This window comes from Babylonia areolata, chromosome 18 (assembly GCF_041734735.1).
Source record: "Babylonia areolata isolate BAREFJ2019XMU chromosome 18, ASM4173473v1, whole genome shotgun sequence".
Taxonomy (NCBI): Eukaryota; Metazoa; Mollusca; class Gastropoda; order Neogastropoda; family Buccinidae; genus Babylonia; species Babylonia areolata.
The window spans coordinates 2,027,547-2,099,635 of record NC_134893.1 but is presented as its reverse complement, the minus strand read 5'-3'; the positions used below and the strand labels follow the sequence as shown (position 1 = coordinate 2,099,635).

Genomic DNA, 72,089 nt, shown 5'->3' with positions numbered 1-72,089 from the left:
TGTGATTAACAGACTTTGTTCACAGTGTAACTTAATACGCATAATACTTTATTTCCTCCTTTGATGAGTTTGAATCAAATTCGCAGATCTGATACACAGTTCAACAACTGTCGTAAACAGCCGAATGCTTCACATGGCCTTCACAAAAACAAAATAAAAGATACACAAAAGATACTAACAAATAAATAAATAAATAGATAAATAAATAAAAACGCACAAAATATAGAACTTACAACAAAACAGAAACCAATGTAAAAAAAATCTTCAATTATATCAACATGTCACGGACGTGAACATCAAGTGGTACAGGCACATTTCCACCGGGGTATGATAGAGTCCATGGTTCCAAAAAAAAACAAAAACAAACAAACAAAAAAATTGGTGGCAGAAAAAACTCCCACACTCTGAACACACTTCCAGTGAAAAAAAAAACTTTTAAAAATCAGCCCATTCAAAAGGAACTTGTTGCCAGCAGGATCAAAGCTCTCTAACTACAGGAAGCGAGCTGTGTGTACAGCGGGCCGTCTTTGTGGGGGCTGGGGGCGGACAGACTGCTGTGGGTGAGTGGTGGATCCAGTCCAGTGCCGCACGCACACTGCAAGCCTCAAGACCTAACTCCGCGACAGCCTGTCACAAACATTGGGGCAAGGGCGGTCGATAGCGCTGTCCCCTTCACTCCACCCCCCCCCCCCCCCAGCACCCTCCCCTCCACCCCTACTCCCTCCACTCTCCCACCTTAGCCCTCTTTCTTCTCCCTGCTCTGCTTAATTCCACTCCCACCCCTCTCTTTCTCTATCATCCCCCCTTCACTTGTTCCCCAATCGCCGGTTCCAGCATCAGCAGCCGGATTATAAACATACCTCCCCAAAAAGGAACAGTCCTGCTCAGCCCAGTTCTGATAATCCTCGGACGATAGGTTTTAATGATCCTCTCTCCAACGGACGATAGGTTTTAATTATCCTCTCTCCAACGGACGATAGCTGTTAAGTGCACACACACACACACACACACACACACACACACACACACACACACACATGACAGACCGACTGAAACGACGTCAGAACGGGAAAAGCAAGGGGGGGGATGAAGGGGAGGGGGGGGGAAGTCACCAGTCATTTTGATGACAGCCAGACGATTATTCAGAATTTCAACAGGGTTCGGCCCTGCTGCGGAGTGACATTAAAGTCTCCAACGCATGTCAAACATCACGAAGGGGGGCGTGGTGTTAACTCAGGAGGGAAGGGGTTAAGGGGGGGGGGGAGACAAGGGTGTTGCAGACAGCTCTCCACACCAAGCACTGGAGCGTGTCGTCATAGGCCTTGCAGCGCCCCCTGTTCTACAGTTGCCCCAGGCATGGGATGTTTGGAAAGCCGTAGACATCACGTACTGTATGTCAATGGATACCAATCTCTCATGACACAAGAACCAAGATAATACATATCCTTAGGGGTGCCTGAAAGAGGCCTTCTGTGAAGTAACAAGCTGTGGTGGCTGTATCGGCATTGACAGATATCATCAGAAGCCCTGGTATGGTTGGTAAGATGTATGATGGTATCGATGGACAAGACAGAAGACGAGGGCTATTGATTTTACACCACTGCCGGCCCGGCCTTTTTTGGGCCACAGGTTTGACCAAGGTGTGGCCGTAGTGTGGACCTGCCGTGCTGTCCGTCTGATGTACATTATGTTGTTTCCATGTCCACTGATGTCTGATGTACATGTATGTTGTTTCCATGTCCACTGATGTCTGATGTACATGTATGTTGTTTCCATGTTCACTGATGTCTGATGTACATGTATGTTGTTTCCATGTTCACTGATGTACATGTATGTTGTTTCCATGTTCACTGATGTCTGATGTACATTATGTTGTTTCCATGTCCACTGATGTCTGATGTACATGTATGTTGTTTCCATGTCCACTGATGTCTGATGTACATGTATGTTGTTTCCATGTCCACTGATGTCTGATGTACATTATGTTGTTTCCATGTCCACTGATGTCTGATGTACATGTATGTTGTTTCCATGTCCACTGATGTCTGATGTACATGTATGTTGTTTCCATGTCCACTGATGTCTGATGTACATGTATGTTGTTTCCATGTCCACTGATGTCTGATGTACATTATGTTGTTTCCATGTCCACTGATGTCTGATGTACATGTATGTTGTTTCCATGTCCACTGATGTCTGATGTACATGTATGTTGTTTCCATGTCCACTGATGTCTGATGTACATGTATGTTGTTTCCATGTCCACTGATGTCTGATGTACATTATGTTGTTTCCATGTCCACTGATGTCTGATGTACATGTATGTTGTTTCCATGTCCACTGATGTCTGATGTACATGTATGTTGTTTCCATGTCCACTGATGTCTGATGTACATGTATGTTGTTTCCATGTCCACTGATGTCTGATGTACATGTATGTTGTTTCCATGTCCACTGATGTCTGATGTACATGTATGTTGTTTCCATGTCCACTGATGTCTGATGTACATGTATGTTGTTTCCATGTCCACTGATGTCTGATGTACATGTATGTTGTTTCCATGTCCACTGATGTCTGATGTACATGTATGTTGTTTCCATGTCCACTGATGTCTGATGTACATGTATGTTGTTTCCATGTCCACTGATGTCTGATGTACATGTATGTTGTTTCCATGTCCACTGATGTCTGATGTACATGTATGTTGGTCCCATGTCCACTGACGTCCTCCGGGAACTGTCACCCGCAGTGAAACGGGGTGCTCTTGTCTCGCTCAGCGTCATAGAACTGTGTGTGTGTGTGTGCACTGTATTGTATTGTATTGTATTGTAATGTAATACTCTTTGTCACAAAATATTTCTCTGCGTGAAATTCGAACTGTTTTCTTCACTCAGAGTGTCTCTACAGTGCAGCCCCCAACCCTCCCCCCCCCCTTTTTGTGTGAACAAAGTGAGTCTGTTTTAACCCGGTGTTCAGTTGTGTGTGTGTGTCCGTGGTAAACTTTAACATTGCCATTTTCTCTGCAAATACTTCGTCAGTTGACACCAAATTTGGCATAAAAATAGGAAAAATTCAGTTTTTTCCAGTCATCTTGTTTAAAACAATATTGCACCTCTTGGATGGGCACACAAAAATATATAAAAGAAGCCAAATTATATGCAAACTGAATTAACTGTTGTTGGGTTTGTTTGTTTTTTTGGGGGTTTTTTTGCTTCTTTTTTTTCTCTCTAAATTTGGCACTTTGATCTGATATTCGACATACCAAAAAGAGCAGTCATTTTTATCGTTTTTTGTTCAAACAGGAACTTCTTTTGCTAAGCATGGAAGTTATATTTCTGGTGCATGTCTTTGGTGCGGATAGTAAAGAAGGGAAATTAATCTGTAATTAATGCTAAGGGGGTTAATTTGCTTTAAACTGATCTTTCTCATCTTAAACATTACATTTTGAAATTATACTCAATACATAAAAAGCTTGTGTGTTTTACTCTCAGTGTACAGGGATTTCACTATGTTCATTCGCATAAGTGGTCTTTTTCGGAAAATACTAAAATCAATACTATGAGTGAACTTTATAGATCTATTCATTTACACATATTTATACATATTCAAAGCGCGTGCTCATATTCCTCGCGAACGCGAAGGACGCCATTTTGTTTCAAGTTGTTGACCTGCCCGTTCAATCCTATATTCAATCAACAATACATGATAACATGTGATAGAAAGTTGGAGAAGGAGACCGTTAAATATTTATTCAGAGAAAGATTTGTGAACGCCTCATCACTTACTGGATTATGCGCAAAACTGCCCCCCAAAAATCGGCAAAAATCAGTCGGAATTCACAGTTTAAAATAATAAACCATTAGAGTTAATACCCTTGATGAAACGTAAAAATATCCAGTCTTGACTCTTCTCAAAATGAAGTCATTTTCACTTCATACGACGTTTAGAAGTACTTGTACTTGGCTCTACATGTTATTAGTTTAACAAAATACTCAATTTTCATATCAACTTTAAAACTATAAAACTAGAATGAACATAAAAGAGAAATTGTCATACATTCCCGGCGGGTGTAACTGAACTTGTACATCTATCTAGATCCAGAGAAAACGGCTAAATGTTGCAGTGTGATTGCGGCGATAGCCACGTCTCCTTTACTGCGGACATAAAAATAATTTTTATCTGCCCTTAAAGATTTTTTTGAATGCCCAAGATACAACAGAATAATATGATATAAATAGCGTTGTCTCTGCGAATACCGCAATCGATTTATCGCCCTTAAAAAAGCATGTTTATATATTAAATTTTTGAGCGTCAGTTAAGGAGCAACGATAGTGTATTGGGTAAGGTAGTTTCTTTTCGCCCGAACACACAGGGTTCGAATCTGCCTTCAGGACTTTTTCTTTTTTCTTTTCTTTTTTTAACCCGAAGCTTTATAATAGCAAATACAGAACACATTTTAACGATTAGATTTTTTTTTTAAGTGTATCACAAGTGAGTCTTGAAGGCTTGTTCTTTTTTTCTTCCTGCAAATGTATTTGTTTTTCCTGTCAAAGGTGATCTTCCTACAGAATTTTGCCAGGGACAACCCTTTTGTTGCCGTGGGTTCTTTTACGTGCACTAATTATGTATACATGCTACACATGGGACTCAGTATATCGTCCCATCCGAATGACTAGCGTCCAGACCACCATTCAAGATGTAGTGGATGGTGAGAAATACTAAGGAGTGTTGGATTAGATCCAGTGCGTTCAGATTTTCTCGCTTCGCAGGCAGACCTGTTATCATCAGGCCATCACTCCACACAATCCACACAATAAGCAGTAGGACAAACACTTCCTTCCTTGGGCGGTCACACAAGAGACGAAACCATGAAAACGAAACAAACTCAACGATTTACATTGTGTACCATTATTTTGTCATCACCGCCAAACCAAACGCAAAGGCAGTTCAGTGCAAATCACTCTGATAAATGATAGTTGGGCATACTTTGCCCCACAAAAACACACACATGTCATCTTCGCGAATGACATACGTTTGAGCGTTGAACTTTTGCACTCATAGAAACCTCTTTTTTTCCACATCGTTGTAAAGAACATTCATTTAATGATATTTGTATTACTCTTTTTGTCACAACAGATCTTTGTGTGTGAAATAATGATATTTGTATTTGTATTACTCTTTTTGTCACAACAGATCTTTGTGTGTAAAATTCGGGCTGCTCTCCCCAGGGACAGCACGTCGCTACACTGACAGCGCCACCCATTTTTTATATTTTCTTTTGCCTGCGATTTTATTTGTTTTCCTATCGAAGTGGATTTGTCTACTGAGTTTTGCCAGGGTCAACCCTTTTGTTGCCGTGGGTTCTCTTACGTGCGCTAATTGCATGCTGCACACAGGACCTCGGTTTATCGTCTCATCCGAATGACTAGCGTCCAGACCACCACTAACGGTCTAGTGGAGGGGGATAAAATTCTGGCGTCTGCCACTGTGTTCCACAATTTGGTTGTGATCTTTGAAAGCACACCCAGGGTGATTTGTTGATGATATATAAAAGGGTTCTCGACTGAGTAGAACACACACACACACACGCACACACACACACACACACACACACACCGCAACAGTCCAATTTGCATTCATTTTTGTTTTATCGTCCGCTGCTTAGTTGTGTTACTGAGTTCACATACCCCAGTCAGTCTGTATCAGCCTACCCGTTTATAACACCCACCCCTATGACCGCCAGGGCCTGGCAGGTAGCTATCTGTCTCAAGGTGTCAGTAATTAACTGCTTGGAGCTATCACCTTCCAACCCTCCCCCGTCCAACCCTGCCCCGTTCTACCCACAAAAACACATACACGCATGCTCACGCGCCGGCGCACGCGCTTAATCGTTCGCGCGGACATGCATGTACAGACATACAAACATATATACACACAAACACACCCATACACGCACGCACACACATGCACGCATGCACACGCGCACAGATACATACATACACATGCACAAACACATACCAACCAAACACACACATACACACACCAACCAATCACACACACACACACACACACACACACACACACACACACACACACACACAAGCGAACAAAGAATCAGAACCCGTCCGCACCCAGCTTCTGTGAGAGCGGTATAGTCATTATCGCCTCTAATCATTATCACCTCTCTTAATGAGCGGTGTCCTTCCTGGGCAAGGCACCCACTAGACTATTAGCGGGTGTGGGGGGGGAGGTCCCACAAGGCGCGTCACAGCATAGGTATTAGGTAGGTGCGCACTGGAATCGCACTCAGTGACTAAGGAATTAACTTCTTTTTCTTCTTCTTCTTCCTTTTTTTGTTTTCAGAAAGTTTGACGAATAAGTAAAGTGTAAACGAAGCGTCGAACCATGACCAAAATCTCTACCAAAATATGTCATGAAACAGGGATCTGTTTAAAAGCTTCAAAGCTTGCTTTGTCCCCATTCTACCACTACTTTTTCCTCTTCTTTCCTTGAGCTCTGTTGACAGTCCCTGGAGCTCCGCACAGAAACATCTGTTCCCACATCGGTCCAGGTGTGTGGGCTGTGTCCTTGGTCACTGCACGTTTTTCTGACACATTCTGCAAAGTTGTCAGTCCATCTTTATGTTTCTGTCTCCCCCCCCCTCCCCCTCCCCCCGTCTCCCCCTCCCCCCGTCTCCTTCCCTTACCTCCTCGGAGCCGGGGTGATTTCAGCAAGGGCGTTGGATCTTATACGTGACCATTCCAGCGTGGTCTTCTTTTCTCAAGTGGATCTTATACGTGACCATTCCAGCGTGGTCTTCTTTTCTCAAGTGGATCTTATACGTGACCATTCCAGCGTGGTCTTCTTTTCTCAAGTGGATCTTATACGTGACCATTCCAGCGTGGTCTTCATTTCTCAAGTGGATCTTATACGTGACCATTCCAGCGTGGTCTTCTTTTCTCAAGTGGATCTTATACGTGACCCTTCCAGCGTGGTCTTCTTTTCTCAAGTGGATCTTATACGTGACCCTTCCAGCGTGGTCTTCTTTTCTCAAGTGGATCTTATACGTGACCATTCCAGCGTGGTCTTCTTTTCTCAAGTGGATCTTATACGTGACCCTTCCAGCGTGGTCTTCTTTTCTCAAGTGGATCTTATACGTGACCATTCCAGCGTGGTCTTCTTTTCTCAAGTGATGTTTCAGATCATCATATGGTCCAGCGTGGTCTTCTTTTCTCAAGTGATGTTTTCAGATCATCATATGGTCCAGCGTGGTCTTCTTTTCTCAAGTGATGTTTCAGATCATCATATGGTCCAGCGTGGTCTTCTTTTCTCAAGTGATGTTTTCAGATCATCATATGGTCCAGTGTTGTCTTCTTTTCTCAAGTGATGTTTTCAGATCATCATATGGTCCAGTGTTGTCTTCTTTTCTCAAGTGATGTTTTCAGATCATCATATGGTCCAGTGTTGTCTTCTTTTCTCAAGTGATGTTTTCAGATCATCATATGGTCCAGCGTAGTCTTCTTTTCTCAAGTGATGTTTTCATGGTCCAGTGTTGTCTTCTTTTCTCAAGTGATGTTTTCATGGTCCAGTGTTGTCTTCTTTTCTCAAGTGATGTTTCAGATCATCATATGGCCCAGTGTTGTCTTCTTTTCTCAAGTGATGTTTCAGATCATCATATGGCCCAGTGCGCCACTTGGTGGTTTGGCGCACTTGATCAAAGATGGTGTGATCGGTGTTTTGGATGTTAAGTATCCTCCGGCAACGCCTGATTTCCATGGCTTCAATTCTGTCCAGATTCGCATGCATACGAGATGATGGAATATCCATTCTGGCAAGTACATTACACACACACACACACACACACACACACACACACACACACACACACACATGTATATGTACCAAAACCAGACTGGCTCTCACGGGTTTTTTTCGTCTTTTTCTTCTTCTTTTTCTGTTGGAACATCAATGATACACTGGCTTCAAGTTTATCAGCACGTATACATTTGTCAGACTAGTATATTGACAGGCGTACCAAAATCAGACCGGCTTCAAGTTTATTAGCAGGTATAATTATGTAGATCAGACTGGCTTCAGGTTTATTAGCAGGTATAATTATGTAGATCAGACCGGCTTCAAGTTTATTAGCAGGTATAATTATGTAGATCAGACTGGCTTCAAGTTTATTAGCAGGTATAATTATGTAGATCAGACCGGCTTCAGGTTTATTAGCAGGTATAATTATGTAGATCAGACCGGCTTCAAGTTTATTAGCAGGTATAATTATGTAGATCAGACTGGCTTCAAGTTTATTAGCAGGTATAATTATGTAGATCAGACCGGCTTCAGGTTTATTAGCAGGTATAATTATGTACATCAGAAGGCTTCAGGTTTATTAGCAGATATAATTATGTAGATCAGACCGGCTTCAGGTTTATTAGCAGGCATAATTATGTAGATCAGACTGCTTCAAGTTTATTAGCAGGTATAATTATGTAGATCAGACTGGCTTCAAGTTTATTAGCAGGTATACTTATCTAAATCAGATTAGTTTTAAGTTTATTAACAGGAATATAAAAATCCAGCTGGCTTACGGTTTACCTAAATCAGACTGGTTTCATGTATACTGGCAGGTATAGGGTATACCAGGCTCAGGCTGGCTCCAATTTTATCAGCAAGTCACCTGAAACAGACTGACTCCCAAGTCCTGAGCGGGAACACCGAGATCAGACTGGTCAGCTCAAGGTAAAGACGGTGGACAAAGCATGTCCACAATCAAGGGTGGTCTGTGTGTGTGTGTGTGTGTGTGTGTGTGTGTGGAGGGGGGGTGATGTTACCGATGTGGTGTTGATGGTGATGGGCGGCAAAGATCCGACTGACTCTGATAACTAAACGTCATTGAAGAATGTCAGTCCACAATCAGCGGCGTGGAACTAACTGACTGGCGGAAGATGTCACTGTCAGACCACTGGTCCACGGATCGTCGCCGTCGTCATGGCGATGTGATCGTCGCCGTCGTCATGGCGATGTGATCATCGGCCCCGTGACGTCATGGCGATGTTATCGTCGGCCCCGTGACGTCATGGCGATGTGATCGTCGGCCCCGTGACGTCATGGCGATGTGATCGTCGGCCCCGTGACGTCATGGCGATGTTATCGTCGGCCCCGTGACTGACGTCATCGTCATGGTGACACATCTCCTGTCATCGAGGAATTGAACCGACAGCCACCAAGAAGCACCATGGTCGAGTTGTTTCCCCTGTCATGACGCTGGAGGACACACGTCAGTATAGCCACACACTGGCAGTGAACAGAAGTGTGGAGCATAGCGACATGTTGGCTGATGGCCCTAGGGTCAAGTGTCCAGGTCTTCGTTTTGCAGTGTTTAGTTGTCAGTCTTTATTGGTACCTCTATGTATCGGAGATATGCGAGCAGTGACATTTTTGTTTGCCGCAAGTAGGCCTACACTTTTATTTTAAACGAACGAATGGTGAAACCGTCGACAAAAGCAGAACAGAAACCGTGTCTCCAACGCTGGCTCAATAAGGTTGCTGAGTTGGGGTGAACTCAGTGAGTCGTGTGTCTGCTCTACAAGGTGCCAGTTGGCCAAATGATGTGAATCACGTACCGCTCAGCCCACACCCGACAGTCAATGGGAGCCGTATATTCAGCATTCTCCCGTGCCCTGCTTTTGCTCACCGCACTTTTGCCGCCACGGGTGTGTGCTGGCGTCTCTCCTTGGTTTTCACCTCTCCCCTCCCCCCCCCCCTCTCCTTCTTGGTTTTCACCTCCCCCCTCCCCTCCCCCCTCTCTACTCCTTTGTTTTCACCTCTCCCCCCTCCCACGCCTTCTTGGTTTTCACCTCCTCCCCCCCTCCCACTCCTTGGTTTTCACCTCCTCCCCCCTCTCCTTCTTGGTTTTCACCTCCTCCCCCCCTCCCACTCCTTGGTTTTCACCTCCCCCCTCTCCCCTCCTTGGTTTTCACCTCTCCCCCCTCCCACTCCTTGGTTTTCACCTCCTCCCCCCCTCCCACTTCTTGGTTTTCACCTCCCCCCCCTCCCACTCCTTGGTTTTCACCTCTCCCCTCCCACTCCTTGGTTTTCACCTCCACCCCCCCCCCCCCTCCTCCTTGGTTTTCACCTCCCTCCCTCTCCTCCTTGGTTTTCACCTCCCTCCCTCTCCTCCTTGATTTTCACCTCCCTCCCTCTCCTCCTTGATTTTCACCTCTATCCAGTCACCACCTCCCCACCCTCCTTGGTTTTCACCTTCTCCCCCCCCTCCTCCTTGGTTTTCACAACAGTCGTCTTCTCCACGGCACAGCTGTCAGACATACTGCAGACAACAGTCGTCTTCTCCACGGCACAGCTGTCAGACATACTGCAGACAACAGTCGTCTTCTCTACGGCACAGCTGTCAGACATACTGCAGACAACAGTCGTCTTCTCCACGGCACAGCTGTCAGACATACTGCAGACAACAGTCGTCTTCTCTACGGCACAGCTGTCAGACATACTGCAGACAACAGTCGTCTTCTCTACGGCACAGCTGTCACACATACTGCAGACAACAGTCGTCTTCTCTACGGCACAGCTGTCAGACATACTGCAGACAACTGTCGTCTTCTCTACGGCACAGCTGTCAGACATACTGCAGACATGTCGTCTTCTCCACGGCACAGCTGTCAGACATACTGCAGACAACAGTCGTCTTCTCCACGGCACAGCTGTCAGACATACTGCAGACAACAGTCGTCTTCTCTACGGCACAGCTGTCAGACATACTGCAGACAACAGTCGTCTTCTCCACGGCACAGCTGTCAGACATACTGCAGACAACAGTCGTCTTCTCTGCGGCACAGCTGTCACACATACTGCAGACAACAGTCGTCTTCTCCACGGAACAGCTGTCAGACATACTGCAGACAACAGTCGTCTTCTCCACGGCACAGCTGTCAGACATACTGCAGACAACAGTCGTCTTCTCTACGGCACAGCTGTCAGACATACTGCAGACAACAGTCGTCTTCTCTACGGCACAGCTGTCAGACATACTGCAGACAACAGTCGTCTTCTCCACGGCACAGCTGTCAGACATACTGCAGACAACAGTCGTCTTCTCCACGGCACAGCTGTCAGACATACTGCAGACAACAGTCGTCTTCTCTGCGGCACAGCTGTCAGACATACTGCAGACAACAGTCGTCTTCTCTACGGCACAGCTGTCAGACATACTGCAGACAACAGTCGTCTTCTCTACGGCACAGCTGTCAGACATACTGCAGACAACTGTCGTCTTCTCTACGGCACAGCTGTCAGACATACTGCAGACATGTCGTCTTCTCCACGGCACAGCTGTCAGACATACTGCAGACAACAGTCGTCTTCTCCACGGCACAGCTGTCAGACATACTGCAGACAACAGTCGTCTTCTCTACGGCACAGCTGTCAGACATACTGCAGACAACAGTCGTCTTCTCTACGGCACAGCTGTCAGACATACTGCAGACAACAGTCGTCTTCTCTACGGCACAGCTGTCAGACATACTGCAGACAACAGTCGTCTTCTCTACGGCACAGCTGTCAGACATACTGCAGACAACAGTCGTCTTCTCTACGGCACAGCTGTCAGACATACTGCAGACATGTCGTCTTCTCCACGGCACAGCTGTCACACATACTGCAGACAACAGTCGTCTTCTCCACGGCACAGCTGTCAGACATACTGCAGACAACAGTCGTCTTCTCTACGGCACAGCTGTCACACATACTGCAGACAACAGTCGTCTTCTCCACGGCACAGCTGTCAGACATACTGCAGACAACAGTCGTCTTCTCTACGGCACAGCTGTCACACATACTGCAGACATGTCGTCTTCTCCACGGCACAGCTGTCAGACATACTGCAGACAACAGTCGTCTTCTCTACGGCACAGCTGTCACACATACTGCAGACAACAGTCGTCTTCTCTACGGCACAGCTGTCAGACATACTGCAGACATGTCGTCTTCTCCACGGCACAGCTGTCAGACATACTGCAGACAACAGTCGTCTTCTCCACGGCACAGCTGTCAGACATACTGCAGACATGTCGTCTTCTCCACGGCACAGCTGTCAGACATACTGCAGACAACAGTCGTCTTCTCTACGGCACAGCTGTCAGACATACTGCAGACATGTCGTCTTCTCCACGGCACAGCTGTCAGACATACTGCAGACAACAGTCGTCTTCTCCACGGCACAGCTGTCAGACATACTGCAGACATGTCGTCTTCTCCACGGCACAGCTGTCAGACATACTGCAGACATGTCGTCTTCTCCACGGCACAGCTGTCAGACATACTGCAGACAACAGTCGTCTTCTCTACGGCACAGCTGTCAGACATACTGCAGACATGTCGTCTTCTCCACGGCACAGCTGTCAGACATACTGCAGACAACAGTCGTCTTCTCTACGGCACAGCTGTCAGACATACTGCAGACAACAGTCGTCTTCTCTACGGCACAGCTGTCAGACATACTGCAGACAACAGTCGTCTTCTCCACGGCACAGCTGTCAGACATACTGCAGACATGTCGTCTTCTCCACGGCACAGCTGTCAGACATACTGCAGACAACAGTCGTCTTCTCTACGGCACAGCTGTCAGACATACTGCAGACAACAGTCGTCTTCTCTACGGCACAGCTGTCAGACATACTGCAGACAACAGTCGTCTTCTCCACGGCACAGCTGTCAGACATACTGCAGACAACAGTCGTCTTCTCCACGGCACAGCTGTCAGACATACTGCAGACAACAGTCGTCTTCTCCACGGCACAGCTGTCAGACATACTGCAGACATGTCGTCTTCTCTACGGCACAGCTGTCAGACATACTGCAGACAACAGTCGTCTTCTCCACGGCACAGCTGTCAGACATACTGCAGACATGTCGTCTTCTCCACGGCACAGCTGTCAGACATACTGCAGACAACAGTCGTCTTCTCTACGGCACAGCTGTCAGACATACTGCAGACAACAGTCGTCTTCTCCACGGCACAGCTGTCAGACATACTGCAGACAACAGTCGTCTTCTCCATGGCACAGCTGTCAGACATACTGCAGACAACAGTCGTCTTCTCCACGGCACAGCTGTCAGACATACTGCAGACAACAGTCGTCTTCTCTACGGCACAGCTGTCAGACATACTGCAGACAACAGTCGTCTTCTCCACGGCACAGCTGTCAGACATACTGCAGACAACAGTCGTCTTCTCTACGGCACAGCTGTCAGACATACTGCAGACATGTCGTCTTCTCCACGGCACAGCTGTCAGACATACTGCAGACAACAGTCGTCTTCTCTACGGCACAGCTGTCAGACATACTGCAGACAACAGTCGTCTTCTCCACGGCACAGCTGTCAGACATACTGCAGACATGTCGTCTTCTCCACGGAACAGCTGTCAGACATACTGCAGACAACAGTCGTCTTCTCCACGGCACAGCTGTCAGACATACTGCAGACAACAGTCGTCTTCTCTACGGCACAGCTGTCAGACATACTGCAGACAACAGTCGTCTTCTGCCTACATGGGACTGGATCTGCGATTCCTGTGTTCACTTGTACGCATTACTGGGCCTTAACGTGTATAGTCATTTTACCCCGCTCCCCCTTCCTCGTGCAGCCTGGGCAGCCGTATTCCATGTTCAGGGGTGCGCATTGTGGGCCAGTGTATTCATGTTCCTATTACTCACTAGACGCACACACTGATAACTTGATTTTTTTTTTTTTTTAATACGTATACTTGATCGTGAGCATGAATACATACAAATTAGATTAATAAAAGCACTTGCAGAACGACATGAGGGAAACCAATCCATGTCTTTCCCCTCATATCTGTTTGACAGACTCCAACGAATTCAGAATAACGCTGCCAGACTCATTTGCTGAGCTTCTAAATTTGATCATGTTTCTCCTCTCCTTCAGTCTCTCCACTGGTTGCCTGTTTCTCATCAAATAGACTATAAGCTATCCACTCTGACCTTTTCTGCAGTCAACGGATCTGGCCCCAAGTACCTTTCCGAACTCCTTTATATCTATACCCCGTCTCGCCAGCTCCGTTCTTCCTCTTCTCAGGATACGTGAGGTAAGTAAAACGTCAGAAGTAAAACCTATGGACACAGATCGTTTTCTTTTCAATCGCCAAAGACGTGGAACAAGCTCCCTGATAACGTCCGTCATTCTGATTCCCTCGCATATTTTAAATCTCGTCTCAAAACTCACCTTTTCCCTCAGCAATAAGTTCAATTGTGGCAAGTCCACTTCCTTTGCGTTAGCTGTGCTTGACTTTGAGTGTATACATATGTATGTGTACATAACTACATGCATGTATACGAATGTGTATTGTGTGTGCGTGTGTTTATGTAAGTTTGTGCCTGCCTATGTGTGCGTATGTGTTAGGGTAGCTGTTAGATACACATGTATGTTAAAATGTATGTATGCACTGTGTGTGTGTGTGTGTGTGTGTGTGTGTAGTCACATTTTGGTGTGTGTATGTAACATTGATGTAATGTTTTATGTTAACAAAAGCGTTTTTGTAAAGCACTTTGAGCAGATTTCTGGATAGTGTGCTATATAATTATCCATTATTATTATTATTGTTGTTGTTGTGGTGTGGGTGTTGCGTGGCTGGGGCTTCAGTTAAAGGGAAAAAACTCTAGATAAACCACAGCGTAAATGTTGGTGGAGTTAGTTCCCTTGGTATATCGGGTTGTCTGTTGGAATCAACTGAATAAAACCCCTGAACGTGATACCCTGCCTGGCGTATGCTAGGTGTATTTGCAAGCGAGTAAGGTAACAACATCAACCACAACAACACCACAAACACAGCACTCATCACGCGCCACAACCAGGATTCAAAACTTAGAAATGTTGGTATGAATTCAAATATTCTTCAAAGTTATTATCGATGTTGTATCGAGTCCGTGCTCACAGTTTCATTTATGTGCTGGTATGGAAGTTTGGGAGTGATGAGTAAGCGTGTTTTGAACTATGTCATGAGTGTATGTAGTAAAATTGTGGGAGTGAAACAAGCTAGTATGCAAGAGCTGTATGAAAGTCGAGTGGTTAAAAAAAGCAGGCAGATAGCAACTGAAGACACCCATATTTTAGCAAAGTATTATGAGCTACTGCCATCAGGACGACGCTACAGAACTTTTAAGTTGAAATCCAGAACTCTGAAGACTTTTATTCCACGTTCAATCCACCTTTTAAATTCTTGAGAACTCTGTGTGTGTGTGTGTGTGTGTGTGTGTGTGTGTGTGTGTACTGAGCTTAAAAACGTGACAATTGGTTATAATGAATGTGCAATATGTAGGAGGAATAATGTGCAATATGTAGGATGAATGTACAATGGAATATGTCTAATGCTAACGTCCATATTCTAAATATATTTCTGTTAATAATTACGATGTAATAATTAATTGCAATGTTTTAAATGCGAATATGTGAAATGCTTTTATTTGAGAACATATGTTTATTACTCTTGTTTAATCAAGTAATCCGCGTGTGTGGGGTGGGGGGGTTGCGGGTGTGTGCTGGTTATCTGGTTGTGGTTTTCCGCAATTTATCTTTATTCGTATCTTATCTGTCTATTATAATCAATGTGCAGTATGGTAGGCTATGCTTATAATTATATTCAAATAATGTTTCTTAATTTTTTCTGTTTTTACATTAAGAATACTAGTTATTACCTGCAGTGTGTGGATATATGTATGAAACGGTGTATGTGATATTTTTTACATTTGTATCTTCGTAATATTCGTAAAAGCTGTTGTTGACTTTTACAGTTATGGTCCCCATGTTGTTTACTTGTCTATGTTGTGATAATGCACCTGACCAAATTTCTCCATTTGGAGATAATAAAGTTATTCTTATCTTATCTTATCTTATCCAGGATTAAAAGTGAAATGCTCAAACCATCTAACTGTTCCATCTGTCAATGCACGTCTATGCAATAGTGTGTAGCCAAGTGCTAGGCTGGCTTCACTGACTGTTACCACACCAGTATAGCAGACGCTGTTTTCGCAACTAACAGCCAGTCTTCAATGACCCACGCAGAATGTGTGACGCCATTCCCGGTTTAAATGCAAAGCCCACACACACAACACCAACAAAAACAGCAACAACAAAACACCCAATCAATCTGACATGGCCATGTCAAGGACTTAATAAGGTTCAGCTAGGATTTGTTTCTGTTGCTTTTATGAAGGCTTTCATTGTGCTAAGCAGGTGCGAATCTGTCCTTTAATGATGCATTGATGTACAGTGGTCCATACATCAGAGCAGCTTTTTATCTTAAAAACCAGGTGAAAAATGTGTGACATGAAATACAATGTTGTCCTTCATTCTGTCATACTGACACAGTGCAGTTTTCACTGTGCTTTGAGTAAACATTCTATGAAATATTGTAAGATACAATAAAACTCAAGCCCTTGACTGCTAATCTTGGTGAAGTGAGATCACTGTCACATCACACGCAACAGCGTTTCCTACTTTGTGTGTACTGTTGATGATGTGATGAATTGTGTTGATCAAAGCTGATAATAGGATCCCAAGACAGGGGAGTCCAATCACAGTGAGGTTACAGCCCTTCACTGTCGACCAGTTCTAAACAGCAGTAGTCCTATTGTCAAAGTGCACAGAACCATCAGTGAAGTGATTAGGCCTGTCCCATGCACAAGTTCACTGCAGCATTACAATGAATATAAGCACACAGAGCAGTAGTTTTTGAGACACGGTACAACATATTCAGCTGTGCAGTACCACATTCTGATGTCAGCTAGGACATGGCAAAAATATCACAACAGGGTTGGATGCTCATGATCGACTGAAAAAATATTTTTATAAAAGGTGTGTGTGTGGGGGGGGGGGGGGGGGGGATAAAATTCTAAAGAATGACAAAAGTGACAGCAACAAAGACAACAATGAGGATCGTTAAGAAATTGCCAAAACTAATAAAGACATCTTGTAGCGAAGACAGCTACACACACACACACACTTATATATATATATATATATATATATATATATATATATATATATAACAATAACTAGGTTACACAAAACAAAAAACATGACATGACATGGTATGTGTCACTAGTATGTGACTGACAGGTATATGCTTTGTGTGCTTTGTAATTCAAATACAAACAAGAGAGGAAAGGCCTTTAAGACTCATTTATGACACACGCGCTTTATCCAGTAAAGAAATCATGAGGAAAAAGCATAGATTTATTATTCATTCTTTTTTCTTTTCTTTTTTTCATGTGGACAGCGACGAGTTGAGGGGAAGAAGTGAAGAAGTGGCCTATGCCTTACAGAGGGGCCATCACATTTGGGGGTGGATTATATCCAATCTTCAACATTTCCTCGTCTTCTTTTGTGGATCATTATCTTATTTATTTCTTCGTTAAATTCAGTATATATTTCTATTTTATGATTTTGTCGCCGATATAATAACTATACTTAGAGTGCTATTGGAACTACTAAAAAAAATTGTGAAAAAAAGAAAGAAAAAAAAACAGAAGAAAAAAGAAGATTTTTAAGGGGTTTTTTTGGCCAAAGAAGAAGGCACGTGAAGCACTAAATTGAAAAAAAAAACAGAAAAAAAGAAAAAAAACCAAAAAAACCCTTGGTGTTCCATGACCTGCATGCAACTGAGGCCACAAAATAAAAAAAAAAACAAAAAAACAAAACAAACCCAACTAACAAAAAAACAACAACAAAAAAACCAAAACAAAACCAACAAACAAACAAAACCCACACCTTAAGCTGTAAAACAAATTCAGCATTAACCCCCCTGACCCGCCATCTACCTCCCCGACAAACACAGAGAGCAAAACCACAGCGAAGTCACAGCAAACCTGATGAAATCATCACCTTTCTTCTCTTCACACACACACACACACCACACTCCAAAGTATAGACTACAAAGAATATAAACTTGCAATGGGTATACCAGTTCATGCTTCATGTATTAAAACATACAGTGCGGCTGGGGTACTACCACACGAAGAACACAGGAACCTTCAGTGCACCAAATTTGTCTTGAGAAGCTCTACAGTAGAAAATGATCTGAAACCTGAACTAAATCTGAAGTCCGATCCTGACTTTCCAAAAAGAGCTAGGACCACAGCCTCACATATGACCATAAGTACATACACATCTACTACTATAACAAGCTCTGGTCTAAATCGAGAGCATGATATAGCTAAACAGTGTGTTATATCCCCTATTCCTCCTTGGGAACTCAAGACAGCCCAATCTGATACTGATTATACCAATGTGACAAAGACAGAAAACATAAATTTATTGTCATCCTATGCTCGAATCCACATATATGATCAATATCCAAACCACTTGATGGTTTATACAGATGGTTCTGTATTAAACATTAATGCAGGTGCCGCATATATCATACCTGACCTAAACGCAGAAAAGTTTTATAACGTGGGAAAAATAAGTCAGTTTTTACCGCAGAACTAGTTGCAGTACTCATGGCATTGGATTTTTTACTCCATTTTCCAAAAGATATTTTCCAAATTGCTTTTTGTGTTGACTCCAAGTCAGTTATTAATGCTATCAAATCTATACACTTGAAAGTTAGATCTGAAATTACTATTGAAATTAGACATCTAATTCATTTGCTCTCAGTGAGGGGCACTTGCATAACTTTTCTCTGGATTTCTTCGCATTGTGGCATTTTTTATAATGAGAAGGTTGACTTGATAGCAAAAAAAAGAGCAAAGGGATCAGCTGAGTCAACATGTTTATCTCTTCCATTTTCATTGCAAGAACGTTATAGTATAGTAGAACAGATCCAGCGATCAGACTTTCAGATAAAAGAAAGGAATATAGGCTGTTCAAATTCATACGAAGAAATATATAAAATTTATGGAATTGTTGGCAGCCATAAACAACACAATAAAAGGCATATTGCGTCATTGATCTGTAGATGGAAACTAAACTGTTTCAAGACAAAATGTGTAAAAAGGGTTTCCTGTATATGTAGTAATTCTATAAGAAGTGATAATATATTTACTTGCGATATGTTAAAATGTCATATTTGTATTTGTTTTTTTGTTATTGTTGTTTTCTCTGTGTGAAATTCGGGCTGCTCTCCCCAGGGACAGCGCGTCTCTATAATACAGCGCCACCCATTTTTGACTCACTTGTGTAAACAAAGTGAGTCTGTTTTAACCCGTGTTCGGTTGTCTGTGTGTGTCTGTGGTAAACTTTAACATTGCCATTTTCTCTGCAAATAACTTGTCAGTTGACACCAAATTTGGCATAAAAATATGAAAAATTCAGTTCTTTCTAGTCATCTTGTTTAAAACAATATCGCATCTCTGGGATGGGCACCAAAAATTTTTTTTTTAAAAGAAGCCAAATTATATGCAAAATTAATTTACTGTTATATTTGGGGAGGGGGGGGGGGGGGGGGTTGGTGTGTTTTTTTGGTGTTTTTTTGTTTTTGTTTTTGTTTTTTTCTCTTTCTCTCTAAACATGGCACTTTGATCTGATGTTCTGACACAGCATCAAGAGCAGTCATTATTATCATTTTTTGTTCAAACAGGAACTTCTTTTGCTAGCATGGAAGTTATATTTCTGTGCAAATGTCTTTGGTGCAGATAGTAAAAAAAAAAAAATTAATCTGTAATTAATGCTATGGGGGTTAATTTGCTTTAAACTGATCTTTCTCATCTTAAACATTACATTTTGAAATTATACTCAGTACGCATAAAAAGCTTGTGTGTTTTACTCTCAGTGTACAGGGCTTTCATTATGTTCATTCGCCCAAGTGGTCTTTTTCGAAAAACACTAAAATCAATTCTACGAGTGGACTTTATAGATCTATTGGCTGAGCCCTGACACATATACATATTCAAAGCGCGTGCTCATATTCCTCGCGAACGCGAAGGACGCCATTTTGTTTCAAGTAGTTGACCTACCCGTTCAATCCTATATTTAATCAACAATACACGATAACATGTGATGGAAAGTTGGAGAAGGAGACCATTGAATATTCATTCAGAGAAAGATTTGTGAACGCCTCATCACTTAATGGATTATGCCCCAAACTTCGATGAAAATATCAATTAAATCAGTCGGAATTCACAGTTAAAAATAATAAACCATGAGAGTTAATACCCTTGATGAAACGAAAAAATTTCCAGTCTTGACTTTTCTCAAAATGAAGTCCTTTTCACTTCATACGACGTTTAGAAGTACTTGTACTTGGCCCTACATGTTATTAGTTTAACAAAATACTCAATTTTCATATCAACTTTAAAACTATAAAACTAGAATGAACATAAAAGAGAAATTGAATCGACCCTGTCGTACATTCCCGGCGGGTGTAACTAAACTTGTACATCTATCTAGATCCAGAGAAAACGGCTAAATGTTGCAGTGTGATTTCGGTGATAGCCACCTCTCCTTTACCACGGACTTACAACAGAATAATATGATTGAAACAGAGTTCTCACTGCGAATACTGCAATCGATTTATCGCCCTTAAAAAAGCATGTTTAAATGTTAATTTTTTAAACGTTAGTTTTAAGAAGCCACGGTAGTGTGTTGAGTAAGACAGTTCCTTCTCACCCGAACACGCAGGGTTCGAATCTGCCTTCAGGGATTTTTTTTTCTTTTTTCTTTTTTAACCCGAAGCTTTATAATAACAAACACAGAACACATTTTAACAAATAGATTTTTTTTAAGTGTATCGCAAGTGTGTCTTGAAGGCCTTGCCTCTCTTGTTTGTATTTTTTCCTGCGAGCAGTTTTATTTGTTTTTCCTATTGAAGTAGATTTTACTACAGAATTTTGTCAGGAACAACCCTTTTGTTGCCGTGGGTTCTTTTACGTGTGCTAAGTGCATGCTGCACACGGGACCTCGGTTTATTGTCTCATCCGAATGATTAGCGTCCAGACCACCACTCAAGGTCTAGTGGAGGGCAGGGGGGGGGGGGATCTTGGAATTATCACTTGTCTGATTATTTTTTTGTTCTTTCCCCAAATCTTTGTAAAATAGTCTAATTGGATTGTTGCTATGAGTATGACCTTTGCATGTTGTTGTTGTTGTTTTAACGCCTATATGTTTTAGAGTTGGAAAGTTATTCTCTTAGATTGTTGTTAAGTTAATGTTGTGAATAGTATTGTTTTCATCCCTTTCCTTCCCCCTCCCTTTTTTCTCCCCCCTCCCGCACCCCATTCCCCTCCTCCCCCCCCCTTTTTTCATGTCTAATATCACTTAAAGTGGATAGACATTAAATGAAATTGAATACACACACACACACGCACACTCACACTCCACACATGTAAAGATACAGGCTTTGATGCAACATGTTGGACAAATGAAATCTAAGCTCAATATAAAATTATACCACATTTTCTGTAAATCACAACAAAAGTAAAGCAAATCTGACATAAAAAGATCAATTTCCACAGTGAAATTAACATCTCACTCGTTAATAAACATATTAAATTAAGCATTAAGCATGAATGAATAGATAAATACATTTCAAAAATAAAATCATCTTCTTTATAATTAATCATCATAAGCCGTTCAACAATTGAAATGACACAGTAATAAAACCGCTCTTAGTTGTTGTTTCAATTCGGGAATGTGCTTCCTATGATGATTCATTTGCTGACTTTATCTTTCATCTCGAAGTTTATTCTGAGATAACGATCTGTTGAAAAAGACGGTCTCAATGCAAAGAGATACATTTTCACATGATTAAGTCTTATCACAAAACCCAGAGAGGCAAGACCTTCAAGACTCACTTGTGACACGCGCTGTATCTAGTAAAGGAACCATGAGGAAAAACAGAGATTAGAAAAATCGTTAAAATGGGTCCTGCATTAAACACTAATAACCTTGGGGAAAAACCCCAAACTGGCGTGCAAGCGGGGATCGGAAACAAGTAGTCCTATTGACTGATTAATTGATTGCTATGGATACTTATATAGCGCCTATCCTCGGTCGTAGACCAAGCTCTAAGCGCTTTACAAACACGGCGTCATTTGCAAAACAGGCTGCCTTCCTGGGTAGAGCCGACTGACGGCTGCCACTGGGCGCTCATCTTTCGTCATCACCAACGCTACGCCGCAGCCGATATTACTCAACCAAATTTGATATCTAAAGCTACGGGTCTTTTTTTTTTTGGCGCGATGAAAATATTATCGCATTTGAGGTAATAACACCATTTTAATCATGTTTTCTTGACATATCTTGATTATTTAAGAAATTCTGTTAATTCGGCTACAAAGGAGACGGCGAAACTGAAAGAAACGATCGATTCAATTTTTCTTTTATGTTCATTCCAGATAATTCAGTAACCACGAAATGACACCATTTAAATCATGCTTCTTTTATATATATATCGATTATCTAAGAAATTCTTTTAATTTAGCGGTAAAGGATATATCGACACCACTCCACGCACGCCATAACATGTACAGATTTGCACAAACCAGTCCAACAACAGGCTGACCAAAACAAAGCTGAAGAAACGTTCATTTTTTTTTTATGCTCATTCCAGTGAATTCAGCATCAACTTTAGAATATTCAAATGCTGTAGTTAGTGTCACTGTATGTGCTCTGTCCAGACTTTGTATTTCTTGCGAACAATAAAAACGATGTGCTGTCTTTCCAAACATAGCCCACGTTCTGGCAGCAAGGAAGTGGGATAATGGAATTTTTGCATCGGGATCGAGCGTCAACGAAATAAACCGTTAATGATCCGGAAATGCGGGCCTCATTCGGAATGTGAAGATATTTTTTCCTACTATGTTTAATCTAAATTTGGTATTGTCAAAGTATTTCCAGACAAAACGAATTTGTTAAATTTACCACCGACTCATGCACATACACACATAGACACAAACACACACACACGGACAAACAGACAACCAAACACCTGGTTATAACATAAACTCACTTTGTTTACACAAGTGAGTCGACAATGCAAGAATGACACAGATTCTGAATTACCTCTGTTTCATATTATTTATGGAATGCATAATCATTATGTTGCTACAGTCTTTTCTTTTGTTTGTTTTTATTTTCTGGGGTTTGGTTTTTTGTTGTCAAAAACTCTTACTCAGGGAAATATCAGGAAAGATCATGCGTATTTTTCATTTTAAATGAATATTAAGTTACATCAGAACTGTACCAAAAAAAAAAAAAAAGAATAAAAGAAAAATATATTTAAAAAAGAAAGGAAAGCAAAGCAAAAGAAACATTAAATTCCTTTCTTTTATTTTGTTTAAACTAGTAGCAGAAAACTTCCAAAAGGATGACAATCTTTCAGTAATTCCAGTTTCCACATGCCTGTCCTTCACGTCTCCCCTGACCGCGTGGAGCTAAAGAAGTGGTGAATGGACTGCGGTCATTTTCAGCAGCAAAAAGCAGGGCTGCAGCATTTATCTTCGGCTCCATTTGCCGATCTTTTGGTTACATCTGGGGCAAGTGTGGACAACATCCTTTGTTGAATCGTAGAAAAATGGAATCAGGCAGCATCCGAAAACACATCTGCAATACAGCATATTAACAGAGTGAGTGTCACTTACTTACTTACTTACTAACTTACTAACTTACTTACTTAATCCTCTTCGCTCTAGCTGGAGCAGAAGGCACCAACAAATCTCCATTCAGTTTGGTACTGAGCAAGCCAGCCGATTTCATTTCAGGTCTTGCCTGCTATTTTCAGTTCCTCTCTTACACTTCTTCTCCGTGTGGCTGGTGGCCTGCCTCCCTTTCTTTCCCCTGCTGGTGCCAATCTGAGGGCAGCGTACGGACGTCTGGTTACATTCATCTTCAGAACATGGCCCAGCCACCTCCAGCGCCTCTGTTTCACCTCATCCATGATGTTGATAATGCCTGTGTCTGCTCACTTCTTTGTTGATGACATGCTGTTCTCAGTCAAATGTCAGGATTCCATGGAGACACCGTCCTTTGAAGCCTCTAAACTGGCTTTCCATTTTCTTGTTTCTTCTCCAGTGAGTGTCAGGATCACCCAGTTTACTCTGAGGACTCAGTTCCCTCAGGTCTTCAATCCCTTCAACTGCTGAATCCTGATGAAATAGGAGATCGGTTTGGCCTCCATTGGAATTGCATTTACTACTTTTTTGTGTGTACTTTTCAATGGTGTCATTGATTTTGCTGAACATGAGTAAAGCAGTCCCAAGAGGAAACGTCCAAATACAGAATAGTGACTGACGTCCTGACCTGTAACCACTGTGTTATCTCAGCGACGTGACAGCCCTCAGTCCTTCCCGGTCAAGCAGTTAAGGGGTTAAACAATTACATCCATGTCTAGATATTTGAAAGACTTAAAAAAAATGAATGGAATTAAAAAACAAACAAACAAACAACAACAAAAAACAAAAACAAAACAAACAAAACAAAAAACAACAACAACAGATACGTTGGCATGCAACTGATGGGTTTGAAATATTGACTGAATCAACAGGCAATGTACAGCTAAAAATCACGGAAAGCAAAAATTGGATAGCACACACGCACGCACGCACCAACAAAAAACCAGTGTTCTGATTCAATAAACTGTTTCTCCTGCAAATCATTTATAAGGGTTATCTCCCTTGGATTGATTGGCTTTGGTGCAATTCTATTTCTGGACACTGATAAACACATCTGTCATTTATCTTACAATCAGACCTGAACGTCGAAAATAGGCAAGATTGTATTGTATTGCAGTTGTATATTACTCTATGTCCCAGCTGATTTCTATGTGTGAAATTCAGGCTGTTCTCTTCGGCCAGAGCCTGTCGCAACATGGCGCTTCCTTTTTCTCTCTCTCTCTTTTGTGTCTACAAAATATATGTGTCACTTCCAAAGCATTTCTTTTTTCTGTGGAATTGTGCCAGAGACAGCCCTTTTATTGCCATGAATTTTTTAATTTCGATGATTAAGTGCGTGCTGAAAATGGGATCTCCATTTATCCTCTCATTCAAATGACTTGTAAACACAGACCACCACTCAAGATGTGTTTGCATACACACTCCCACACACACCTGAATCAAGGTAGTTACACAGACAGCACATTGTGGAAGTATAATGCTACTCTTAACACTGACCCAAACATAATGAAAGTGCCACAGACAACCCAGGTCAAATTATAATACGACAGTAAGTAGTGTCTGACTTGGGCCACCAGAACAGCAGAGGAGGCAACTGCTCTGCCTACTATCTGGGTTTGAGTTTGATTAAAATGGAGAGTGTCTTGTCCAAATTACATCTCCATTCTCTTGGGCAAGAGAACTCTGGGACGGAGGTCCCTAGAGGCCAACCATCACCCAGTGCTGCAGCACTAAGAACCAGTGAAGTCTTGCCTCCTAGTTTGAGAGTCATAGACCACAAAAGACTAAGCTGTAGATGAATTTCCCTTGCAAGGTAGAAACCATTAATCACATAGCTCTCACTTTGCTATTGGCTCCAGCTGTTAGTTAATGTCAATCTCTTATATAAGTCAAGTGTTGAGCCTAAGTCAGAATAACAATATAATAATAATAAGGCCATTAAGAAGGGACATGTGGGGTGTGGGGGTGTACTGCTACCCTAAACAACGACCCAAACACGCAGATAACACCGCAAAGCACCCAGGTTACAATGATGGAGTTTCCCGTCGGACCGACGAATGAGTAGGCAGGCAGGCTTATCTGTCGGTCTATGTCCTCATATAGGAGAAGAAGCCGATTCTAGATGCGCAGCACTTCCCACAGGTGTTGCAAGGGAAAATGTCTCCAGAAGTTGAGCTCTGCTTCCTTCGCTCACGCTTCTCCTTAATGGCCAGCATTCTCTTGCTTTCAAACGTCTTTATGCCACTAGAGCACAGCATCCTCCAGCGAGAGCGGTCAAGGACATCAGTTTCCCAGAAAGCGATGTCTATGTCACAGGCTCTGAGGTTTGTCTTCAAGGTGTCCTTAAGCGCTTGCAGGGTCTTTCAAGTTCGCGGTGGCCTTCCTTCAGCTGGCCATACAAGAGCATCTTTGAGATCCAGCTGTCTCTCATGCGGACAACGTGTCCTGTCCAGCGTTGCTGGCACTGGGTCAGCAGGCTTTCGATACTTGGCAGGTCACTCCTCTCTAGGACCTGGAGCATCTCTGGTGAAACTGCTCAAGTTGTTGAATGTGACGGCGATACGTCGTCCATGTTTCACAGCAGTACAACGAGGTGGTCAGCACAACAGCTCTGTAGGTTTTGGTTTTGGTGCTGAGCCTGATGCCTTTGTTGTTCCACAGCCTGTTGTTGAGTCTGACAAAGGCGGAGCTGGACTTGGCGATGCGCAGCGTCACTTCTGCATCAAGGGCTCCGTTGCTGCAATAGGGTGCCGCCAAGGTAGCAAAACTTGTCAACTGACTTGATCTCTGTGTCATCTATCTTGAATGCATGTGGGGGTGGGGGTGGGGGTGTGTGGGTGAGGCACTGGGGTTCTGTGAGCTAGCTTGTTGGTACATGGACTCGGTCTTACTGAGGCTGATGGTGAGTCCAAAGCACCTGCAGGCGGTTGAGAACCTGTCCATAATGAACTGCATGTCTTCATGGGTGTGTGCAGCAAGCGCGCAGACATCAGCGAAGAGGAACTCTCTCAACAGTGCCTCAAACACCCTGGACCTGGCGTGGAGTCGCCGCAAATTGAAAAGTTTGCCATCTGTGCGAAACTGAATGTAGATGCCCCGGTCACAGTCTTGGAAGACGTCAATCAGCATGACAGAGAAGAGAATGGAGAACAGTGTAGGTGCCAGGACACAGCCCTGCTTCACTCCACTTACCACAGGGAACGGATCTGACATGTCAGTATTTTCCTGTACTCTCGCCTGCATGCCATCGTGGAATGACACAATCAGCTGGAGTAGGCTCCCTGGGTAGCCGAACTTTAGGAGGATCTTCCACAGACCATGGCAGTTCACCATGTTGAAGGCCTTATTCAGGTCTACAAAGACCATATGGAGCTCCTTGTTCTGCTCACGGCACTTCCCTTGCATCTGGCGTATGGCAAAGACCATGTCACATGTTTCCCTTCCTGAGCGGAAGCCGCACTGTGCTTCAGGGATGACTGTTGGAGACATGGTCAACCAGTCTGTTCAGTATGATGCAGGCGAAGATCTTGCTGGCGATGCACAGTAGAGAGATTCCACAGTGGTTATCACAGGATGTTTTGTCTCTCTTTCGTTTGTAAATATGGACAATTGAAGCATCCTTGAAATCCTGGGGGACCTCCCCTCTCTCCCAGACAGACTGAAACAGGGCAGGCAGCTTGTCTGTCAGCACCTCGCCTTCATACTTGTAGACGTCAGCCTGGATTCCATCTGCTCCTGGTGCTCTTCCTGACGTTGTCAGCTTCAGGGCCTTCCGGGTCTCGGCCTTGGTGGGAGGGGCAGCTAGTGAGTCACTGAATGGTAGCTGTGGGAGGGCTGCAATTACCTCGTCAGATACGGACGAATCCTTGTTGAAGAGGGTGTTGAAGTGCTCTGCCCAGCGGGCAAGGATGTCTTTCTTGTCTGTCAGGAGGATGGTCTGGTCCGAGGCTCGGACAGTGGTTGATCCTGTGACTATCGGCCCATACACAGCTCGGAGACCATCATGGAAGGTCTTCATGTCGTGAGCATCAGCAGCAGACTGAAGCTCTTCAGACTTTCTCTCCCACCTCACACAGTCTCTTCTGTACAAGTTGCTTGGTTTGCAAGAAGTGGTCCTTCTTCCTCTGGCAGTCTTTATCGGAAATGTGATTCTGATGCCGTATATGGAGTGTGTCCAGGAGCTTGGAGATTCCAGAGTTGTTCTTGTCAAACCAGTCTTTGTGACTCTTCTGTACAAAGCCGAGTGTGTCAGCTGCTGCTGTGTACACAGCATCTCTAAGGGTGCTCCATACCTCTTCTACATCAGTCGATGCAGGAATTTCTTGGAGAGCTGCTTGGATTTGCTGCTGCAGCACGTCCTTGGTGATAGGGAGGCGATGGATGTTCAACTTCCTAGGGGGTTTTCTGCCTGGCTGGTTGGAGCTTGTGTGCAAGTTCATCTTGCTGCGTACCAGGCGATGGTCCGACCAGCAGATTGCTCCTCTCATGCAGCGTAAATGGAAACATCACCTCTGTCCCTCTGCCGGACAATCACATAGTCCAGCTTGGAGCGGGGGTGCATCCATATGTTCGTGTACTTGTCCGCTTGTTTGAAGAGGGTGTTGGTGATGGTCAGTCCATGCTGCGCGCAGAGTGAGAGCAAAAACAGTCCGTTGGAGTTGCACTTGTTAGTGCCGTGCTGTCCTAGGTCTAGTCCTAGGACTTTTGGCCACGAGGAGAAGTCCACACTGACGCGGGCATTGAAATCCCCAAGGATGATCAGCCTGTCCTTTCTGTCTACCACTGAAATGGTGCAGCTGAGCTCCTCGTAGAAAGCTTCTTTGATGTCATCAGGGTTGGTCATCGTCGGGGAATAGCATCTGATGACTGTGGAGAAACGATCCTCGGACAGCTTCAGACGCAGGGTCATCAGCCTATCGTTTATCCCACGTGGAAGGCTGTCAAGCTGTCATGCAAGTTTAGTTCGTATGGCAAAGCCCACGCCTGAGGTTCTTGGGTTGCCATCTGGCTTCCCAGTGCAGTAGAAGGTGTAGCCCCCTCCAACTTCCTCCAGCTGGGTTTCACCGGCAAACCTGGTTTCGATCAGGACTGCTTTGTCCACCTGGTAGCAATCAAGCAATCAAGCATTCTAGCAATGAGCACTGTGCGCCTTTCTGGTCTGTCGTCTCTGTCTAAAAGGGTGCGAACATTCCAGGAGATTTTAATCATTGTGATTTAAAGAAAGCCTTACCTTCTTTTAAACAATATGTTACCTGCCGGACCAGACTGGACAAGACAATCGATCTGTGTTACGGGAACATTCCTAATGCCTACAAATCTGTTCCCCTTGCACCAGTGGGTGTATCTGATCATGATGTTGTTCAGTTAATCCCAGCCTACAGACCAAAGATACAGACAGAGCCGATTGTGAAAAAGAGTGTGAAAGTTTGGACGTCAGAGAGTGTGGATGAACTGAGAGGATGTTTTGATTGTACTGATTGGAGTGTGTTGACTGACCCATGTGAGAATGTTCATGAAGCAGCTGATGTTGTTACATCTTATATCAGTTTCTGTGAAGACATGATAATTCCGACAAAAATAATTAAACTTTTCCCCAACAACAAACCATGGATCTCAAAGTCTCTCAAAACAATTTTAAACGAGAAAAAGGTAGCGTTTCAGTCAGGGAACAAGAAGGATAGGAAATTGATACAAAAGAAGCTTAGAGGTGAATTACGAAGGGGACAGAGGGAATTCAAGTCAAAAGTAGAGCAACAGTTTCAGACGGGAAGAATGGCAGATGCATGGGATGGGTTAAAAATTATCACTGGAGAAAACGAAAAGGAAAACAGTAGCTTGTAAAATGGAAAAGGATGAACAGATTGATTTTTCAAATAAACTGAATGATTTCTACTGTCGCTTTGAAAGGAATGATCTGGGAAGGGAACTGGATAGTGTTATCTCACAGTTGCAGGAAAAGATCAAAGATAGGAACACAGGTGAAGACTTTGAGATCGATGCAAAAGTTGTTGAATCTTTATTTTTAAAACTGAATGTCACGAAGGCAACTGGCCCCGACAATATCTGCGGAAAATTACTGAAAACATGCGCTTCCCAGTTGTGTGACGTGTTCTGTAAAATTTTCAACTGGTCTCTGAAGGACTGCTCCGTCCCCAGCATCTGGAAAAAATCTACTATCTGTCCTATCCCCAAGAAAAAGAACCCAGCCGCACTAAATGATTACCGTCCTGTTGCCCTGACTTCAGTAGTGATGAAATGCTTTGAAAAAATTATTCTCCGACATCTTCTTTCTTTCACTGAACAGCAGCTTGACTCTCTTCAGTTTGCTTATAAAGCACACAGAAGTACTGACGATGCTATCCTAACTCTCCTTCATAATGCTTTCCTTCATTTGAATAACACGGGATCTTTCGTTCGTATCCTTTTTGTTGACTTCTCTTCTGCTTTTAACACAATACAACCTCATCTCCTTGCCCTCAAACTGCTAGGCATGGATGTTGATCCGAAGCTTACTCTTTGGATAATAAGTTTTCTTGTCAATAGAACTCAGTCCGTCCGCTTTCATTCTGCCCACTCTTCTCTAAAATCTACTTCTACTGGTCCACCCCAAGGTACAGTGCTGTCCCCTGTTCTTTTTACACTGTACACAAATGACTGCAGAGGCACGGAGGAAACTCCTGTCATAAAATATTCTGATGATTCAGCAATTGAAGATCTGTCTGATGCTATTTATTTCAGTGAAATTAAAAAGTTCTGTTCCTGGTGTGAGAAAAACTATCTGGATCTCAACGTATTGAAAACAAAAGAAATGTTAATAGATTTTCGGAAAGACCCCTTGCCTGTAGCTGACCTTGTTATTGATGGTCAAACAGTGGAGAGGGTCAATGAATATAGATACTTAGGGACCATCTTAGACAATAAGCTGACTTTTGACAGAAATGTTGATTCCATTCATAAGAAATGTCAATCTAGAATTTTTTGTTTACAGAAGCTTAGAAATGTTGGTATAAATTCAAATATTCTTCAAAGTTATTATCGATGTTGTATCGAGTCTGTGCTTACAGTTTCATTTATGTGCTGGTATGGAAGTTTGGGAGTGAGGAGTAAGCGTGTTTTGAACGATGTCATGAGTGTATGCAGTAAAATTGTGGGAGTGAAACAAGCTAGTATGCAAGAGCTGTATGAAAGTCGAGTGGTTAAAAAAAGCAGGCAGATAGCAACTGACGACACCCATATTTTAGCAAAGTATTATGAGCTATTGCCATCAGGACGACGCTACAGAACTTTTAAGTTGAAATCCAGAGCTCTGAAGACTTTTATTCCACGTTCAATCCACCTTTTAAATTCTTGAGAACTCTGTGTGTGTGTGTGCGCGCGCGCACTCTCATGTGAGACGTGTGAAACTCCGTGCATGATAAGCTGTATCTTGTTCTAGTTGTGGTGTGTGTGTGTGTGTGTGTGTGTGTGTGTGTGTGTGTGTGTTTACTGAGCTTAAAACGTGACAATTGGTTATAGTGAATGTGCAATATGTAGGAAGAATAATGTGCAATATGCAGGATGAATGTACAATGAATATGTCTAATGCTAACGTCCATATTCTAAATATATTTCTGTTTAATAATTACGACGTAATAATTAATTGCAATGTTTTTAAAAGCGAATATGTGAAATGCTTTTATTTGAGAACATATGTTTATTACTCTTGTTTGATCAAGTTATCCGCGTGTGTGTGGGGGGGTGGGGGGGGGGGGGCGCGGTGCGGGTGTGTGCTGATTATCTGGTTGTGGTTTTCCGCAATTCATCTTTATTCTTATCTTATCTGTCTATTATAATCAATGTGCAGTACAGTAGGCTATGTTTATAATTATATTCAAATAATGTTTCTTAATTCTCTCTGTTTTTACATTAAGAATACTAGTTATTACCTGCAGTGTGTGGATGTATGTATGAACCGATGTATGTGACATTTTTTTACATTTGTATCTTCGTAATATTTGTTGGGGCTGTTGTTGGCTTTTACAGTTATGGTCCCCATGTTGTTTACTTGTCTATGTTGTGATAATGCACCTGACCAAATTTCTCCAGTTGGAGATAATAAAGTTATTCTTATCTTATCTTATCTTATCTTATCTTATCAGGGCATGACTCCTGGTTCTTTTCTTCTGTTGTTTTCGACCGCTAGTGTTGGATGTCCAAGTGGGTGCGGTTTCCTACTAGGTACTTGGCAAGGCAGGCTTTGTTTAGGGATCCTTTTATCTCCCCTTCCCCATGTGGGGAGAGCAGTGCTGTCCCTAAAAAGGGCTGCTCTGACGCTGTTGGAGGATACGGGCGCAGCATCTGCCCCAGTCTACGGCGGACGACCATCACTCCACAGCCGCCTGCGTGCAGAGTCGTGACTAGGAACTGCCAGTAGCGTCCTCTGCTCGTCCCCGTTACCACTTCTCCATCGCCACAGGGCTTGGGAAAGCTGGGTGTTGAAGGGCTAGCTCATTGTTCCGACATTATCCTGGTTGCCTGAGCAGCACAGGTGACTTTTTTTAGTGAAGAGGAGAGTCCCTTCCCCACTCTCTCACCTACCGACGCTCACAGTCCCACAGGTGCAGACATTGCCACTTGTAGGACGGCCTCGGCAGGTGCAGGTTTTTTCTTTGGAGTTCCGTGTCCTAGGAGGACTTCCAGCCAAGGATAAGAGCTCCCCATGCCCTTTGGTCATCTCCTTTCGCCTTCACAGCCGTTGGGAAAGGTTTCCTCCTCCGCCTGGTCTGTCGTTGGGAGACTTCTATTGCGGCAGGTAGTAATAGGTTACATGGTACCAGTAGCAAGGGCTATGCCCCTGACCTGACTCACTAACATCGCAAAGCACCTAGGTCACAATGGTGTGTGTCCATCGAGATCGATGATGACCATCGTTGTCATCCAGCTGGGGGATGGGGGGAGGGTGGTGGTGGGGTGGGGGGGAGGATGCTCATGAATCTATCTGTGAATGCGCAGATGGCTGAATAGTCCAATCTGCGCACGAAATGTTCGCTGACAGTTGGGGCAGACAAAGACAGGCATACCATTGTCAGGGAGCTTGTTTGCCCGTGACTTTCTGGCCTGCCTCTTCTGAACAGCTGCAGCAGTCCTGTTGGCCTCGCACAACTTGGCGCCTTTGTGCACAGCAGCACGCCATTTGTCACGGTCCACTGCAGATTCCTCCCAGGAGTCAGGGTTGATATCAAATGCTTTCAGAGAGACTTTCAGAGTATCTCTGAAGCGCTTCTTCTGACCTCCGTGTGATCTCTTCCCTTGTTGCAGCTCGCCATAGAAGAGCCTTTTGGGCAGCCGATGGTCTGGCATGCGCGCCACGTGTCCAGCCCAGCGAAGCTGGGACTGCATCAGGATGGTGAAGATGCTGGGAAGGGTGGCTTTTGCGAGCACCTCTGTGTCTGGGGTCTTGTCTTGCCACTTGATGTTCAGTAGCTTCCTGAGGCATGTTGTGTGGAAGTGGTTCAGCTTCTTGGCATGTCGTTGGTACACTGTCCAAGTTTCGCAGGTGTACAGTAGTGTGGGGAGAACTACTGCTCTGTAGACCTTTAGCTTGGTCTCAAGACTAATGCCTCTTCTGTTCCAGACATTTGCACTGAGTCTACCAAAAGTTGCGCTTGCTCTTGCAATCCTGACGTTCACTTCATCGTCGATGGTCGCATTTCGTGGCAGTGTGCTGCCAAGGTATGTGAACCGCTCCACCGCACTGAGTCTCTGACCGTTGACTGTGATGTTGAGCTCAACGTAGGGTTTCCCTGTGGCTGGCTGATGGAGAACTTCAGTTTTCCTCGTGCTGATGGTAAGGCCGAAGTTCCTGCTGGCAGTGGCAAACTTGTCAACGCTGAGTTGCATGTCAGCTTCAGATCCAGCGTTGAGGGCACAATCATCAGCAAACAAAAAGTCTCTGATGATGTCTGTCATGACCTTCGTTTTTGCTTGAAGCCTTCTGAGGTTAAACAACTTGCCATCTGTTCGGTACTTTAGGCCGATTCCAACATCGCCATCTCTGAAGGCATCAGTAAGCATTGCAGAGAACATGAGGCTGAACAGCGTTGGAGCCAGGACGCAGCCTTGCTTGACACCATTTGTGACAGCAAAAGGAGCAGATGTTTCGCCTTTGTCCTGGACTCGAGCCTGCATGCCTTCATGAAATTGGCTGACCAAGGAAATAAATTTCCGAGGGCATCCGTACTTGGCCATGATCTTCCACAGTCCCTCTCTACTCACGGTGTCGAAGGCCTTAGTGAGGTCGACATAGGTGGAGAACAGATCAGCATTTTGCTCCTGACATTTCTCTTGCAGCTGCCTTGCAGCAAACACCATGTCGGTGGTTCCGCGCTCTTTCCGGAATCCACATTGGCTCTCAGGCAAATGACCTTGGACAATACTAATATAATAAAACTCATAAGTAGGACACAAGAACATGGTGAGTGTAACACTACCCCAAACACGAACCCCCAAATGAAGAGCACCCAAGGCAGAATACCAATCTGATAACACCCATAAGGAAGACATGAGGGGTGGGGGGTAATGCTACCCCAAACACTGACCCAAGTAAGCAGATAGTGAGACTGAGCACCCAGGTTATGAGGCCCGTTTTGTAAGTGGTGACTGTGACCACCTCAGCTTGGCAAAAAGGGCAGACGGTGCGGACGGGTAAGTCGTAGAACACTTGCACCGGATGGGTGACCATTATTACCGGTGGTGTCTGAGGGTACCCAGGCTGAGGGGGCAGTGACTGGGGGTACCCAGGTGGAGGGGCCGGTGACTGAGGGTACCCAGGCGAAGGGGAGTAGGCTGCCTGTGGAGGTGGAGAGTAGCCTGCAGGTAAAAACAAGAGTGGGCAGCAGGACACTGGTTGATAGAGATGGATACTAGAACAACACCTGCCCTTCTTGGTCACAGGCCAAGCTCAACACGCTTCACAAACAGTCATTTGCATAAGAGGCTTTTATCTTTATTTTCTTCTGCCTGCAAGTGTATTTGTTTTGCTATCAATGTGCATTTTTGCTATCAATGTGCATTTTTTCAACAGAATTTTGCCAGGGACATCCCGTTTGCTGTTGGTTCATTTGCATGCTGCACTGTAAGGTCTTTGGTATAATCGTCTCATCCTAAAGACTAGCACCCAGACCACCACTCAAGGTCTATGGAAAGCAGGGGTGGGGTGGGAGGTGTGGGGTTAGGGGAGAGGGAGGGGGCGCAAAGCTACCGATCCATACAGAAATCATGGGACTGGAACCCGTGGACAAAAAAAAAAAAAAAAAAAAAAAAAGAAGAAGAAAAAAAGCGTTTCTTTGCAATTCTGTTGAGCAATCACTGAGGCAAAGTGAGAAAGTGTAGAAACATTGAACCCCCCCCCCCCCCCCCCCCCCCCCCCCCCCAAAAAAAAAAAAGAAAAAAGAAAACAACAACAAAAACACGAAAGAAACAAATAAACATAAAGTCATAACACACTTTGTTGGCATATTTTGCGAGCCGATGATTATATATATTTTTTTTTTAAAGAAAAAAAAAAGTACTGCTTTGTGTGATGACATCACACTGGCAAAATTTACTCCGCAAGTATAATATGCACCGAAATTCGAAATTTCTTGGAGAGTTAAGGAGCCGGCGAAAGTAAAGTCAAGGTCGTGTCATTGTCGTAGGTCACCGGAAGGGACAACATCACCGGAAATGACATCATAAGTCAAGGTTAGAACCGCGGAAATGACGTCAACAGCGGAAATTACATCATAGGTCAAGGTCTTGTCCTTGTCGTAGGTCAGTGGAAGTAAGGACAATAGATAAGGAGAATAGTAAGGTCAATAACGACATACTCGTGATGCAAGTAGAGGTGTTTGATAGAATGAGTGTATGTGTTGAATGAGAAGGGCTAGAGGGCATCATGTCAGCCAGGATGTGGTCACTGGGAATATCCGGGCTTTTGCCGTGAATAGACTGCACAGGGTGACTTCACCGCTAATGTGGTATCTGCGAAGGTGGGTACCTGCCCGCTATTGTGTGTGTGTGTGTGTGTGTGTGTGTGTGTTTGGATATACACCTTTTGTTGAACACTCCTTAGCTACCAAGCTCCCTAAAAAAAAATTCGACTTCCGGTGCATAGGGACTGTAAACCACATATTATTATACAATTAATACAACATCACTGGTGCATATCAAGCCGCTTTTACGAAAAAACAACAACTCTACATTACACCACATATTTACGTTGCACTTTTGCACTTGTTAAAAAGCAACTCTCCTTTAACCAAAAGTTGTACTTTCTTTTCACTGATCATTAAAAGGCATTCGACTATATCAACTGAATTTTTCATTAAATAATTTTATTGAAGCATGGTATAAGAGGTAAACTTTATATATCTATTAAAAACATGCATAATGTGTTAAGAGCTATGGTAGGCTGTGGTACTAAACTGACAAAATCTATTGACTGTGGAGTTAAACTGTGGATGCTTGCAGCCCAGTTTCATTCTTTCTTTTTATTGATAAATTAACGAAATTAACGATTCAAGTAATAGCTAAAAGAAGATACAGAACTTTGTTTTCAATTCATGCTTTTGAATTATTCATACTTCTCTTAGCTAATGGTGTTATTTTGATGTCAGAAACTGTTATAGGTTTACAAACACAGCTGAACATTTTGCAACATGCTTAATGTGGTAAGAGCTGGAGTAAGCTGCGGTGTTAAACTGACGACATTTACTAACTGTTCATCCGAACTTGACTGGTGATGCTTGCAGCTCAGCCCATTTTTATTCTTTCTGTTTACTACAAAATTAGCGATTCAAGGAATAAATGATAGAGAACATGGATGTTGCTGCTTCCTCTTTATTTCTCTCATTCTCTAGGAATCAACCACTAAACTTGGGGGTTGCAACCCATTGGAGGTAGGGCGTCACTTGCAGAGGGCTATAATGAAGGCCAGGGGCAGGGAACATGCACGGCTGTGCCACTTCACCACCAGCACCCACCCAAATACACATATAAAAACACTTCCACCCCAAACACACACACAATCAATCATACATATCTTAGCTCCCACAACACACACACACAAACACACACACCCATACAAACACACACATATACTTATAAACACATGCACGTTTATATATTGCGTATGTAGCTGTGTACCGAGTGGTTATTCAAGGGTACGGTACAAAAGACTTAACTTATGATGATTTACTGAATTAAAGGATAAAGAAGAATTCCCGCACACAGGCCAGAAACATATAGAGGCCAGTCACAAATGGGGTTTTTCTACTGTTTTATTTACAATAGTTATGAGAACATAAAAGAGAAAACTAAGAAGAGAATGGAAGAGAAGACAGTGCCTGGAATGACACAAACAAATGTCATAAGCACAACATGTTGGCACAAGTGAATAGTAAAGCACATGTATACATATTACATGGAAAGACTATCACTCGGGTTTGGGATACGCAACAACATAATGCATATGTGTGAAGACCAAACACTGACATCAAATGACATTTCTAATACATTTAAATAGCGCAGTTAAAGTGAATGAAGCGATGCTGACTTGGTGAAAGTACACTGACAGTATAGATTAGGTAAAGCTTGTACTGTGTCAAAGTGACTCAAATGAATCAGTTTATCATGTAGCAATATACTGGAGTAAGCCGTATAGGAGAGAGCATGATGACTAAATTACAATTAACAGACTGACACATATCACTTGGTCAGGTGGTTTTAACCAATAACTGATATTAATCAAAAACCAATAACTGATATTAATCAAACACTATCTTGTAATCACCACAACAGAATACTACACACATCTTAGAGTACTGAGCATCAGTGAAACACTAACCTTCATCAGTGACAGCAAATGAGAAAGAACGCATCATATGCACCCACTAGAATATTCTGGAACAAACTATTAGTGTCCAGAGACGTCACTGACTGTGACGTTAAGAAGAATCAAGTGGAACACTACTCCAAGCATATGACAACATGGCAATTTTCTAAATCAATCATAGCCGAGCTGTGACTAACATGTCAAAGCAATAACTGAACAAAGCAATAACTGAACATACTCATATGAACACAAGTACTGTGTTGAACAATACAATTTACAAATCAACACATTCTACACACTAGTACTTACAGCAATACGTAGCGAGGTGTCAGCCATTGTGAGAACACACACCACACACACTCACACTGCCTGCGACGCAGCAAGAAAGAGAGAGCAGCTCTGGTCAGATGACTGACCAGGTATGAAATGACTATTCATCACTCACTAAGCCAATTTATGCAAGTTAAGGGGACTGCAAAGACCGTCACGTGTACTGCAAGCAGATCGTCACTAATCAGGCCAAATCCGATGACAACTGTGTTTTTTACAAGGTGTTCAGTGACAGATTTCTAAATGATTCCTGAACCGATTTACGTCGGATAAGTTGCAAAAGAAAGAGCTCAACACCTACTTTATAATGAGTATAAATAGAAGTGTTGATTATTTAAGATGAATTTATAATCTTAATATAAGTCACCTGAACAGCGTCAGTTTTAACGAGCTCGTTAAATCAGTTTAACGCAGGCAAACATAAATGGAATAGACTTAAAGATGGAATTGCGACGATTCTGCCAGTATGTAATACCTGTAGTTTACTGATCTGACAAAAGATATATTAATTAAATACAGTGAAGCAGAAACACAGATTCCAGCTCAGCCAATAATGTACCGTGACGCGACACTGGTCGAGCTATGAGTAGGTTGTCTGGCGAAGAGGACAAAATGATGTAAGCGGAGTGACATCACACATTCTGCGTGTGGGTTAGTTGCGAAAACTGTCGTCTGATGTAGCTCGTGTGTGAGCTGTTTTGGAGCAAGCGTAGCGTGCTTGGTCACACGTTGATCACATATACCCGTAATACAGACACCCCCACCTCCACCCTCAACACACACACACACATACGCAGAAACAATCCTACACATCGCAGCTCCCACAACACCGTTTACCATGCCTCCACCTTACCTCCCCCCAGTTCGGGTGTTGTAGTTTGCAACTAGCATACACAGTATGCTGAGAGGAAGGAAAAAATCAGTGTGCACAGGTAATTCTTAGCTGTCGTCTGAAAGAAATGGGACCTGACACACGTTGACTGAGTAAAAAGCTGCATGGGAATCCTTGTTGGGGATGTAAGTGCACTACTTGTAATTGTTTTATGCTTAGTTGATAACAGCTATGTCTGGGAAACACCAAAGCTTGATATCTCTAACAGTGAACACCATGTGAGTATTTATAAAATCAACATACAAACAGTTCAAAGGCACTTTATTCTGGTTTTCTCTCGCTCCACCCAAGTATGGATGGGTACCTGACTTGTGACTTCCACTTGGGGAAGATTAAAACTGATGGAAGAAGAGGACTGGGCCATGCCTTCCTACATGTTGATCCCCGACACAGTGGATATGAATCCACTGCTTAAAAGGGCTATTTGGGCCATGCCTTCCTACATGTTGATCCCCAGACACAGTGGATATGAATCCACTACTTAAAAGGGCTATTTGGGCCATACCTTCCAACATGTTGATCCCCAGACACAGTGGATATGAATCCACTGCTTAAAAGGGCTATTTGGGCCATGCCTTCCTATATGTTGATTCCCAAACACAGTGGATATGAATCCACTGCTTAAAAGGGCTATTTGGGGCTTTTTTCCTTCTTTTTTTTTTAACCTTTTTTTAACAGATGCTAAAAGAAAGTTGCAGAACTTGCTTTTCTTTCACACATAAAATGACTGTGGAGATGTTTGCCCTGGGTACAGAAAAATACTGTTTGGTCAGAAGCGCCCCCTCACCCGCACCCCCCCCCACACCACCACCCCACCCCTCACAAAAAAAAAAAAAAAAAAATTACCTGGAGGAGGAGGAGGCGACTGTTTGCTGGAGTTCACTGGGGCTGGTTCTGACATGGTTCTGGTCCAATGGCTCACTTACTGCTGCTGCTGGAACTTGTGCTGAAACTGAAATCAAAACTTGATGATAGTAACTTTATGTTTCCTGAATAAAGTGTTAAAGATGGCATTAGGATGAAGGGACAGACAGACAGAATGAGAGACATTCAAGATGAAAATAATTACTCTGAATTACGTCATGTTTAGTTTGACTTACCATTTCAAAGTCCCGTATTATCACTCATATCCACTCACTGAAAATCAGTCTCCTGTGAAATGCATAAAAAGTTACAGCAACAAAAGAAACAAGAGCGGCAAGGCCTTCAAGACTCACTTGTGATACACATTTAAAAAAAATCTAATTGTTGAAATGTGTTCTGTATGTGTTATTATAAAGATTCGGGTTATTATTTAAAAAAAAAAAAAAAAAAAAAAGCCCTGAAGGCAGATTCGAACCCCCGCGTGTTCGGGTGAGAAGAAACTGTCTTACTCAATACACTATCGTGGCTCCTTAACTATCGTTCAAAAATTTAACATTGAAACATGCTTTTTTAAGGGCGATAAATCGATTGCGGGTACTCACAGTGAGACAATACACTATTTAAATCATTCTTTTTAAGTCCCCAGTAAAGGAGACGTGGCTATCCCCGCAATCACACTGCAACATTTAGCCTTTTTCTCTGGATCTAGATAGATGTACAAGTTTAGTTACAACCGCCGGGAATGTACAACACGGTTGATTCAATTTCTCTTTTATGTTCATTCTAGTTTTATAGTTTTACTGTTGATATGAAAATTGAATATTTTAAAACTAATAACATGCAGAGCCAAGTACAAGTACTTCTAAACGTCGTATGAAGTGAAAAGGACTTCATTTTGAGAAAAGTCAAGACTGGAAATTTTTACGTTTCATCAAGGGTATTAACTCTCATGGTTTATTATTTTTAACTGTGAATTCCGACTGATTTAATTGATATTTTCATCGAAGTTTGGCGCATAATCCATTAAGTGATGAGGCGTTCACAAATCTTTCTCTGAATAAATATTTAACGGTCTCCTTCTCCAACTTTCCATCACATGTTATCGTATATTGTCGATTGAATATAGGATTGAACGGGCAGGTCAACTACTTGAAACAAAATGGCGTCCTTCGCGTTCGCGAAGAATATGAGCATGTGCTTTGATTATGTATAAATATGTGTACCCAATTGATTTTTGCCCATGACCTTCAGGGCTCAGCCAATAGTCCACTCGTAGTATTGATTTTTGTATTTTCCGAAAAAGACCACGTACTTGGGCGAATGAACAAAGTGAAAGCCCTGTACACTGAGAGTAAAACACACAAGCTTTTTATGTACTGAGTATAATTTCAAAATGTAATGTTGAAGATGAGAAAGATCAGTTAAAAGCAAATTAACCCCCAGCATTAATTTTAGATTAATTTCCCTTTTTTGCTAGCTGCACCAAAGACATGCACCAGAAATATAACTTCCACGCTTAGCAAAAGAAGTTCCTGTTTGAACAAAAAAATATATAAATGACTGCTCTTGATGCTGTGTCAGAATATCAGATCAAAGTGCCAAGTTTAGAGAATAATATATATATATATATATATATATATATATATATATATATATATATATATATATATAACAGTAAATTCATTTTGCATATAATTTGGCTTCTATTAAAAACATTTTGTGCCCATCCCAGAGGTGCAATATTGTTTTAAACAAGATGACTGGAAAGAACTGAATTTTTCCTTTTTTTATGCCAGATTTTTGTGTCAGCTGACAAAGTATTTGCAGAGAAAATGGCAATGTTAAAGTTTACCATGGACACACAGACACACACAGACACAGACACACACAGACAACTGAACGCCGGGTTAAAACATAGACTCATTTTGTTTACACAAGTGAGTCAAAAAAGAAAAGAAAAGAAAAAAAAAGACAAGTCATTTCAGGGAATTTATTGCTTGTTCATTTATTCTAAATGATATGCAAAATGTACATGGGTAATCCATTACTGCTGTTACTCAAGATTGTGAAGTAGCTGAAAGCACAACCAAGACCAAGCGTACCTAGTCCGCTGTGGGGATGACGGGGATCGTGTTAGTAGAAATGATATCCCAACCTTCAGGAACACTGTGCAAGAATTAATAATAATAATAATAATAATAATAATAATGGTATTTATATAGCGCTGAATCTTGTGCATAGACAAATCAAAGCGCTTTTACACCAGTCATTCACACGCATGCATAACTCTAAAACTGGAGAAACTGAAGACAAGGAAGAGGCAGGGAAGGGAGGCTATTTTGGGAAGAGGTGGGTTTTAAGGTCAGACCTGAAAGAGCTGAGTGTGGAGACCTGACGAAGCAAAAGAGGAAGTTCATTCCAACTGCAAGGTCCAGAGACAGAGAAAGAAGTGCCGTGAGCAGAACAAAGAGCTCCACATGGTCTTTCTAGACCTGTCTAAGGCCTTCAACACGGTGAACCGCCGTGGTCTGTGGAAGATCCTCCTAAAGTTCGGCTGCACAGAGAGCCTACTCCAGCTGATTGTGTCATTCCACGATGGCATGCAGGCGAGAGTACAGGAAGATACTGACATGTCGGATCCGTTCCCTGTGGTAAATGGAGTGAAGCTGGGCTGCGTCTTGGCACCCACACTGTTCTCCATTCTCTTCTCTGCCATGCTGACTGACGCCTTCCAAGACTATGACCGGGGCATCTACATCCAGTTTCGCACAGATGGCAAACATTTCAACTTGCGGCGACTCCACGCCAGGTCCAGGGTGTTTGAGGCACTGTTGAGAGAGTTCCTCTTCGCTGATGACTGCGCGCTTGCTGCACACATCCATGAAGACGAAGACATGCAGTTCATTATGGACAGGTTCTCAACCTCCTGCAGGCGCTTTGGACTCACCATCAGCCTCAGCAAAACCGAGTCCATGTACCAACCAGCTAGCTCACAGAACGCCAGTGCCTCCCCCCTCCGCCTCGAAACCCCCACCTGCAATCAAGATAGATGACACAGAGATCAAGTCAGTCGACAAGGTTTGCTACCTTGCCAGCACCCTAAGCAGCAACGGAGCCCTTGATGCAGAAGTGACGCTGTGCATCGCCAGGGCCAGCTCCGCCTTTGGCAGACTCAACAATAGGCTGTGGAGCAACAAAGGCATCAGGCTCAGCACCAAAATCAAAACCTACAGAGCTGTTGTGCTGACCACCTTGTTGTACTGCTGTGAAACTTGGACGGCGTATCGCCGTCACATTCAACAACTTGAGCGGTTTCACCAGAGATGCCTACGAAAGATCCTCGGCATAAAGTGGCAAGACAGGGTCTCCAACCTCCAGGTCCTAGAGAGGAGCGGCCTGCCCAGCACTGAAAGCTTGCTGATCCAGTGCCAGCAACGCTGGACAGAACACGTTGTCCACATGACAGACAGCAGGATCCCGAAGATGCTCTTGTATGGCCAGCTGAAGGAAGTCCACCGCGAACTTGAAAGACCCTGCAAGCGCCTCAAGGACACCTTGAAGACAAACCTCAAAGCCTGTGACATAGACATAGCTTCCTGGGAAACTGATGTCCTTGACCGCTCTCGCTGGAGGATGCTGTGCTCTAGTGGCATAAAGACGTTTGAAAACAAGAGAACGTTGGCCATAAAGGAAAAGCGTGAGCGAAGGAAGCGGGCCTCAACTTCTGGAGACGTTTTCCCTTGCAACACTTGTAGGAAGTGATGCGCATCCAGAATCGGCCTCTTCTCCCATATGAGGACACACACCGACAGATAAGCCTGCCTGCCTACTCGTCCGTCGATCCGACTGGAGACTCCATTAGATTATAAAGAAATAAATAATATAGATAAATAAATAAAAAGAAGAAACACACATACACCCATACGAAAACGTCGACACACCAGAAATCCCACGGGAAGAAGTGGTTATAAAGAAGACATTTGAAAATATTACAATTATTAACTACAGGGGAAGTTTCATCGAAGTTGATTCCTCTTCTTGATGATATTTTCTTCTCTTTTGTAACATGTAATTTGTGGAGTGCCGTGATCGAATAATTGTTATTTTAATCTTCTTGATTGTTTTTTTTTTCTTTCTTGATATATGTAATTAATTTTGTTAAGCGCTTGGGCCTCTCCGTGAAGGAACAGCGTTGTAGAACTGCTCTTCATTATAATTGTTATTATTGTTTGTCATTTTCGTAACTAGATCATATGGCATTCTCACTATACTTTTTTTTTCTTTCTCTTACCACCTAATGAGTCGTGGGGTGCATGTTGGCAGATTTTGGTTTTGTATGCCTGTGAGTGTCATCATGCATATATCTGCATATATATTATATGTAATATGATGTTTGTATTCAGGTACATTTTATAAAAATCCTCTGGCAAAAAACTGATGGAATGATCAACATCTAAGGCATGTCCTAGGTCATTATGCATGAACATGATTTTTTTTTTTTTTTTTTTTTTCTTCTTTTTTTCAAGTTAGTCCTGACACGGCCTTGTGTGGTCGGCTGGACGTTTAGCAACAAAAAGATCAATGAAGTGCTGACAGGCAGCCTGCCAGTGGAACAGTTTTCTGTCAACAGCTAAGGGGTCGCACGGCCTTGCTACAGAGTTTGCTCATGGTCAAATAAAAGCATATAACTGTTGGATCCAAATGGACATAACCCTCAACCTCCTTTTTTCTTTTTTTTTTTTTTTTAGAAATGGCTTTATTCATGTACCAGCTTTTGTTCCAGAAAATGTGGCCATTGATACTTCATTTTCCAATATCATCATGGACATAATTTTTAAAGCAGACTTAACAAAATTAGTTTAATTATAATGTCAATTATTGTTCAGGCATGTTGTGTGTATGTGTGGTGTGTGTGTGTGTGTGTGTGTGTGTGTGTGTGTGTGTGTGTGTGCGTGCGCGCGCGCGCGGTTTCAACAGCACACCACAACTTAAACACACCGCAGTCACGATGGATGAGTTACAATAATTATGTCACAGTTGTAGGAATGTGAAGGGAGGCTTTTTGTTTCCAGTGCTCCGCGAGCCGACGCTGCCCCATCCCATTCGACAACACATTCTGATAAATCTGATGCTTTTCGGACGAAACACAATACCAGACATATCTTCTATTTAAATTGGGTAGCCATAGCACAATCAGAGTGCTGCGTTTTATTATGTTTCTTTTTTTTGTGGTTTCGTTCTTTCTCTTGCATATGGTGTGTGTGTGTGTGTGTGTGTGTGTGTGTGTGAGTGTGTGTGTGAGAGAGAGAGAGAGAGAGTGTGTGTGTGTGTGTGTGTGTGTGTGCGCGCGCGTTGAATTTTGCCTTGGTGGTTGAAAAACAACAACAAAAAAGCCCGAACGAAATCGGCATCTAGTATCTGGATAAGGAAAAGAACTTGCAATTAAACTTTACCAATTCTGCATCACTAGATTTAAAATAATAATGTCTGACATTCGAAACTGCACTGAAACACATGGGTTACCTACCCTGGGACGTCTTGAATCCGCGGATGTGGTGCCGTTGAACAACGTCAGTTTTCCATTTTCTCAGTCACCAAGAGCTATCCGGGCCTGGTCTAATGCTTTCGCATGTAAGCAGGCCAGTGTGGTTTAGCTTATGAAGCTGATAGATAATAGTTGAAAAAAAACAACCCAAACACACACGCAAAAATGAAAACGACAATACAATACGAAAAATACAAACTTGAGGTATCCAAATCTACATACAGACCAATGTCAAGGATGAATTACATAATTTGAAAAATGACGCGTGACTGAGTATGACAATTATGTTCTATCATGTGACGTATTCTACACGACCACTCCTCTCCTCTTCCTCTCTCTCTCTGTGCTTTCGACCATGATCATGTTTGTCCGTATACGTCCGTCTCAGTTACTGCAGTGTGTGATGCACACCCACGGCGCGAGATCTACATACACGCACACTGCCTGGGTAATTTTAATGCCGAGTGCAGAAATTACGACGATACATCAAGGCACCATCCAATGTTTTAGGCCATAATGTCAGTCTCGCATGCCAAGTTGTTCCATCTACGTCAGTCCCATACATGTATCAAATTTTGATACTGGGGCCCAGTCAGCCAGTATAAAAAAAAGAAGGAAATAATCGTGTTCAGGTTTTGATTGATTGATATGGATACTTATATAGCGCCAATCCTCGGTGGAGATCAAACACGGGGTCATTTGCACAACATGATGCCTATGTGTGTAGAGCTGACAGACAGCAGCCATTGAGCGCTCGTAGATCGAACAACTTGGCATGAGAGACTGACATTATGACCTAAAACATTGGATGGTGCCATCCCTGTTCCTCACGTACATAAACGACCTTCCTGAAAAGGTGGAATCGGACAGTCGCCTTTTTGCAGATGACACTCTTCTCCACAGAAACAGCGCATCATCCGAGGATCAGGGCATCCTACAGGAGGACTTACACCGACTGGAAGACTGGGAGAGCCAGTGGGACATGTCGTTCCACCCGAAGAAGTGCAACGTCCTCAACATGACGCGATGTAGAACAGTAAGGGAGAGCTCCTACACCCTGCACGGCCACACACTGGAAACAGTCAGCTCCACGAAGTACCTCGGCGTGACAGTACAGAGCAACAGCAGCTGGGATGCACACATCGATGCTGTAGCTGCAAAGGCCAACCGCACACTGGGTTTCCTTCGTAGGAACCTGAAGATCGGCTCCACCACCATCAAAGAAAGAGCCTACAAGTCCCTCGTCAGACCCATCCTCGAGTACGCCTCCACTGTATGGGACCCCCACCAAAAAGACGACATCAGCAAGCTCGAGGCAGTACAACACAGAGCGGCGAGATTCGTCCTAAACCGACACAGAAACACCTCAAGTGTCGGAAATATGCTGGAACAACTAAAGTGGCCCAAACTACAACAGCGAAGGAAATCAGCTAGACTCGCCATGCTCTACAAAATCCGTCACAACCTGACCAAAGTTGAGACAAACAACCTCATACCAAAGAACAGAAGAGGGAGAGGCCACAACCAAGCGTACAGAATACCATCATGCCGCACTGACTACCCGGGAAATTCTCATTCCTGCCACGTACCATCAGAGAGTGGAACTCACTACCAGAAGCTACTGTCACCGCCCCTTCTCTTGAGGCTTTTGCCTCAAGGATGACCCGAATGTCTTAAAAGCCCTGCCACGCCATCAGCCAAGTAAGGCAAGTGAGGGACTAGGGCTCTGCCGGTTGGGGCTTGACCCCGGGGGCCGCTTCAGTAGCCGGAAAGGCCTGGTCCTGATGCCTGAAACAGATGATGGCTCCCCCCCCCCTCCCCCGCCCCCGGGCCCACCATTTTTCTACCCCCTCCATCTCATCACCTAGGAAGGTGGGTCATGCTGCTGCGCTCCTCCCCATTATGGTGTCAGAATGGTCAACGTGATGACCGTCGACTCCAAACAGGAAGAAGAAGACGACTATTCGGCTCAATTTGGTGTCATTTTGGTATATTTGGTTTCATTCGAATGAAAAGACAGTTCCGTTTTTGTCGCGAATCAGCGCAGCACGTGTTGTTGTGTGCGTTTAATTTGGGGACTCGAGTCGACCAACACGACACATGGTATGACATTCCTGCATGCGTTGTGTAAACTACATTTTTCAGTACACCGGTGAGGTTTTGCTTTAAGTCTGTGCTGATGACGACGGTAATGGTTGAGTTCGAAGACTCTGGGGCAGTAGGACAAATTTGCTCACATTGTACTTTAATGACATTCGACTTGCATGCTATGGCAAACGGAAACTTATCTTGCAATGATGGTCTTCGTCTCGACATGTTTACAGCCTGTGTTAGGTTATCTTACTCGTAGGTTTCTTCGTCTCTACATGTTTACAGCCTGTGTTAGGCTATCTTACTCGTAGGTTTCTTCGTCTCTGCATGTTTACAGCCTGTGTTAGGCTATCTTACTCTTAGGTTTCTTCGTCTCTGCATGTTTACAGCCTGTGTTAGGCTATCATAGGTTTACTATGGGATGGTTTGCACACAGCGGTACCTGTGTCATACTTTAGACACACGTATTCAAAATTCTACAATATATTATGGTAAACGAAGGAGTATGGTTGGTAAAGGTTACTTGCTTTGATGCTGGCGGTTCAGATTTTGTGCACAAGCTTAGAACTGATTAATAGTAATACACAATTCAAGCCATCATGTTTTCAAGTTTTTGCTGTTCCAATTAATTCATTGCAGCCGTGGTTTGAATTATGGCCATCAGTATGCACCTTAGCTGTGTGAGTAACCAATCACTGAATCACCTTCCTAGTTTGTTTATTTTGTCTTGTTGTTATAAATATCATTTTTAGATCAATGTTTTACACAATCCTGGGATAGGCTTTCAAGGCCAGGCGTCTGGTGCCTTTTTAGATTTTTTTGGTTTTTATTTTATTATCTTTTTTCTACAGCACATGTGTAGCATATGTTGTGGACCTGTCCACTCATTCTGACTACTGGCACTGTACTGGAACCTGAAACAACTTTTTAACAAGCTCAGTGTTTCTCTTCTAAATTCTCTTCACCACAACCATGATTTCCCCCCACTATACTATATTATAACTGTAAATACCTGTAACACTTTGTTAACTTAATTGTTGATTTTTAGTGTTACTGAACTTACACAATTTACTGTAGTCACACAGTAGTGTGACTATCACTAGTTTACAAGTGGCACAAAGTAGCACCACGTTGATTGGATTTAAAATAATGTAAACAGTTTTGAAACTGAGCTTTTCAGATTTCAGTTTAGAAATTACAGTATTTCTCTGTAGATGTGAATGTTGGATCAAAGCTGTGCTCTAACCTTAGACATCTTAAGTAACTTTTATTTCTTTAATACCATAATATGAGTTATACTGGTTTCTTTAATATATGATATTGTATTAATAGTCTACTCTGTCCACTCCACAGAATGGAAACAGAGACAATGAAAGGATTAATTGATGGTCTACTCTGTCCATAGAATGGGAACAGAGACAATGAAAGGATTAATTGATGGTCTGCTCTGTCCATAGAATGGGAACAGAGACAATGAAAGGATTAATTGATGGTCTGCTCTGTCCATAGAATGGGAACAGAGACAATGAAAGGATTAATTGATGGTCTGCTCTGTCAACAGACCTAGGACACAGAGACAATGAAAGGATTAATTGATGGTCTGCTCTGTCCACAGAATCAGGATACAATTACAAAGACGATGGCGGGAACAGAGGGGACTGTGTCTCTCCCCAGTGAATCATCTGCAGGGTCGAGGTTCTCCATATCAGACATCTTCAAGAACATCCAGCAGAAGTTACAAGAAACAAAAGCACCAGAAACTGATGACAGAAATAGCTCAACAACAACAATGCTGGACTCAGCCCAGGCCACAGACCCTGTTTCTGAACAGCCTGTTAGTGTGACATCGGTTTCTGTGTCAGGACCTAATAACAGTCAGTCGGTTTCTGAGCTGTGTCTTGAAAACGTTGACACCTCAGTGTCTGAGTCAGTGTCAGTGTCATCTACCGCACATGATCATTACGATGATACGGACAGTGGTGCTGTTGTATCTCACCCAGTCAGTGACAGTGACGGTGCAGTTATGTCAGGTTCAGTTTCTGGGGCAACCAATGGAGAGGCCATTGTCGATGGTGAGCATGAGTTTATGTTTTATTGATGTGTGAAAGGATATTTTTCTGGAGTGCGTAACATGTACTGTTTAGGACTATAGCCAATGCACTTTTTTTTTATTTTTACAACGATCATATATGGCAGTGATGATCAGAGTATTGTTGTAATTGGTTTCATGCTTTTCAGTATATATCTAGGATACTCTCAGGACTGGGTGACATGTAAAGCAGTCCTGAGTGAAAGTTAGGAGTGGAAGGAAACCTTCAGATTTTAAGTACAAATTTGCTACAACTGTGTACAAGTACAGTACAGTACAGTATAAAGTACAGTACAGTACTGTGCAGACTGCAATACAATACAATACAGTACAGTACGATAAATTACACATTACAGTACAGTGCAGTGTAATACAATGCAGTATGATATTATAAAGTTTCATTTATCCAACAGGAAATCAAGTGTCCGAAGGCAGAAGGGACTATTTTTAGGGTTATGTTTGACCACTTGTAACCAGATAAGGAGTATATTAACAAGCAAAATGATAGTTAAAAATGATAAAAGATGGTGTAAAAATGATAAAATCAAAGGTACCTTAAGATAAAGATAAAAGCGATGTCATTGACTCTTTTTCAAGTGACAAGGTGAAGAGGTGTTGGCAGGCCACAATAGTATATACTGAAGAGGTGAGTACATCTCAGTGGCTGGAGACTGCTGTTCAGGCACTGATTTGTTGGATGAGAAGGGGACGGGAGGGGGAAAAGGGGTGGGGCGCAACGAAAGGAAATAAAACGAAATTTTATTTTACCAGGTTAATGAGATAAGCAAAACATATGCTTTTTTCCATCCAGACCTGGGGTATAAAAGAAAGGGGGAAAAAAAGAGGGATGTGGGGGGTAGGGTTCCATCAGATAACACAAGAACACAGAACTATTAACAAGAAAGATATCAATGACAAATTTCACTGAAAGTCACATGAGAAACTTATGAAAAAAGACCACTACAAAGTGACAAACTAAAGAACTCTATCCCCATCCTGCCCCCGTCTCATTCCCTCCAACCCCATGCACATAGTGAAAGCCTTAGATTTCAACATTCAGTCGTAAATATGATTATATATAATCAAAGATATTAAAATTCATGATGATATACCAATGACTTTTAGTTTTTTGGTTGGGGGTGGGTGTGTGTCTCCAATAGCATTGGTCAGTGTGAAGAAAAAAATGAACAAAGCAAGTAACTAGATAATCAACAAATTGTCTACATTGAAGTTTTTATTTCCTGAAATAGAAATGTTTTGTAAGCTGATTTAAAGGAAGAAATACTGCTTTTATTTTTGATAATCGAAGGTAAAGAGTTCCAAAGTGTCCATCCTGAGTAAACAAGGCTAGTTTCAAAGAGGTTAATTCTGGGTTTTCGGATGACTATATTATGTGTGTACCTTGACTGGTTTTGTTGAAATCTTACAGTTAGTGTTAGAGGGGCAAATCCGTTCATTATTCGAAACATCATCACTGCTTTATTGTACTGTAATTTGTATGTTTGTGGAAGAATGTCCATGGTTATGTAATCTCTGGGTGTTAAACTAGTAGATTTTAACAGTATAATCTTAAGAGCATGTTTATGGATTCTAGATAGTGGTTTCAATGTATTGGCACTGCACATGTCATATAGAGTTGAGGCATAATCGATAGACGATTGAGTTTTAGGATGGAGTCACAAATTAACAGTGCTGTCGTACGCTCATTAACTGAAACAGAACTTAATATTTCGAACAGAGAGCGCTTTTGCCAGTTTTGGTAAATGTTATCAGAATGAGCAGCAGACATGTCATGTTCCATTTTTTCAGCTGATCCAGATGTCTCCCTAGCTGCATTGTGTTCACAGGGTGTGGGATCATTGAGGGGAGCAAAGCAGTTCATTACGGGAGTGGGGTAGGTGGTAGCCATGTTCTCATCCTTAGAATGGTCAGACAGCAGAGGATGTTCCTTCAGGTTGGAGGGCAGTGTTCCGGCGTCACGGGGTTCCATGGGAGTTGTACCTGGATGGTCAGGCTGGACACCAGTGGGCTGGGACGTCTCTGTGGAGGCAGGGGTACCACAGATCACCATGGAGGCCATGTCACTGTCAGACTAGTCAGAGCCATGGTTGTTTGAGGGTGATTCAGAATGTTTGATACTTCTCTGTGTGTCGCCAAGACCTGGTTGAATTAGGTTTTGAAGGCCAGCTGACAGAGAAGTAGGGGGGCTGCACTTCAGTGTTGTGATCACTTCAACTGCACACTGCCTGCTGTCCATGGCTGGTTCATTTTTGATGACCTGTGTGCTGGCATGGCCTGTTGGTGATCTTGCTCTCATACTCTTCAGTTCTGATTTTATATTCCCTAACTGGGATCAAAGAGACTGATTATCTTTTGTGAGGAAATCGATAGCTGCTTTAATCTCGGTCACTATCACTTCTAGGTCCTTTACTTTTGTCGATAGATGATTCAGTTTTGTGCTCACAATATTTTTTATTTCATTTTTTGTTTCAGTTTTAGCATCTTCGATCAACAACACAAACGAGTCCATTATGCTTTGCTGAGACTGAGAGGTTGTCAGATCATCCACAATTTCTTTCAGTTCGTTGAATCTCAGTTTATAAAAACTGAGCTGAAATGGAGAAACTTTGTTTCTGAGTGACACGGAGGGTCTGTCTGTGAAGTTTTCGGTGTTTCCTGCCTGGAGGAGTAGTGACAGGTGACCCATTTTGGGTTCTGTTGAGGAAGGAGGTGCTGTTGTGGGGTGGGGGGGGAGTGCAGGACAACTTGCAAAGGGGTGCACTCACACGTCAGTGAGGCTTGGCTAGTGTCTGAGGCACATGAAACTGGTGAAGAATTCATATCTTCCGTGGTGCTCCAGAAAAAGATTGTTCCTGGGGACATGACAACCCATCGATGTCCATCTCTGCTGTTGGTACAGAGTGTGGGTCCATCAGGGGCGTGGTCAAGGACAAAGGGCCAAGGGGCTTGATGAAGGTCAGAGGGACATGGAGTGAGGCTGAAGTCAGAGTGGTGATGTCTCCGTCTTTGAGAAACGTGGAAACCACGCCTTTCAGTTTCAGTCTTTCACGCTCCTCCAGATCCCAGTGATAGCAGCCCCTTTCTTGACAGAGGAGAGTGCCAGAATTCAGGGAAGTTCTGAAGTAGAGGGTGACGGTGATCCTGTTTGAAGTTTTCCAGAACAGACGTATCGTTGTTTTTGCCAGTTCAGGGGGAAGTTCTGAAATCCACTGAAAAGCTGGGTGTGACGAGACATCATGTTGACCATAGTCTGTCACCTGGACACTGATTGCGCTGTCTGTGATGGCAGAGTAGCGGTACAGAAAAACATTCCGCCATATCACCAGTTCTTCCTCACAACACCAGAAGCACTTTTGAATCACATCAGCAGTATGTTTAAGTTTGGCTTCACATGAACAATCATCAACATTATGTGCTTGTGTGTCATGAATGAACTGGGGGTCAGTCATAGCTGAATCATCGTACACAGGCATACATGAGTCGGCCATGCCATACTCAGGGGTTTTACGAACACACCAGCATTATTCAGGTGAGAACATTATTCATGCATTGTCGTCGTTGTTACCGTGTACAGAAGACTTTCTACAAGCGAGATGTGCACATGTAAATTGTCTCTTTTTGCCTGAGTTGAATTCAATCAAAATTCAGTTTTTCATCTTTCTTAATTATATATTGAAATGTTTCTGCAATTAACACCACACTGACTGTTTATCGATGAAAATTGTTGATTCCAATAGACTTACTGCTCACTGAAAGATCTCCATGCCAAGAATCACAGTCATACAATGTCTATAAACTGACCAATTTACACATTTCCAGAGAGCGTGAAAGTATGACCACCTCCTCTCATGAGGAAGGAAAGGAAAAAAAAAAAAAGAGGAAAAAGGAAGAGAGGGTGGGAAGGAAGAGTGGGGGTGGGAGGGGGGTGACAAGGGGAAGAGGAAGAAGAGGAGGGGAGTAGGAGAGAAGGGAGAGGATGGGGAGGGGGTTGAACTGGTGTCACTCTCTGACATTGATTCCTTGAGGCTGCACTGTGCCAAAGTGAGAGACCTTGAGGCTGCACTGTGCCAAAGTGAGAGACCTTGAGGCTGCACTGTGCCAAAGTGAGAGACCTTGAGGCTGCACTGTGCCAAAGTGAGAGACCTTGAAGCTGCACTGTGCCAAAGTGAGAGACCTTGAGGCTGCACTGTGCCAAAGTGAGAGACCTTGAGGCTGCGCTGTGCCAAAGCCAGAGATGGTTTGGCTTTCCATAAATTTCCTGTATAGGCAGTCTCCACAGCTGTTGCACAGAAGTGCTGCTACTGACATGTGAAAGGTTGTGTCGTCTGGAGTTGAAGTGGTTGCTACTGGAGTGTCTTTTTTGGCAAGCATGTTGTCCCTGTTTTCCTTGATGCGGTCATTGAGGGTTCTGTAAGTCTCACCTACATATATTTTATGGCAGAGGCTGCAGAATAGGGCATAAACAACATTTTGGGTTTGGCAATTAAAGTGGGATCTGATGTGAAATTTCTTACCTGAAGGGGACTGAACTTCTTTGATTGGGTTGATAAATGTACTAGTGTTGCATTTTGATTTGTTTCATTCAGAGTTGACTGATGGGGTTGTGTGGTGTGTAGGATGGAAGGCAGATCATACTAAGTGGTCTCCTTGGTAATTGTCTCTTTTATATGCAGCCACTGGGGGTTGTCTAAAGATCTTTTACAGTTCTGGGTCATCTTGTAGAATACTGAAGTTTTGGTATAGAATGTCTCTAAATAAGTAATGGGGAGGTTTATGGGTGGTAGATCAGGGTGAAGACGCAACGGTTTTCTGCATCAGATGTACTGGTATCTTTGGGGGTAAGAGCCTGGGAACTTGGAATGGACTGTGCTGGCCTGAGGGCTTGTTCTATCAGGTTAGCTGGGTAGCCTCTTGCTCTGAAGTAGGTGCTCATAGTTGTACGTGTAGACTCTCTGATGAAGTTATTGTGATCGCTGCATAGTCGACAGATAGCAACTATCTTGATCAACTGCATCCAAACAATAGTTCCATACCACATCAGTACACCAGGTGTTTGTTGTGCGCAGAACTCCCGCAGGAACAAAGCCCAGCAAACCATCCAGAGCAGGCCACCACAGCAGAGACCATCACATGTCCGGAACAACAGAGTGACGTTGACATGTCTGCTGGCACATCTATGGAGACTGTTGGCTGTGACACTGCGTGCGGCTTCATCATGGTCAAGCAGGAAAAAGAAGACTCCGGGTACGAACTGTTCTGTCACAACAGTGGCACCGATCTCCAGCTGCACACAGAGGTGGATGGGGTGAAGGAGGAGCCAAGGTTCGGACCTGGGATGGTCAAGGTGGAGACACTGGATGTTGGGGAGGATGGCAGTGGGGGAGACGTGGAGTTCCGGGGGGTCAGCTACAGGGACCCAGACAATGCTGACTCTGAAGGGGACAGTGACTCTGACACGTCGTCATTGTCCAGCTTTGCTGTTGAGGAGGCGCCGGAAATCGAGACAGAGTGAGCCTGAGCTGATGTGTGTGTGTGTGTGTGTGTGTGTGTGTGTGTGTGTGCATGTGTTTTGTGTGTGTGTGCGTGTGTTATGTGTGTGTTTGTGTGTATGTGTATGTGTCTTATGTGTGTTTGTGTGTATGTGTGTGTGCGTGCGCGTGTGTGTGTTTGTGTATGTGTGTGTTAGTGCATGTTTGCTTGCATACAATAACATGCGTGTGCGTGGGTAAGATTGTGGTTAATGCAAAAGTTTTTAACATTCATGTGCATGTTTGAAGTGCAATTTAAATTTGATTTGTATAAAACTTCCATTTTGAGATATATGTGTGTGTGTGTATGTGTGTGTGTTGTTTGTGTAGACAAAAAAATTGCATGTCCAAGCACATGTGTGTCTCTGAGTACATTTAAGAATATCTTTATAAGTGAGTATTTGTGTGTGTTTGTGTGTGCACACAGTATGTGTACATACACAGTATGTATACACGTGTTCTTGATGCTGTATGGTAATTATGTACTTGTGCCTTGAACATTTATAGATCCAAAAACATAATGAATGAATCTTACGATGAGAATATTTTGAATAAATTTGAGAACAATTCATGAACCTGATATTGATATTACTGTCTCCATCTAAGTAAAAAGGTTGGATGTGGCTGGTGAGAACCAGATACAGTGGTTAAATCTGGGCATGTTTCAATGTTTGTCAGAAACGTACGGACCAGTGTGCGCACAAAAGGCGAGGTCTTACCAGAGGTGAGTGATAGACCTTGAGGGGGGATTCAGTGATGGGATAGCAGCCAGAAAGTTGTTATTTTATTTTAAAGATAATCCTGATAGAAGATTTCAAACATCAGGACATAATTCAGATGGAGTATAAAAAAAAAAGCAAAAAAGCAAATTACAAACATGAGTTAACTCAGGCAGGGACTGAAAGTACTGTATCAGTTAAATTGGTGGGGAGGGGGTGTGGGGGAATTGTGGACTCTTTAATCTTTCCATAAATTCAGAAGTTCCAGCCTATCTTCAAACCGTCAGTCCAATGTTGTTGTTTTTTTCATTTAATTTAATTTTTTTTATCGTCTAATATCACTAATAGTGAAAAGACGCTAACTAAAGAACGAACATGCAAATGCACAGACACACACACACACAAAGTGACACATGCACACACATGGAGACACACACACACACACACAAGGCACACATGTAAGAGTGTGACCAGGAGCAGTATCCAGGTCACCATGTGAGAGGTGTGTGTCTGCAGGAATTACCTCCCCTAGAGAACTTGCACATCAGCCTTCCAGAGGAGACACGGTTGGAACTGCTGGGTGTGGTCACCGCCACTGTCAGCGTGCTGGGTAGGTCTGCACTCGGATGCTTTTTGTCATTTTATTTTTGTAAAGATTTTTTTTTTTTTTTTTTAATACTGAATTCGATTGTGGACTTTCCCCCCTGCCCCCTTGCTTAGAAGCTGTTAGGAAAAAAATTCTCTCATTGAAACATCATCTTCATTATCATCATATTAATAGATAAGAATAACTGGGTCTCTATATGCTTTATCTTGTATGGTTATGGTTTTGGCTTTGTGTGGGAACAGCAAGGAGTCGGTAATGAGGAAGCTTTTTGGGCTGAGTTTAGACAGCGCTTAATTGACTGCTATGTCCATGGCTGGAACAGTGACATAAAAACAAAAGAACGCTATGCGTTTTATTCTTCCTTGAAAGGAAACTACTCCCTTTCTCACTATCTCTTGGTTGTACAAGTAGCGCAGTTAGGAAATATTTAACAAGAATAAGGCTTGGTTTTTCACCATTAGCATATCATTTAAACCATTTTCGTGAGGCTAAGGATAAATGTTTGGATTGTCCTTTCCGTGAGGGTGTCTATGAATCAGAAATCCACTTCATGCTCATTTGTCCTAGATACCAACAGGTTAGAGAACAGTTTATTCTTTAAAAAAAATTTACAACCATCCATCTGTGTTCAGATTAGTGTCATTGCTATCAAACGTGAAATACTCAATGAAAGTCACAATCTACATAAATAATGCATTCCAGTTAAGATTGTGCTACATGTATGGATAATGAAATTGAAAACCCTTGGCAATCATGCAATATACGCTGTTTTCTTTCGTCAGATTTTCATCGCTACTCCACTGTTCCCTTTGACATGGGCAAATGCCCCAGTTCAGTAAACTATTTGTCTTTTCTTGTTTTGTCTTGTCTTGTCTATCATCATATTAGAATTTTGCACAATTCACACATCATTACAAGATTACATCATTAACACAGTTCAGCAGTTGCAGGGCACTTCAGTGACAATCAATTTGGAAGGGTATCTGTATTTCATAGCACACAAATAAGAAAAAGAAACCGAAAAAAAACAATAAGAAAAAAAATCAACAACTAATAATTATCATTCCAAATTAATTGATGATTATCCAGCACATGTATCAAACACATTTGACATTTATACATTTAAGAAATGTGTGTATTTAATGTCTTGGAAGACAGCCACTTTGCTTTAGAAGTCCTGTATGTTGTATTGTATTCTTCATTCTTGCAGAATTGTATTTGTGCAGACTTGTAGTTTGTCAGTGGGTAGAAGAGTGGTACATTAATAGGCTAGTGGTTAATTAATGATAATAATTATAATGATGATAATAAACGGTACTAGAATAGCTGTGTGTGAAAACTTTTTTTAGGTGGTTTGATAAACAAATGCATACTCAGACCACAATTCACCCAGCAAACTATGCACACAGGCCTGTCTAGGAACTAAGCAAGTGTCCACAGGTTTTGAGTCCAATGCATGAACAAGATCTGTTTTTGCCAGCCAAATAATTCAGTTGGTTTTTTTTAACACACTTTGCTAACTTGCTCTGCTTCAATTTATCTGTTGGTTTTTTTTGCACCTTTCACACTGAATTTCTGTAGTCACATTTGTATTTGTGTGTGGAAAAGTTCAAAGTATTGGCTTTCTACATGTGCTTTTTTTTCTTGTCTTTTTTGTTTGTGTTTGCATAGGCTTTTTCAACATCAGTAACTTAGAGTAACTTAATTGTGTTTATTTAGTGCATTAATCAATCATGGTTTCTCTGATGTTGCAGCGGTGGTGGAGTCAACAGTGGATCTGGAGAAGTACTCCCCTGTGAACGATGAGACGGTCCTGTTCTATGAAAACAGACAGCCCCTTGGAGTGGTACGTTGTGGTTGTGCTGAGGGGGAAATTCTGCTTTGGGGGAGGAGGAGCGGGGTGTGGGGATTATCAGTCTCTGGGTGATTTCAAACCAGTGTACCAGGAAATCAGTTCAGCTCAGTTACTAAAGGAGGCGTCGCTGTGTTTGCACATATCCATTTACGCTACGCCACATCTGCTGAGGAGATTTCTGACTTTGAGTGGAAACACCATGTATTATTTATGTAAATGATAAAGCCTACTCCATTTATAAAGTGAAGACCTAAAGACTCATTGATGTTTTGTACTTAATTTTAATGGATGTATTCTCTTCAGTGTTATGATTTATTCCGATGTTCTACTTTTTTATTCGCATTAATATACTTCAGAATATTGTATTTTTTTGGTATTTTTTATGATGAAGTCTAGTTGGCTTTATATTTGTGTGTGTGTGTGTGTGTGTGTATGTACCTTAACAAATTTGTCATTCAAAAATTGAAACTATGAAAAAAATTTTAATTCACCCAATGTTGACTGAAGTTTGTACCCAGCAATTTGTCGTTGTTGTCCTCTGAGGAAGGCTATAGACTATTACACTGAGAAAGCCTGCTGGACTTGTTGGCTCCTGTTATATGTACGACTGTTATATGCTAAGACAGATATAGATATGTAATGGATGGATTCCTGTGTTGGGCAGGTGTTTGAGGTGTTTGCTCTGATAGATGTGTATATTTACAGAATGCAGAATACTTCATTATCTCAAGAAGAGAAATTTATGGATGGATTCCTGTGCTGGGCAGGTGTTTGAGGTGTTTGGCCAGTGCAAAGCCCCTAGCTACAGTGTGCGCTTCAACAGTGAGAAGGACATGAAGGAAAGGGGGATCGAGGTCGGCCTGAAGGTCTTCTTCGTTCCGGAACCAGTTCCTGAAGTAGGGGAGATCACTCACTTTGTCTTCATCCAGAAACTGAAGCAGTCAGTACTTTTTAGATCTTTTTAAAAACTTTATTATTATTTCTTTATTTAGTGCTTGAGAGTCCATGACAAACAAGCTAAAAATGAAGAGAAAAGGTGCGCACACACACGTACTTACACACACATGAAGCACAGCACACAACACAGCACCACACTATACACAACTACTTACAATCAGAAAAATAGTGTGGGGAAGAGGAAAAAAAAAAGAAAAAGAAAAAAAAAAGATCCAGCTACAAATTGAGAAACATCTGTCCAACCTAGTTCATCACCATCCTCAATCCCAAAGCAGTCAGAACTGTTACATATTCGTCACATTCTATTGGTGCCCCCACCCCCAATTTCCTGCCTTCTTCCTTGACGTGTGACGGGCCATTGAGGTCATATCAGTTTTGTATTAAAAGTAAATCTTAGAAAGTGACCATGGCGGTCACTCACCAAAATTACCAACACCATGATCGAAACCTGCACTTCAATGACACTGCACATTTTGGTTTTGAAAATATGATGTGTGATTTATAGCAAGGGGGGTGGAGGGTGGTATTGTGGTTTGTTATTTTCTTTTTTTTAATTTTTTTTTTTTAACATAAAAAACCCTGTTTGATATTAGCTCATCTCAAAACTAACTTGGACATACAGGAAATTTTAGAGAGAAAAACATGGATCAGTAGAATCACTTCATTCCTTGACTCTGTGACACTTGGCGTACAGCATTCGAAATGTTCTGTTTCAGGTTCAAAGGGTCAGACGCTTCCTGGAAGGGCAACAATGAGCCACCAGATACAGTGAGTCTGTAGATAATGTCTGTCTGTCTGTCTGTCTTGAACATGGCTGTGAGTCTGTAGATAATGTTTGTCTGTCTGTCTTGAATATTGCTGTGAGTCTGTAGATAATGTCGGTCTGTCTTGAACATGGCTGTGAGTCTGTAGATAATGTCTGTCTTGAACATGGCTGTGAGTCTGTAGATAATGTCTGTCTTGAACATGGCTGTGAGTCTGTAGATAATGTCTGTCTGTAATATGGCTGTGAGTCTGTAGATAATGTCTGTCTGTCTGTAATATGGTTGTGAGTCTGTAGATAATGTATGTCTGTCTGTAATATGGCTGTGAGTCTGTAGATAATGTCTGTCTGTCTGTAATATGGCTGTGAGTCTGTAGGTAATGTATGTCTGTCTGTAATATGGCTGTGAGTCTGTAGATAATGTCTGTCTGTCTGTAATATGGCTGTGAGTCTGTAGGTAATGTCTGTCTGTCCGTCTTGAACATGGCTATGAGTCTGTAGATAATGTCTGTCTGTCTGTAATATGGCTGTGAGTCTGTAGATAATGTCTGTCTGTCATGAACATGACTCCAAGTCTGTAGATAATGTCTGTCTGTCTGTCTTGAACATGGCTGTGAGTCTGTAGATAATGTCTGTCTGTCTTTCTTGAACATGGCTGTGAGTCTGTAGATAATGTCTGTCTGTCTGTCTTGAACATGGCTGTGAGTCTGTAGATAATGTCTGTCTGTCTTTCTTGAACATGGCTGCGAGTCTGTAGATAATGTCTGTCTGTCTTTCTTGAACATGGCTGTGAGTCTGTAGATAATGTCTGTCTGTCTTGAACATGGTTGTGAGTCTGTAGATAATGTCTGTCTGTCGTAAACATAGCTGAGTCTGTAGAAAATGTCTGTCTGTCTATCTTGAACATGGCTTGAGTCTGCAGAAAATGTCTGTCTTGAACATGGCTGTGAGTCTGTAGATAATGTCTGTCTGTCTTTCTTGAACATGGCTGTGAGTCTGTAGATAATGTCTGTCTGTCTTGAACATGGCTGTGAGTCTGTAGATAATGTCTGTCTGTCTTTCTTGAACATGGCTGTGAGTCTGTAGATAATGTCTGTCTGTCTTGAACATGGTTGTGAGTCTGTAGATAATGTCTGTCTGTCGTAAACATAGCTGTGAGTCTGTAGAAAATGTCTGTCTGTCTGTCTTGAACATGGCTTGAGTCTGCAGAAAATGTCTGTCTTGAACATGGCTGTGAGTCCGTAGATAATGTCTGTCTGTCTTGAACATGGCTGTGATTCTGTAGATAATGTCTGTCTGTCTGTCTTGAACATGACTGTGAATGAGTGATTCTGTGATCATTTCTGTCTTGAACATGGCTGTGAGTCTGTAGATAATGTCTGTCTGTCGTGAACATGGCTGTCAGTCTGTAGATAATGTCTATCTTGAACATGGCTGTGAGTCTGTAGATAATGTCTGTCTGTCTGTCTTGAACATGGCTGTGAGTCTGTAGATAATGTCTGTCTGTCTGTCTTGAACATGGCTGTGAGTCTGTAGATAATGTCTGTCTGTCTTTCTTGAACATGGCTGCGAGTCTGTAGATAATGTCTGTCTGTCTTTCTTGAACATGGCTGTGAGTCTGTAGATAATGTCTGTCTGTCTTGAACATGGTTGTGAGTCTGTAGATAATGTCTGTCTGTCGTAAACATAGCTGAGTCTGTAGAAAATGTCTGTCTGTCTATCTTGAACATGGCTTGAGTCTGCAGAAAATGTCTGTCTTGAACATGGCTGTGAGTCTGTAGATAATGTCTGTCTGTCTTTCTTGAACATGGCTGTGATTCTGTAGATAATGTCTGTCTGTCTGTCTTGAACATGGCTGTGAGTCTGTAGATAATGTCTGTCTGTCTTTCTTGAACATGGCTGTGAGTCTGTAGATAATGTCTGTCTGTCTTGAACATGGTTGTGAGTCTGTAGATAATGTCTGTCTGTCTGTCTTGAACATGGCTTGAGTCTGCAGAAAATGTCTGTCTTGAACATGGCTGTGAGTCCGTAGATAATGTCTGTCTGTCTTGAACATGGCTGTGAGTCTGTAGATAATGTCTGTCTGTCTTTCTTGAACATGGCTGTGATTCTGTAGATAATGTCTGTCTGTCTGTCTTGAACATGACTGTGAATGAGTGATTCTGTGATCATTTCTGTCTTGAACATGGCTGTGAGTCTGTAGATAATGTCTGTCTGTCGTGAACATGGCTGTCAGTCTGTAGATAATGTCTATCTTGAACATGGCTGTGAGTCTGTAGATAATGTCTATCTTGAACATGACTGTGAGTCTGTAGATAATGTCTGTCTGTCTTGAACATGGCTGTGAGTCTGTAGATAATGTCTGTCTGTCTTTCTTGAACATGGCTGTGATTCTGTAGATAATGTCTGTCTGTTTGTCTTGAACATGACTGTGATTCTGTGATCATTTCTGTCTTGAACATGGCTGTGAGTCCGTAGATAATGTCTGTCTATCATAAACATGGCTGTCAGTCTGTAGATAATGTCTATCTTGAACATGACTGTGAGTCTGTAGATAATGTCTGTCTGTCGTGAACATGGCTGTCAGTCTGTAGATAATGTCTATCTTGAACATGGCTGTGAGTCTGTAGATAATGTCTGTCTGTCTGTCGTGAACATGGCTGTGAGTCTGTAGATAATGTCTGTCTGTCTGTCGTGAGCATGGCTGTGAGTCTGTAGATAATGTCTGTCTGTCTGTCGTGAACATGGCTGTGAGTCTGTAGATAATGTCTGTCTATTTTGAACATGGCTGTGAGTCTGAAGATAATGTCCGTCTATCTTGAACATGGCTGTCAGTCTGTAGATAATGTCTGTCTGTCTGTCTTGAACATGGCTGTCAGTCTGTAGATAATGTCTGTCTATCTTGAACACTGCTGTGAGTCTGTAGATAATGTCTGTCTGTCTATCTTGAACACTGCTGTGAGTCTGTAGATAATGTCTATCTTGAACATGGCTGAGTCTGTAGATAATGTCTGTCTGTCGTAAACATAGCTGTGAGTCTGTAGATAATGTTATGTCTATCTTGCACATTGTTTACACTACCCTTTTTTCTTCTTCTTTTTGATATTTTACAGAAACCTAGGGTAGGCTCGTATCTGGTCTTTTGTTGTTGTTTTTTAAGCAGATGACAGATGTGTAGTGAATCAGTCTACATGTGGTGTAGAGTATATGGATCAGTGCCAGTTTCACACCTCCTTGAAAATGAAACTGACCTTACTTGAGCCATTTCACCTGGCTCTCAGGAGCCCTTGTCAGTGTGCAGTGTTGCTGTAATTTGAATTCAATCAATATTCATGGAAATGTTATCCTTTGACCCCTGTTAGGGCATGTAGGGTAGACAGTAGTAACATGCATTATCTTAGTATATAAGTTAAAGAAACATAAAGAAGAAACTTTGAAATTCTCTCTATCTAGTTATTTGATACGATATATATTTTGTTGTTGTTAATCCAGCATGTGGACTGCTCTGACTGTGAATAAATAGTTTTATTTTTAAATCTGATTGTTTTTCTGTTGTTGTTGTCTGAACCCAGTTTGTGGAGTATTCTGATGACGAAGAAGAAAAGCGCTCCAAAGCTAAACGGAAAGGGAAAGCCCGAGAAGAAACTGCTGACCCCAAGAAAAGGTATTGTTGTCTGTGTATCTATAGATCTATCTACCTGTAGACCTGTTTGGGGGCATCTGCCTGTCTGTCTATATATAGTGTTGCTGATTCTTTTATTTATTTATTTTTTTATTTCATCATATGTAATGGTGAAGAAATATGAAGTACTGTTCATTGTGATATTGACGGAGACAACTCAAATTTTTAGCCCTCAATTTAAAAGTATCTAATGACTGAACGTGTTTGTTGTGTTTGATGTTTTCCTCTATGCTTCATATTTCAAATCATGGAATGATGTTTTTGCATGATTGTTTTTGTTTGTTTTTGTTTTTTTTACATAAGAGACAGTTTATTTTAAATATGTCTTTCAGTGCTGTGCATGTGTGTTTGCCAAAAAACAACAACCACCATGAGTGTGTATATGTAAATATGTATTTTAAATTGTCAAAGGTTAATGTCTCTGTCATGTTCGCTTTGACTGTGTTGTGTATGTTTTTGTTGTATGTTATAAGCATCGTTTGCTGTTATGCTTGAAATATGTATATATCAGACTTTGACTACAAATTTCTGTGATGGAGATCATTCAGTAAAGTTATTCTGATTCTGTTTTTTTGTGTGTGCAGAATGACTGGAGAGGAGAAGATGGGTAAGTTGGACCAGTTCACTGGTTGTCAGTTACACTGTGTCTGTGTTTCTATCTTAGGGCTGAAAGTTACTTTCTGATCAACTTCATTTATTTCCTGCTTGGTTTCATTTACATCTGATGATAATGGGTGAAAGAAGTGGAGGAAAACTCAGGAACTAATGATTAAAACATTGAATGGGAAGTCTCGTCAGGATCAGCAGTGCTAAGAGTTCAAGATAGCATATTCTCAGTCTTTTTTCATGTTAGTTTTTTAATCCAGTGGTTTTTTTGTGTACTCGTGTATAAATACAGATCAGGGCAAAGTAAATGAGGACATAAATGTCACAAAAAGCTTTTTTGTTTTAGGGGGTCCTATTTGAAATGTTTGGGAGGGTACTACATTTATTTTTTATTTTGTAATTCATTTTTAGCAGGACCAGGAAAAAAGAGACGTGTCCCGCAAGCGCACGGAGATGCCTCCTCAGGTTCAGCCCACGGCAGATTCTCCAGGTACCTGGACATCAACGATGAGACCTTCACACCCCAGTCTTCTGGCTTCAGACGAGGAAGAGGAGGGGGATATTTCGGTTTCAGGAGAGACGGCACCTCGTCGAATCCCACCTTACCCGCTCCTGCTGGAAACTCCCCCCTTCGTCCCCCTGGCCCATGGGGTCGGCCCCCCCTAACCCCAAGTCCCAACAGTCCCTTCCTGAGGAGCGGACCTCCGGAGAGCTCTTGGACCCGGGGTGATTATTCTGGTGGAGGGGCGTTTGGCAGTGCTCAGTCTCCACCTCCTGTGTCCAGTCCGGGCAGGGGCCCTTTTTCAGGCAGCAGACCTTTCAGACCTCCGTTTTCAGACAACCCAGGACCCTTTGGCGCCAGGGAGTCGGACAGACCAGCGGCGTCTCAGGCCAGCTTCTGGAGGCCCTCTCCATCCAGCTCCCCCTTTTCTGTGGACACCTCCCTGCCCCCCCCTCCTCCCAACCTCCATGCTTTCTCCTCCCCCCCTTCCGGCCAGCATGGACCTGCTCCTCCTCCTGCTCCTTGGGTCCCCTCCCCACCCCCTCCCTTCAGCAGGGCCCCCCCAACCTCTCAGTCTGGTGGCAGTAATGGTGGTGGTGGTGAGTTTGGTCAGCCCTTCAGGTTTGCGCAGGGTTGGGGAGGGTCTGTGCGGGGGTTTGGGTCCAGAGGTCCTGCTCCGGCCAGGTTCCAGGGTGGGCCCCAGTTTGAGCAGTACCACCAGGGCCAGACCTGGCAGCAGCCTTGAGAGGAGCACCGGTGTGGGGAGTTAGCACTGGTGGGGGTGGGGGGGTGCAGGTGGGGGTTAGTTAAGGTCTCTGTTGGGAAATAGGGACTGTGAAGACCAACTGTTGTGTGTGATAACAGTTGATGTAAACATCTTGAAAATACGTGAATTAAAATTTTGATTCTCATGGTAAAAAAAAAGAAGGAAAAAAGTGTTTCATGATGGTGAAGTGAAATGCTGTCTGTATTCTCCACTACTCTCTGCCCTGTCCTCCCTCTGTCTCTCTCTGTCACACACACATATGCACACACATGCACACACACACACACTTTGATGCTACATCCACTCACACCCTGCACGGCGACTTACATGATGAGCATAGCTTTTGTGTGTGTGTGTGTGTGTCTGTGTCACCTTTAACTGAAGATTAATTAAGATTTACTGATCTATAGACATGAGTCACACGTACTATGTTCAAAAGGTGATGAGTCATATCTTAACACCATGCACGGAATGACTCTTCTCAGATAAATTCTCATTTCAGACATTCAGTGATACAGTGATTAACTTGTGGAAGATGCAATCAGAGCAAACCCACTTTGCCAGTTCCTGCTAACTCAAATTTTGAAAGTGTGTTGTTCAAGCCTGAGAGGACCCTGTTTGTGTCTCCAAAAGTGGAGTGTTGGCCTAGTGGTAGCGCATCTGCCTAGGAAGCAAGAGAATCTGAGCGCGCTGGTTCGATTCCCACAGTCGCCAGTATTTTCTCCCCATCCACTTGACCTTGAGTGGTGGTCTGGATGCTAGTCATTTGGATGAGACGATAAACCAAAGTCCCGTGTGCAGCATGTACACAGTTTCAGTTTCAGTAGCTCAAGGAGGTGTCACTGCGTTCGGACAAATCCATATACGCTACACCACATCTGCCAAGCAGATGCCTGACCAGCAGCGTAACCCAACGCACTAAGTCAGGCCTTTTATGTACACAGCGCACATAAAAGAACCCACGGCAGCAAAAGAGTTGTCCCTGGCAAAATTCTGTAGAAAAATCCATTTTGATAGCAAAACAAATGAAATTGCAGGCAGAAAAGAATACAAAAAATGGGTAGTATTGTCAGTGTAGCAACGTGCTCTCCCTGGTGAGAGCAACCCAAATGTCACACACCCAGGAATCTGTTCTAACAAAATGAGTAATACAAAACAATACAATGCCAAAGGCATTTGTGTTTGGGACTGTTGCCTGTGCCTTCAGTTTATATCTGTTGAAGCGTGTGGGCTGATCCATATACCTACATCACATCTGCTTTTTTTAGATATATACCTCAGAAAAAGTAGATACCAGTGTCTCTGATTAGAACCGTGTCATGAACATTTTTTTATAATACAGTGTACATGCTCTAAACAAACTGGTGAAATTTGCTGCAAAATTAATGCAAAGAGGAAAAAAAAAAAGCAAATTATTAGTGATGGCAATAAACCATGAAAAAAATTATGTCTGCAGGGATATTGTCCAAACATGCCGATACCAGAGGTAGATAGGAATTTTCAGTCCTCAAGTACTCCAGGATAACTGCAGTGGCTTGCTTGGAATGAGACCAGAAGACTTTTTTTTTCTTTATTTTCTTTCTTTATTTTTTTTGAGAGAAAGAAAGGGAAAAAAAGAAGCAAATAATGATGTGAATAAAACTGAAGGAAAAGCAACAGATGCCTGCCCTTCGCTCAGCCCCAACATGCTGGTTCAGACTTGACAGCCTATCAAGTGTCAGAAAAATAAAATCTATGTATACGCACACAGACATCATCACAGCCTATACATACTCATATTTTCACTCTTCTCCACTGGACCTTGAGTGGTTTTCTAGGTGCTAGTCTTTCTGAATGACATAATAAACTAAGGTCCCATGTGCAGTATGCACTTTGCACATGCAAAAAAACAAACAAAAACCCATGGCGATAAGTTGTCCTTGGCAAAATTGTGTTAAAAAATCCACTTTTATTGCAAAAAACTTGCACTTGCAAATGGAAATAAAAGCAAGTGGCGTCAGACTATGACCACAGACCCTATATATACATACAATGACAACATAAAATGACATCAATAACCGAGTGTAGGTGCTCGTAGTTGTTACTCGAGTGGTGCGTGTGTGTGTGTCCGCCTGATTAAACAAAATGTTCAAGTATACTTGTTCTATGTGTGGATGCACTGCTCTCATGGAAACACACATTCACACAAGCCTGTGTCTTCCACATAACTAAATACACAGTGTATCTTGTATATATGTGTATAAAGATTTGTATGTGCAGCAGTGTGTATATCCGCATGCATTTGTATGTACATGAATATATATATGTGTCCCAGTGTGACTTGTAAAATAAATCGGCACAAGGTCCGGTTGCATCATTATTCAAAACTTTTTTTTTATCTAAAGAAGAAGGGAAAAAAAGGGGGTTTGCTTATTAAACATAAAACCACAGACCCGCTTAAAAGAAAGCAAATCTCTGATTTTGTCAATATTCTATTATTGTTCACCGCATAATTGTCCCTGTGTGTGTGCACACGCGCAAACACACCCATTCACACGAGCATGTGTACTCAGTGTACACATATTTTTTCAGGATGGTTTGTGCATTCCTGCGTGTGCGTGGAATACAGGCACAGATAACCCATATGCATGAATGTGTGACCAGCTGAATAAATAAAAACAAACCCTGGCTGCACTCATTGCTTTTTATATAAAAGAAAATCGGTTAAAATCGATACCAAATTACATACCAGTTTCAAAGAAAAGAGACCTGATTTTTCTCCTCTTGTTCGCTTCGTTATCGTCTGCTTATAATCTTCAGATCAAAATTGATTTCCCTCCCTTTGGTCACGAGACGTCTCTGTCATCATAACGAGGCGACGGCTGGGAGGAAAAAAAACACAAAACAAAAAAACGACCAAAAAACAAAAGCAAAACAAACAAAAACCGCGGGGAGAGACGGAAGACAAAAAGAAAAAAAAGGGATGGGGGAGGGGGTGTGGGGGTTACGTGTGTGAGACAACAGGTAAGAAATAAAGCCCAGGACACTCCTTTTCTGTTTGATTGATTGATCGATCGAAAGAGAGACAAGACAACATTCTTTTATTCCGAGGATAACAAAATAAGTACTGGTGTGCTTTTTCTTCTTTTTCTGTTTTTTTTCTTCTTAAAAATCTCGTCTCCGCCTTGAAAACTTTCTACACTACATAGTACTGAATGGTAAATACATACGCAATATGGTTATAAGATATAAATAGAAAAAAGAAACACACGTATCGATATATATATATATATATATATATATATATATATAACAGTCACAGAAAATGAAATCACAAATCCATACAGTCAAACTCAATCATTTGATCCTACGCCACCAGTGCCCAGAGAGTGAGAGAGAGAATGAATGAATGAATGATTTCTTCTCTTCTCTCTCTGATGAGTAAGAGAGAGAATCCAGCCGAAGACCTCTCACCCTTGAGCAGAACGACGCACGTGGCTGACTGTCGGGAACCCAGGATGACGATGCGTTGTGACGTCATCGGTGGACACGTCATCAGCTCTGGAGTCCCAAGTCCTGCATGCAGGGCGGCGGCAGCCACTTTCTGGACAGAAAAATGATGAAGTGATCAACCCTGATCATCTGCCTCAAGTCCCGAAAGTCCCCATGGACAGATGGCCATGCAGAAAATGTCACCAGCAACCAACACCAAATGTGGGTCAGGTCTGTTTCTTTTGATGATGAACGTGCAGCCCGATAACATGGCAGGTAAGGTGAAGCGGGGAAGAACTGAAAAATAAACAAATGGGATACTTAGTTTACTAAACAAGCCGTAAATACTAGTATCAGAAAATAATGAAAGTCTGATCCGTTGCACCACCGCGTACCAAAACGAAAGAACGCAACGTCACACTGTGCCTTTCAAAATTTAATGTGGCGTACACCGAAAATCATATGAACCAATAGACTCTTTGCACAGAAAAGACGTAACCTATGATACTTCAGTACATAACAGTGAACCAGGCTTCAAAAACTGTATCGTAGGATACTATTACGATCGTTAAAAAAAAAGAAAGAAAAAAAAAAGCTTTTGAAAGAAGCAGGAAATTACAGATCTACATTGCTTATCAGTTTGTATCAGCATTTCTTCATCTGCCCCTTCATCCTCCTCCCCGACCCCCCCCCCCCCCCACCCCCCCGAACCCCCAACGCCCCTGCCCCACGTCCTCCACCCCTCCCTTTTTTCTTTTTCATTTTCTTCCTTTCTTTGTTGTTGACTCAGACATCGTTCCGAGTCATTTCACTGACTGACAAAGTTGACGGTCCTCGGCTTTCGAACGACGCGGATTGTGGCCCTTACCTGGCTGTTGTGTCCCTTTACAACACACACACACACACACACACACACACACACACACACACACACACACACAGAGTCAGAGAGACAATGACGAAAGTCATAAAGTTCATGTTGCACAGACAGAGAAAGAGAGACAGGTTTTACAGTCTTTTCCAAGTTTTACAACGCTTCAGTGATCCGGACTTGTCCTGTCAAATGGCCAAGACTTGTTCTGTGTGTGTGTGTGTGTGTGTGTGTGTGTGTGTGTGTGTGTGTGTGAGTGTGTATACGTGTGTGTGTGTGTGTGTGTGTGTGTGTGTGTGTGTGTGTGCGCGCGCGCGCGTGTGTGTGTTTGTGTCTGTCTGTCTCTCTCTGTGTGTTGTTGTTGGTTTTAAAGAAGCTACACAGGGTGGTAAAGACAGGAGGCAATGGTCTACAGATGGTAGGGACACGGTAGAGCGTTGGCCTAATGGTAATGCTCCCAGCTGGGAAGGGACTCCCTGTGGGACCCAGTCCCATGCAGACCGGGATTGTTATTCCCCGCTTCAGATTTGGTTGCTTACCGATAGGATTCATGAGACAATGAGCTGAGGTCGCCACATGCACATAGTGTCTCTCTCTCCCCCTCCTCTCTCTCTCTCCCCCTCCTCTCTCTCTCTCTCCCCTCCTCTCTCTCTCCCCCCCCCCATCTCTCTCTTTATATGCCTTTGTCTGTCTGTCTGTCTGTCTCTCTCTGTATTTGTCTGTCTCTCTCTCTGTTTCACTCTTCTCTTAGTTCGCACGTAGCTTCCATTGATTTTGAAAGAGCGTTTGATTCAGTGTCTAAATATATCATGACAAATACTTCAAAAGAATGGAAGTACAGGGAAGATGTGTCGATGCATTAAGAGTATTACAATGATATCAAAGCTAGGCTTAGATGTGCTGATGACTTTACTGATTACATTATGATAATGTCCGGGAGGGCGTTAAGCAAGGAGATGCACGCAGTCCTGTTCTCTTTTCATTGCTTATAAACGAATAATTATCTATTAGCAACAGAAGTAATTGAAAATTGAAGACATCGTACAACACTATCGCCGGGTATTACTGAATTATTCATGATATTATTATTAGCAGGTGATGCAGCCTAGTTGGACTTCAGACTCAAATTTTTTTTAATGAACATTCTGTGTACTGCTGCAGGTAAGCTTCAAATTAAGAATGTATTGCATTGTATTATGTTGTATTGTATTGTATTATATTATATTATGTAGTGGTGGTCTAATGCCAACGTGTCCGCCGAGGAAGCGAGAGAATCCCACACCTGCCAAACTTGTCCCTCCACTAGACCTTGCGCGGTGGTCTGGACACTAGTGATTCGGATGCGACGATAAACCGGGGTCCCGTTTGCAGCATACACTTTACACACACGAAAGAACCCATAAAAGGCAACTGAAATGTTAAAGAAAAGGAAGAAAGAAAAAGAGAAAAACAAAAACAAAAAAAAACCCAACAACAACTCAATACTCTAAATCAAGAACATGATTTTAAGTTTCCCTTTGATGTCTGTGGGCAGTGGGTTGGCTTTACAGATATCAATGATTTTTATCGTCATAATATTGATGGTATATTCTCTAACCCGTGTACCCAGTTTTTGTTTTGTTTGTAACCCGGACAAACATTTTCAGTTTCAGTAACACACGCACTCTCTCTCTCTCTCTCTCTCTCTCTCTTGCTTTTTCCTTTCTCTCTATCCCTCTCCCGCTCTCTCTGATTCCACAAGTGACCTTAAATGCGAATGACATGAATTGCTTTGGCTCCAGACAAAAATCGCGAAAATGAATAAAAACTAAAGGCTATCAGATGTTAAATCATCATTATCATCTTCATCATCATCATCATCATCATCATCATCATCATCATAATCATCATCATCATCATCATGATCATCATAATTATCATCATCATCATCACTATCTCGTTGTCTCTCTGCCTTCTGTCTGTCTGTCTGTCACCTCCACACCCTCTCTATCTCTCTGTCCCGCTGATTCAACCGGTGACATTAAAACAAGAAGCTAAAGAAGTAAAAACATACCCCCCCCCCACTCCCCCACTCCCTCTCTGTCCTTTCTTCTATCCCTCACACCACTCTCCCCTACCGTCCCACCCCCACCACCCCCTCTCTCTGTGTCTCTCTCCCTCCCTGTGTCAGCCCCCTTTCCCACTGACGGTCTGCGTGACTCTCTTTCTCTCCCTGTCATTGGAGCATGGAGCCAGTGTCTCCTGTGTTTTGCATTTCAATGCAGTGTCGTCGTCGGACCGCCGTGTCCCTGGTGAGGTGAAATCGCAGCGGGCTTGTCATTTGTCTGTTTAGTTCAGCGTTGTGTGTGTGCTGGCGCTCGCTACATCGATTCCACCCACTCTTCTGTCAGAGCTCGTCCTCTGGAAGAAGACAGCCTTGGCAGCGTGTT

The 72,089-nt window shown here is 42.7% G+C and overlaps 4 protein-coding genes across 9 annotated transcripts in view; 2 read left to right on the top strand and 2 right to left on the bottom strand.

The window, feature by feature from the left end:
- Positions 1-606, bottom strand: part of LOC143293161 (uncharacterized) — a 212,381-nt gene extending 211,775 nt beyond the window's left edge. Inside the window, exon 1 of the mRNA XM_076604084.1 lies at positions 1-606. This exon is cut by the window's left edge and continues 625 nt beyond it. The gene's annotated coding sequence lies outside the window, so the exon portion shown is untranslated.
- Positions 607-23,472: 22,866 nt separating this feature from the next.
- LOC143293157 (lipopolysaccharide-induced tumor necrosis factor-alpha factor homolog) lies at positions 23,473-39,624 on the bottom strand. Its single transcript, XM_076604077.1, has 3 exons — positions 39,570-39,624; positions 34,227-34,497; positions 23,473-23,581 (listed from the first exon to the last, which is right to left on the bottom strand). The coding sequence occupies exons 1-3, from the start codon at positions 39,622-39,624 to the stop codon at positions 23,473-23,475; spliced, it is 435 nt and encodes a 144-aa protein (XP_076460192.1).
- Positions 35,511-65,461, top strand: LOC143293128 (uncharacterized). 4 transcript variants are annotated; one of them, XM_076604044.1, is made up of 11 exons: positions 35,511-35,657; positions 48,839-49,295; positions 54,400-54,841; positions 55,540-55,585; positions 56,097-56,190; positions 57,942-58,033; positions 58,810-58,982; positions 59,716-59,767; positions 63,335-63,426; positions 64,029-64,051; positions 64,462-65,461. In XM_076604044.1, exons 2-11 carry the CDS (start codon positions 48,863-48,865, stop codon positions 65,295-65,297), a joined length of 2,283 nt encoding a protein of 760 aa, XP_076460159.1. In that variant the 5' UTR covers positions 35,511-35,657; positions 48,839-48,862; the 3' UTR covers positions 65,298-65,461. The 4 variants fall into 4 exon arrangements, with proteins under 4 accessions (XP_076460159.1, XP_076460157.1, XP_076460156.1 ...); XM_076604042.1 differs by lacking the exon at positions 35,511-35,657 and adding an exon at positions 47,144-47,235 and having other exon boundaries at positions 64,465-65,461; XM_076604041.1 differs by lacking the exon at positions 35,511-35,657 and adding an exon at positions 47,144-47,235 and having other exon boundaries at positions 64,462-65,460.
- Positions 65,462-71,951: 6,490 nt separating this feature from the next.
- The window catches only part of LOC143292355 (uncharacterized), a 26,921-nt gene continuing 26,783 nt past the window's right edge, over positions 71,952-72,089 (top strand). For 2 of the 3 annotated variants that reach the window (XM_076602549.1, XM_076602548.1), the window contains exon 1: positions 71,954-72,089. This exon is cut by the window's right edge. The gene's annotated coding sequence lies outside the window, so the exon portion shown is untranslated. The other variant, XM_076602550.1, reaches the window with a different exon arrangement.

Bases quoted from the DNA above. Each gene is read 5' to 3' on its own strand.
- LOC143293128 (XM_076604041.1), top strand. The intron at 58,983-59,715 runs GTCAGTACTTTT...GTTCTGTTTCAG, and splicing joins TTCATCCAGAAACTGAAGCA to GTTCAAAGGGTCAGACGCTT. The intron at 59,768-63,334 runs GTGAGTCTGTAG...GTCTGAACCCAG, and splicing joins ACAATGAGCCACCAGATACA to TTTGTGGAGTATTCTGATGA.
- LOC143293157 (XM_076604077.1), bottom strand. From the start codon at position 39,624: ATGTCAGAACCAGCCCCAGTGAACTCCAGCAAACAGTCGCCTCCTCCT. The intron at 34,498-39,569 runs GTAATTTTTTTT...TTTTACCTGCAG, and splicing joins GTCGCCTCCTCCTCCTCCAG to GCTACTCTCCACCTCCACAG. The intron at 23,582-34,226 runs GTCAGTGTTTGG...GCTGTATTGCAG, and splicing joins CTCACTATCTGCTTACTTGG to ATGTGTTTTCGGATGCTGCC.